At 41.4% G+C, this 60948-nt stretch overlaps 1 protein-coding gene across 2 annotated transcripts; it reads right to left on the bottom strand.

The window, feature by feature from the left end:
- Positions 1–34401: 34401 nt before the first annotated feature.
- KCNJ2 (potassium inwardly rectifying channel subfamily J member 2) lies at positions 34402–44248 on the bottom strand. Of its 2 annotated transcripts, none has more exons than XM_032456965.1 (2): positions 44180–44248; positions 34402–38306 (listed from the first exon to the last, which is right to left on the bottom strand). In XM_032456965.1, exon 2 carries the CDS (start codon positions 38079–38081, stop codon positions 36798–36800), a length of 1284 nt encoding a protein of 427 aa, XP_032312856.1. In that variant the 5' UTR covers positions 38082–38306; positions 44180–44248; the 3' UTR covers positions 34402–36797. The 2 variants fall into 2 exon arrangements, with proteins under 2 accessions (XP_032312856.1, XP_006194884.1); XM_006194822.3 differs by lacking the exon at positions 44180–44248 and adding an exon at positions 43343–43508.
- Between the last annotated feature and the right edge of the window lie 16700 nt (positions 44249–60948).

The following is a 60948-nucleotide window of genomic DNA, read 5'->3' on the forward strand; positions in this document are numbered from 1 at the left end:
AAACACAAAGAGCTTTTCACATAGAAACTCGTTTTATCCCCTTTTGAACTCGAAAAGGGGGAACATCAATACGAAATTCCATTTCCTTTCTTCGATACCTACTAACGAATGGGCTTCTCTGCCTCGGACCAGAATCACTTTGCTAAAGAAATTTCTCGTTTGAGAATAATTGGAGGCCAAAGAACACTTCAGTGCTGTATGCTTACGAAAGGCAGAAGTTCTGTGGTTTAAAAGGAAGCCTGGCGATGCAGCAGGTTTGAGAGGTAACCAACTGGCAATGGTGTCGGCTTCAAAGCCAAATCAGGAATCCGAGTCAATTACGCTGTCTACGCTTCTGGAACAAAACTTAAATCTGCGTAATTCAGAAAAAGGGTGCTCGTCAGTAATTTTTTTTTTTTCGAATTATTTTTTGTGTGTCTCTCAGGCTTTATACATATAACTACATGTCTTCCAAGTGTGAGAGAGAGAGAGATCCACTTCCACCCAAAGGAGTACTTGAATCTAACACACATGTCAAATCTCAGTATTTCTTATAAACCCGAGAACTGGATCTCACTTTAGGTTAGAATTTCCTTTTTAACTCAGTCCTTCATGGATATTGGGGGTTCCCTATGATTCTTCATTATAGATTTTAATAAATCCTCTCATATTAACCTTACTGATGTATGACTAGTCATTTACCATAATCACTTAAGGAACTTATTTCTGTCTTGCCAAGTCGATAGGAAAATTTGGGGAGCTGAGTAAGCTATTTTACCCCTTCGCAGTTCTGGAAATAATGTTGCATTTTAAGTGTCTTCATCTGCGTGGAAAGAGAGATGTGCTCAGAGAGAGGAGGCTGTGGCCAGGCTAATGCTCTTTACTTTTTTTTCCTCTGCTGGACCTTGAAATACCCACAAACCTTCCTGTCCCCTTTCTCACTGGAAATTTAAAGATTGACCTTGCAGGGGTGGAGAAACACAGACGCCATCAGGAAAGAAGGAAAAAAGCGGACGCTGTCTGGCTGGTGTACACACACAGAAGAGGGAACATTTCACAACAGAAAGAAGATAAAGAGCTTTCTCGCCGGCATTTCTATTTTAAAATGACGCCTCACTGCACCATATGATGAAAGATCTTCAGAGCCCATAATGTTAGTCATAATGGAAACTCCTTTAATTGAGTTGCGTGGAAAATGGCCTGGGGCTGCCGGAGAAGAGACCAGATAATCACATGCCATCAGAACTCTATTGCTGTCAACGTGTCTAAAATCCAGGGCTCGGGGCTGACTTTAACTGTCATGAACTATGTTGGAAAACACATCCAAGAATTAGCACAAATCATCTTACTGGAATAAAAACGTGCCACCCATAAAAGCAGTCAAACGCACGGTCCTTTCAAAGGGGTTTCTTGTTGTGTTTCTTTTAACCGTCAGTTCCTTTGGGGGAGAGATTGGAAAAAAATACATACAAAATAAACCCATACGCATTTATTTTGTAGACTAGATGCAAATGTGAAATACTTCTGGTAGAGTGATGGGGTTTTCAGAATTTTAAATGAGCAATTGTCTGAGACTCAGGAGTTTACTTTAAAAAAATTTAATGATCAACTCTAATTATTCTTGTCACATTTCTGCAAGTTCTGAGAACCTGTTTAGATAGAACTCTGTTCTAGCCACTGTGAGGAGCTATACATTCAAGCGATGTGTCCCACTCAGAAATTCTATGCGTCAGTAAACAAAAAACATGTAAATAAGTCATTTAAAACACACACATAATCCATACACAGAGCCACACCCATACACACCCTGGGCCATAGACCAAAGAAAATGCTGAGCATTCCAATATATTTATTTCTGAAGAGAAATATGTGTGTCGAGAAGTTACTGCATCCTTAGAAAACCTGACATTTCATAACACTTCTATGTCTTTTTTCCAATAATGAGATTTTGCAGCTGAATGATTTGTTGCTAACCAACTCTTCGGAGAGCCTTGTATGTGGGTTCCTGAGGACATTTAAAGCTTTGGTCCCCCACAGCGGCTGCTCTGTACTGGTCCTCAGACCTTCTCATTTCAAATGAACAGAACAGGGGAGCATAAAAGATGAGCAGGGGCTCTCCATCGTCACTATGACAAGAAAGACCTTTAAGGAAGGAGTTCTGCAAAGTTTCATGTATTGAGTCTGAGGCAATGATGGAATCTTCCAAAGTCTACTGATTTTCAAGCTGTGCTCCGCGTACAATCAGGAAGCAGGGTCTGAAAGGGTCTGAAAGTGTGTGTGTGTGTGTGTGCACGCGCATGTATGGGGATGGAAGATTCATAATAACTATGAAGACATTTAACGCAGACTTCTAAAATTGCCAACCCAGAAATCGTAACCTTTGGGTGTGACTGGTCACAGCACACGAGACCCATGAAGTCTGACCGAGCGGTTCCCCAGCTGTTTGAATCCCACTGCATTCTGACTGTCACAATGGCGTTTAGCATTTGCTGGAGTGATTACTAAATATTTATACAGATGATTCAATGGCTAATTCAGTAATAGATGATTCACTCCCATTCAGCAGAGCAAAGTACTTACTAGTTTCGTCTCTAGAGTGAAGAGACAGACGCCCTTGCAATGCGGCTTAGCCCTACACTCAAGCTGATTACAGGTAAGACATTGAAAGAATTTTACTCTCACAATTTCCCTATCTGTAAAGTGGGGATAACAAAAACAGCTGGTTCCTGAGGTTATTGTAAGGATTAAATGCGATAAAGGATGTAAAGTACTTAGCAATGATCAATACATGTTAACCAGTATTTTGTACGTCATTTACAACACCAACATCATCATCCTTACTACCATTTGATGCAAACACTCAATTTAATTCATGTACCTCTCTGATTGCAAATAAATCTCCTTATATTGAGATCTGGTTCCTTGCGTTTTCTTCTCATTAATTATAATTTAGCCCCCCAAGAAAGAAAGAAAGAAAGAAAGAAAGAGAGAAAGAAAGAAAGAAAGAGGGAGGGGGAGGAGGAAGAAAGGAAGGGAAAAGGGAAAAAGGAAGAGAGAAAGCAAGCTATTTTTTTACAGTTAAATTCAGTTATTAATATGTTGCCAGTACAACTTCTCTCTTTCTGCTCTGTTCCCAGACAGTCCCCACACTTACACAGAGAGGGAGAGAGAGAGAAGAGAGGGGAAGGAGAAAGAGACAGAGAAGGGGTGGGGGGGGGGAGGGAGACCTAGCCTATTATTCTGTTATACTGGCTACATGACCATATTCTTCAAACCTTTTTTAACTGGTATGATCCCTTCCCTATTTTGTTCACTGTCTTCTGATGGTGCTACAATTCTTTCGCATCTCTTTAAGGGAAAGTTACCCCCGTATGGAAACAATATTTCCAGATGTTCCAAAGTGTTTAAAAAAATACTTATGGAAGGTGGCAAAGATCCTAATAAGAGAATACTTTATTGTAAACCCTGGTCCTTGTTTGCCTATCCATAGAAGTGTTTTTTTCCCTCATCTATTCTGTGTGTGTGTTTAATTTAAATTATTAAACTTATTTGCCATGAAAGTTTAACAGGAACTGATACAAGGGTTTTGTTTTTTGTTTGTTTGCAGGGAGGTTAATGTTAGAGGTTAGCGCTCTCAAGATGGAAAGGTCTTGAAATGCACATGCAGATAGACAAACGGCTAGGTGGACGAATCGTGTGAGTGCGCTGCGTTGATGGATTTGCGTATGTGTTTAAACTCAAGAGGAACAGCAGTTTCTGAGCAAGTTTTTGGGTACACTTTAGTGGTCAGAAACATTCCCAGAATGATGTGGAGGAAGTTTAAGAAAAACTTTAATTTTTGTTACTTAAGGTAACAAATTTTGCTTTTCATGTCAAAAGTCATTTTAATTTATTACAATACAGAACATTTTGGAGATACGAAATTAGGTGGTGTTAAACTATCAGATTCCCATATACAAGAGAAACGGTATAATGTAATACTTCCTGAGGGCTCTCACACTTAATAATTATTGCTCGGTTAAACAACAAAATTTAAAGCAGTATTTATAATATAATCTAATTTTGTTTAAAATTATTATCAATAATTACATGATAAATATACACGGGTATAAACATATGTGTAGTATTCAAAATGAGAGCAGAATATCAGACAATTAGCTACAATTGTCTTTGAGAAGCTGTTCAGAGAGGACTCTGTGCATTATTTCTCTATAATGTTTGAATAGTAAGTGTGTAGTACATGTATTGCTTTTGAAATGATTACTTTTCTAATCAGAAGAAAAATACAAAGCTACAACATGAAACACATGATCCGTCTACATTTCTAAAGCAACGATTCTTTTTTTTTTTCATTTAATAAAATATTCATCAAAGGAGTAGTAACCTAAATGCTAAAACAGAGTATTACTGATGAGCCAAACCTATTAACCACTAAGCTAGAAATACTCCCGTAAGGTCACTGACCGTGGAATGGTGACAGCGCACCAGAAAAAAAAAAATTATGTGTCCAAAAAGATCATGGTTTATGCACAGTCTACACCTTTTGAAACATGTTTAACCATCTCAAAGCCAACTTGTCCACCCCCAAGCCACGGACTTTCAACTGCTGAGCGCGGCCCCAGGAAATATCCCAGGTAACCGTAAGCTATAGGAACACCTGGTCTCCAAGCAACTCGAGCTCCATTTAGCTCGTGGCTTCATAAAGCTTAATGAGCACTGGCTGTCTCCTCCACCTGGGGAGACACAGGGTTCGGTGGGGACAGGCTGTTCTGGTTTCACAGTATGTGAATGAAGGGATTGTAAAGCTCTGGGACTCAGCAGTGGACACTGCCGTTCAAAGGAAACTTCTAGTTCCTGCCCTCTAGGCTACATGGTTTAATGCACAATAAGTGGATGGATCCCCTACTAACGAATTAATCTCCAAATTCATCTCCGCAAACCACCTCAATCCTCTTCTACAGACGCTCAGATTTTTCTATTAAAACAGCCAGGTCATAGTCATACTTTCAAGTACCACTCATAAAAGACTGTTACCATACAGTTGACCCAGCCAGATGGCGACTCCAGCTTTTGCGGTGAGTGTGCTGTAGTGTGTGTAAAAGTACACACAGTAACGTGGTGCGTGTGAAACTTACATAATGTTATAACCAGTGTTATTGCAATTAAAAAAAAAAAAAAAAAAGACTGACTGTGGATTAACGGCCTTTTCACCACACCAAAACACGTTTTGCTCAGTGGCTGCAGCTCTTTTCAAAATCTGTTCCCTGTTTATAACTTCCCTGAGTTTGCTCCGTTCCACGGTGCCTTGTCTTTCTTCCTCGTTACAAATCCCCTGTGACTCTGCGCCTCTGCTGGTTGAATAGGAGTCCGCAGCTCTGACAAATAATTTGATGTTCTGATTGTGAAACTAAGGGCTTCTGACAGAGGTGGGGTGTTAAGAGCATTTCACTGATGACGTTCTAAGTCTTTTGTTTCCTTCCAATAATGTTAACTCGTTCATTGTCATAAAGTATGGCAAATGCCTACACTTTTCGTGTGAACATAAAATTATTCATAGCCCGATCACCAAGAGATGAGTGCCAGAAACATTTTGATATAGTTTTGAAAGAATTTCATACGCACACAGAGATACCCTGTGTTTGATATGCTTATCATAGCACTCACTCAGATCCATGTTCTCTTTTTACTCACGTGAAAAATTGTGAGGGCATTTGAATCGTGTTTCTGCACCAAACTACAGAGTCTAAGACAGGTGAAATCCTTCTCTAAACACAGTTGTTTTGTAAGAGACAAGGAGGAGGCTGGAATAGGAACCTGACTTGTAGGTCTGCCCTATAACTCTTCTTGGAAGCCAGGCCCTGTGGTTTTAAATTTGAAAAGAGATGAAGAGGAACTAGATAACCTGACAATACTGATGCTAATCTAAGGAAGAACAATGACTTGGAAGATGAGGTACCGGATGAGAGCACTGTATCTACACAACCACGTTTTGCAAAGTGAAAAATTCCTTGTGTGTTGTTCTATCTGCTAAAGATACAGTGTTTCTATTGCATGTGACTTGTTACAAAAAAATCTCATTCAGTCAACCCAGTTTTAAATGCATAGATGCGCTAAGGTTGTATTCTATTAACTGTTGAAGGACTTCAAACACTGTCAGGATTTTAGTCGTTAGAACTTGAGATCTTCAGAGGATATAAAACATAAAAATCAAGCCACAAATGCGACAGGCATTAGAAAGCAAACACGCTATGCCTGAGTGGGCCTGCATCTTACGGAAAACAAGAGGGAAGCCGCAGATTTCTGTATTTAAGCGTACTGATATGCTGGTTATTTTAATTCACAGGATCTGCATATGGTTTGGGTTGAGTGAGAAGGTAGAATATGGTGATTTTGTTTTTTTAAAAAATTTTTTTTAATTGAAGTACAGTCAGTTTACAATGCTGTGTTAATTTCTGGTGCACAGCATGGTGCTTCAGTTACACATATATACATACTCTTTTTCATGTATTTTCATTACAGGTTATTACAAGATATGGAATATAGTTCCCTGTGCTAGACAGGAGGACCTTGTTGTTTATCTGTCTTATATATAGTAGTTTGTATCTGCAAATCCCAAACTCCACATTTACCCCTCCCACCCTCTTCCCCTGGTAACTATAAGTCTGTTTCCTATGTCTGAGTCTATTTCTATTTTGTAAATAAGTTCATTTTTCTCATTTTCTTTAGATTCCACACGTAAGTGATCTCATCTGGTATTTTTCTTTCTCTTTCTGGTTTACATCACTTAGCATGACCCTCTCCAGGTCCATCCATGTTGCTGCAAATGGCATTATTTTATCGTTTTTCTTATGGCTGAGTAGTATTCCACTGTGTGTGTCTATATCACAACTTCTTTAGTGGTGCTTCTGTTTTATTTATTTATTTGTTTTTTATGTAAACTTTTTTTTTATTGCGTTATAGTCATTTTACAATGTTGTATCAACGGTGCTTGTTTTAAATTGAAAATGCCTGACTCCTAGATAATAGCCCTTTCTCCTCTTACGTTAGCTTCTTTACGGGGAAAATAGGATGTTAACAAATTAATTTTTTATTTCAACAGATAGACGTTTATGCTCAGAGGTCAAGGAGGGTCTGTTTGCTACCAGATTAGACATTGTAATAATCACGATTATTTCTCTAGATTCTCAGATACAGTATTTAAAATATGATGGTCCAGGAGAAGGGATTGATACTTTAATATGTAGTTGTTTATATAAATAGATATAATCCTTATTTAAAGTCTCAGAAATAAGTCACGAGTCACGCCCGTGTGCTCAGAACACCAGCGACGGACGTCCTGAGAAGTGTGGGTAGGACTGCGGACGAGTTGGCAGGACACAGGTTTCTCTGTCACCCTTTGGGGGAGCATTCCAAGTTCTTCTAACACTTCTTAGCATCTCTTCAAGTTAAATAAAAAGCACACGTAGGGTTGTTTCTCAGGGGAGACCAGTACTTGGGGTAGTGTGAATTAGAAACTGCTGGATTTGTGCAACCGGATTGGAAATTTCACAATCAGCTTTATGTCTTCACAAACTTGTAAGTCCTTCTTGTTTCTAGGAAGGGAAGAGGTGGACTTCCTTGGCACATTTTGGCACTTCCAGCAAAAGACAGAATCAGAAAGTGTAACTGAATATGCAAACAAGGGTAAAACAGAGGGTGACATTTCTGATCACGGACACAGTTTCTTCCGGGGGACTAAGTAGACGCTTGAGAAAGTTCTGACTCTTCTGTGATCCCAGGAATTCAGTATCTGCCTTAGAATACAAATATTAAAATGCTATGATACCCATCGAATATGAAACACCGAGAATGAGCCATGTAGGCTGCGGGCCTCGAGTGATTACAACGTGTCAATGAGGGTTTGTCAGTTCTACGCAATGGACCACTCTGCTGGGGGAAGCTGATGTGGGGGAGGCTCTGTATGTATGAGCAGGGCGTGTATGGGAAATTTCTGTCCCTACCTACCTCTTAGTTTGGCTGTGAACTTAAGCTAAAACTACCCTAAAGAAAAAAAATAGTGTTTGGAAAAAAACATACAAGAATGATTCTCATGGAGAATTTGACTCTGCTGAAGACAGGCTCATATTAGGCTTAAAGAAAATTCCTCCTCTGAGAAATAAAACACTCAATATTATAGATACTGCTGAAAATACACATCTTTCACAAATAAAATAATAACATGATGATGAATGTGAGATAAAGAACATACAATTTAAGGACACTTTTTTGACTGCAGGGTCCTGCCATCCAATTGCGCAACACACAAGCTACTTTACTGCTACGTTAGTTCTGACGGCACGCGAGTTTGCTCCACACTGAAATTTCTTTCTCCCCCCTCCCAGTTTATAACTTAAACTCCTGGTAAAATACCTCTTATAAAACTCCACTCTTTTATCTTTGATGTTGTAACTTTTGGCTGGGAGGAATCAGGAAATGACCCCGACGCTGCTGGAGAGAATGCACCCATGATAACCAAAACCTTCCTGCTCAGGGACCCAAGAAAGTCATTTTAAAAAAGCCTAAAAGTACTTCATCCGAACAGCGCAGCTCTTAAGTAATAAAGTCTTCAAATTGTGTTTATTCTACCAGCGTTGCCCTCTCCCATTTTCTTAGGATATAATTTCCTTTGGTTCTGCATGAAGTTAGGAAAGAGAAGTTGCCACCAAAAATAAGAGTTTGTGTTTCTATAGCGTCTGTTTATGACAGTGTATATAAATAAAGAGCTTCCACCCCAGTATAGGACAAAGAAAAATACATATCTTTTTATGAGTTGGCTTTCTGAAAATGCAACTAAATGGAAGAACGTGGGGGTGGAGCCCAATATAAACACAATGTCGGAACAAAAAAGAACCACCTACAAAAGTCTTTCTTTAAAAAGCACCTCTTCCTAAAGACGATGCATTGCCTGTCGGCTCACATACAGATTTACTACCTACCCAAAGTGGCCTCCTCACAGGGACTTCTTGACGGGCGGATCTTTAAACCCTGAGGTTAAAAAAGAAAAGCGAGCTATGATTCTTAGATATCCGTTGCCATTCTAAATATTTAACAGAAGTCGGGTGTGGTGGGGACGTGCAATTTGATTCCCAAGACTTGCATCTTGGATCCAACTTATCGGAGAATGATTTTGAGAATCAACATTCAGAGACAGACAGGATTAATCCCTAAGCAGCTCAGCTGTTCAGAGGTGCATCCATCAGTCAGTCATTCTGTGCCTTTACTGATATGAGCATCTTAAGATGGATATCGTTTCTGTTCTTCATACGTATGTATAATTTATATATCATAGACGTATATGTGTGGGTGGATGTGTATATGTGCACAGCAATATTTTTACTGCATGAGACTGCAAATTGGATGGGGTGCTTTTTCATCTGCAGGCTCCCCAGCACACTGCAGGAGTGGAGCATCCCTGGATCTCTGGTATTACATATTAGACTTAGCCTCCGGTTACAGCGAAATCCAAAACCACCGACACAGATTCCCAGACACTCCCCCTGGAGAGTGGTACTGCCCTGGTTGAGAATCACTTCATGAACAAGCTGATCGGCAGGTCAGGGGCTCTTCCCTCTTGAGGTCCAGGAAACCCCAGGCAGCTTCACTGGTTAGATCGCTGTACCTGTGCCAAGGGCTTTTTGCTGGGAGCTCCTCCCACCCTCAGGTGTGGGCTTGGCAAGAAGCCTTCTTCCAGCTCCCCAATTTAAGGATGTTTGCTTTCACCGGTGCCTGGAGCTGCTCCACCCTCTGATTCGCTGACATCGATAAGTGAATGGAAGTAAATACAGGGAATCGGAGCAAACCAAAACCAACTCTGGATTTTGTTCCAATTGTAAAGAACAAACATATCCCATACCTTCAGCTTACATAGATGACCCTTCATTTTCAGGGTTTTGGGTTTGTTTTTTTTAATTTAATGAATAATTTTAAACATTTTAGAAATGTTAGATATGGCTTTCTCTACTTTATAGCTTTCAGGGACTTTAATGTAGTTAAAAAAAAAAAAACAATGGTTTTCCCAAAGTACTCTGGGAAAGATAGACACAAAAAATATTATTAAATTAGGGTAATCAGACCCCTACAATGGAACAGATACTGTGCTACGTGTTTTGAATAACTTTTTTCTTTTATATCCTCACACCATGCATGGTAGGTATTATTATTACCATGTTATAGATGAGAAAACTGAGCCAAAGAAAGTTTAAGAAACTTTCAGAAGCATTCATCAGATGTGTATCACTTTTAGAACGCGAGGCTCTAAAAGTTAATGTGTTTCAAACATTGACACCAATACAAATGTTTATTCTGACACCAATTAAAGTGTAAATACATATCCTTCTACCTCATCCTCATGGAATCCAAAGATAGCCTCTTTGCTGAAATTAAATAGGTTTCCGTTATTTTTAACGATGTGTTCAAAGAAGTGTGAAGGAGAAATTCTATCTGTTGGTTATTCTTGGAATTCTCGGGAGACCTAGGCTACTCCCGTGTGCCCTGGGAGTTAAAGATAGAACACAGTGGACCGCTCCAGCCCAGATGTAGAGACACCCAGCCTGTCACATGGGCTCTGGATGTTTGGTAGAAAACCAAAAAAGAAACAAAGACTTCATCTATATGTGGCAAGGGTGTAACCTTGGAAATAAGGAAGGTAAGTGGCTGCCACTTGTCACTCTTCTGTTCTCCTCCCTACGTCCCTCCTTTCCTTTCTTCTCTCCTTGTTTCCATCACCCAAGGAATATTTACCAAGTGCCCGATGAATGCCGGGCTTTGTCAGTTTGCCCCGTGTCCCGGAGGCTGCTTACTCAGAACATGTTTTCACCTCCTCTGTCTGCCCTCTGCTTCGGGAATACGTCCTGAGTTTTTGTGTCTCTCTCCGGGCCTCACTATCCTGGGTGCTTGGTCCCATGATCATTTTCGTTGTTGCTTTTTTTTTTTTTTTTCTTCACGACTCTGGTTTTGAATCAACAGCTGCAGAGAATTGCATCTTTCCTTCTCCTCTCCAGCTGGCCTCCCTCAAGACATGTGTTGAAGTCTCTTGTTGGGATGTGAAGTCCTGGGAAGCGGTGACATCTTCTTAGATTGACCCTGTCCCCACCTCTCTGATGCTCTGGGGCTGGAACTGGGGCCCTCTAGAATTGGATGGTGGTGTGGTCTTTCCCTGGGCCAGCTCATGCTCCTACATTTTGGTTTTCCAAGAAAATGGTCCTTGGTCGGACTCTTTGATTTTGTTACTTTAAAAACAAAAACAAAAAACATCCACATGTCTTAAGACCCAAAGATATAGTTTCTCTTCATGGTCTTCTTCAGAATAATCCAGATTTCATTGTGCTTGGCAAACCTTCATCACTGTCAGTGCCCCAGCTGTGGTCCTCATTCCACTGAAGAAATTTCTTCTTTCTTCTTCTTCTTCTTCTTCTTTTTTTTTTTTTTTTTTTGGTTAATTTTGTTGTTTTGGGTGTTTTTGTGGAGGACTGCCAAATAAAAGTGCTTTTACTTACTCATCTATGTTCGAGGTACTGACTTAGGCAGATTAAATGGGGTTTGTCACTGCACTTACACGTCATGCACGGTAACCGTGGCTCAGCCTACTTACACACAGTGAAATAAACTTGGTAACTTAAATGCCAATTAATTAACGATGCTATGTCAAGCTGTATACAGCTATGCGAATTATGAGTCTCAAAGGATTTTAAGGGTTAAGTTAAAATATTTTTACTGCAAATTCAATAAACCTAGGTTTTAAAATATAGAAAAATATCATTTAAACTAAAAATAAAAACATGTACAAAATAACTAATCACACATTTCCTAAATATATATATTAGTCTTTCAGTGATCAACATGGCAATTATTTTTAACTTTGTAGACTTTAACTTCATAAGAACAGATACACTCTTGGAATTATCACACATTTGACATCTAATTAGCCAGTGATTCAAAGTTTCTTTTGCTTGTGTCCTGCGATATTGTGTGATTTATTTGCTTCCTTGAGACTTTTAAATTGACTTCTGAAGTTTTCCTGAACCCCTTTTGATTTAAGCAAATGACTGACGGTTGTATAACTCAGAATATTAAAGCTGCCATTGAATTTGAGAATCCGATACATGCACGTATGGGAAATAAAGAGTTAACATACAAGTGAGGCAATGCAGACATTTTTTCACGGAAGCCTACACCTTGTTGGGCAAAGAAAACACTAAGATCAGTGACTCACTACACGTTGTGAAAGAATAAACATGGACCAATATCCATCCAGATAAATTTCAAATAAGGGACTGTCACCTCCCCCATTTCATGTAGTCCCACAAACAGCGGTCCTACACGACTCAACGTAGTGATCAGTATTGATTGGACTCAGAAAGACCTGGGCTCGAATCCTGGCCCATCTAGTAACAATTTTTAATTTGGAGCAAGTTTCTTTAAATCTGAGTTTCTTTATGTGGAAATAATAGTGGTACCACAGTAATAGCGGTAACAAAGAGCCAGTTAAGGGTTAGATGGGGGTCACCTTGACTATTAAGTGCTCACAACCATGAGTGGCGCATAGCAAGGTGGCTTTCATTATCGTTGTTGGCGGCCATGTTGAAAAAATAAAAATAAAAATAAGCCACTTGACTAAATGCAGCCAAAGCAGAGGAGAAAACTCTCATTCCAATTACAAACCAACTCAGTAAATATATATATGTTTGTTTAAACCTCCATCCACCTGAGAGGTAACGTCACATTTTTGACATTGACATCACCAGCCAATTTACTGGCGTGGAAACAGTCTGAGAAATAAAGGCGAAGCAGGTCATTAAAATCCACGAAGATGATGATTTCTGATTCCTTTTTCATGATTTTTTAAAACTCAATGTCACCCAGACTCAAGCAGCCATCACATAGCACATACAGAACTGCCAACGGTAATTTCCAGAACACAGCTTCATCTTTACTCTGTCATCAGCATTCATGTAGTCTTTGTTTTTTTTTTTCAAGGAAAGTGCCAAAATGATTCACTCCTCAGGGATTTTACTGCTTAAGAAAGAGAAAATTGTCAGAACTTCTGAAAATTCAGGAATAGGTAATTAACCATACTTTTTCAAGATCATGATGGCCTTTTCAAAAGTGGTGTTTTTAACAAAAATATTCACAGGTTTCAAAGATTGCCCAGAATTATCCTAAACAATTTATGCTTTCCTGTAATTCTTTTAAAGGAAGACCTAAAGTTAACAAGATTGCCAAATACTGGGTCGGTGGCCGAGAGAACTCACTTTCCTTTGCCATTAAAAATATTTATCCTTAGTTACTTACACTAAATCATTGTCTGGTTGATGAGAGGTGACGAAGGCTATTTAGTTAACTTCTATCTTTATCCTGAGATACAATGAATCGTGACACACCAAGCAGTTTAGATCCTTCTGGTTTTATTAAAAGGGGCAAGGTCCTTACTCACTGAGCCTAAATGAATAACCCAAAGGATTTTTCCCCAGGAGTTTCTGGATTAATATAGGTAGCTAATGAATTACTTTCAAGTTCTTAGGGTAAGTTGTTTACTGATTATGGATCCTGAATGATGCTGCACTTAGGTTTAGCAGAAATCATGGTACCTTCGTTTAATCTGGAGAATTAATAAATCCCTCTTCCGTTTGCAGGTGGAAGACTATGTAACAATATGCGTGGTGCTTTTTCATCTAAGACTGTCACAGGGAAAGAGCTGTTGAGGATACAATGGAAAATTATACAGGTCTACATAGAACTAACGTTAGTGTGTGTCTGTGTGTGTGAATGCGTAAAATGTGCGTGCAGAGTGGAATGTTGGGGAGCCTAGGTGGTAATTCCTGGGAATAGTCAGACTCAAATGATTTCTAGATACTGATGAGCATCAGTTCCCAACTCAGTCCGGTGGTCATTTTTGACAAGATCTGAATAGAAGCGTTTGTTGGGTCAGGAAGACCCCTGGAAATACATGCCATTAATCTAAGATATTATTAAGGGCACACTTTTAACTTTATTGCTGTAAGATTATATCATTGCAGCTGACTTTTAGAGTCTGAAGGTGACTTTTGCGGAAAGATTTTCCAGATTAATACAACCAGAGGGATGAAAGATTATGACTGACTAAGCCTTATGTGGAAAAAAGAATTTCTAAAGTTATGTTCTCCTTTGAAGACCTCTAAGGAATTATTTTGATACATATCCCATTCTGGAAGGCTCTTTGAGAGCCCCAGGGAGCACTTTATCTGCCGAGAAGTCCCAACTATTAAATGAAACATTCACGCAACCATCTCAATCCTTTTAGACAAGGAATCTCAATCCTTTCCACAGCTTTTCAAGAAGCCATATTTTCCAGGGTTGGTTTGCTTGTTTGGTCATCCCACCCTTTATTCTTTATCTTCTTTAAACACTGAATTTTCAAACAGACTTCAACTTAAAATGGGCTAAGGAAGAAGAACTAGTTTGGGAGAATTATGCGGTTGATGAAGCTTTTCTTTGTCTCTCTTACTTTCAAGCAAACCCTCCCTCCCCCATCCCAACTATGATACCTTCTGCTTCTAAAGCGTTTGCTGATGATTACCACAAACCTCTGGGAATGTGAATTATGCAGAAAAAATGGAAGTAGCAAGGAAGGGAATTACAGTCTTGCAGCTAGGCGGAAGTATCCAAGACATGGATTCTGCAGTGATGAGGAAGGGTTGTAGCCCAGTGAGATGTAAGTTTCTCAGGATCCTGAGTCAGCATCCATGCTAAGCATGGCAGATCAGTGGCACTGACCAGTTGGCCTGGAAGTTATTTCTTTATTGGCACATGGAATGTGGTAGATGAGAAGGAAATAATTACCTTCTTCTGTCCTTTTCCCCCCTAGGAAAAGCTTGCCATAAAGATCATCTTTCAGCAGGTCTCATGGTGGATCACGCCGCCATATGTTCATCTTCTTGGGTGTGTTGAACTGATGGCCATGGAGATAAGTACCTTAAGGACGCTGGGTACCAAATCCAGCCCAGTCAACAACGTTCATGGAATATACATGCTTCTGCCACTGGGACAGCACATTGACAGATCAGCTCACAGAACGCTCACGAGACATAGGCAAGAAAGAAGTTTTGCAACTGACTAGAGTTCAGTTACCTTACATTGTGCTCACTCTTTGTAACATAAATTCACGTTGCATGGTGACAACAGGGTTGGAATCCACAGAATATGTGGATTCTGGGCATCGCATGATTCTATGGAGCTGGAAGCATGAGGAAATCCTGAGGTGGAAGAAAACGTGCCTCGTAGACGTCAGGAGGAATTAAACTATCCGTGCTGCCATCTAATGAATATATCAGAATGCCTGTGTGCATATGCTGTGGGCAGTGATTAATTCCTGGCCTCCTCTGCTTCCAATCCTGCCACAAGAGGAGGAGGGAGAGCGTCTTTGCTCACTGTAAAGTAAGACGTATGTAACAAGGCTAAGAAAGCCCCGTGGGTCAAGTTGCAGCAGGAGTGATGGCAGATACATGGGAATGAGTCAATGTGGGATTAGAACAAAGAATGTAATTCATGGAAGCCTCTCCAATGTACATGTCAGGATGTGCTGAACAGTCGACTTGAGGGGATATGCAGCAGCATGCGAAGGTGATTTACATAAATGTGAACTCATGCCCAGAGAGCCAATGTGACTCGCAGATTTACAACCCTGAAGTCAGGGAAGATGTACACAGAGGCAGACACAACTTGTAGTCACCAAAACCCATGACCCGCCTTGTCTGTTCTTCAACATGGTGTGAACTCCAACAACACTAGGCTGAGACTGGCCATGGGGGGGGTCTCACTCCTTGAATTGCTGAAGGGCCAAGCCTGGGCCCCCCTCCCACCTGAGGCTGAAAAAATTACATTGCTGCAGATGAGGGTGGTAACTTGGATTTGGCTCAGCTGGAAGGCTTTCGGAACGTGGACAAGAGTGTTACTTTGAATCGAGCTGCCTCCCAGCAGCCTTCTTGGTGTGTCTACCTGTAAACATCCTGCCCACCTCAAAATCAATGTGTATTCCTGACCCTCCCAACTAGCCTTCTCCCCTGACTCCTCTGTTCCTTGATTCAGCCGTGCTGTGGCCAGGCTTTGACTCTTCTGGCCTCCTTCTCCCCTCCCGTGATTTAAACAGTTGCCAAGTCATGAACATTCCTCTTGCGCATCGCCTCTGGAATTGATCACTTCCTTTCCATTCTCAAGTTCAAGTACTCATTACCTCTCACCTGAAATACTGCCACAGGCTCCCGGCGAGTCTACCCAGCTTCCGTCTTCATCTCTTACTCCTCCAATCAACTCTCTGCATTTGATTCTTCATCGTCCTAAAAGGCACGACACCTGTATCGCTCCCTTACTCAAAAGACATCCGTGGTTGCTCACAACCTTCTATTTCAAGCAAAAATCATTTAAAATCCTTAAGCTACTTTCCCATCATATTCCTCATGAATATCTCAAAGCAGCTACAGCCTTGACTGGGGCTTCTCAGCTGCAACTCTACTGACATATTGGACTGAATATTTTGCTGTGGGGAGCCGTCCTGTGTATGGTAGAATCTCTAGCAGACTCTTGGTCTAGATGCTGACAGCATCCCCCCACCTTCCTACCAATTGTGACAACCAAATATATCTCTAGACATTGTCAACAGTTCCAGGGTTGCAAAATCCCTGCCTGAGACAAGATGGGTCTCTTGGTGGTTGTGGAGATAGACGTTGTCTCCTGCGTTTATGTGTGTTTGCAGCAGGCATTCTGTTTGAAATGTCCTCCCCACCATCTCTATCCATTCAAATCTTATCTGTCACTTCAAGTTGATCTCCAAAGCTCCCTGTTACCCAAGTCCTCTCACTGTTTCAACCAGGCTCCCTGAATAGATGTATTTTCCTTCACCTTTGAATCACTTTATGTAATTCCTAAACCCCTTATCTTACTTTGACCATTTTCCTTTCATTTGACTGCTAAAAAAAAATATACACAGAAGCAAAGTTTTGGCCCATTATATAAACATATAAATATTAATGGCATGACTTATGTAAGGTACTCTCGATGCTGGTTGAATTTTACTTCCCCTTTTCTTGCCTCTAGCACATCTATTGTCTCTTTTTGTATGAAATTATTTTTTACTGATGTATAAATGCTAAAAGAAAAAAATCTTTATGTAATTATCTCAAACTCACTGATGAATACAACATGACGCTCTTTTATCAAATGTAACAGAAAATAAACTTCTTTATGGAGGGGGAAAAAACCAAACTAGAGTTAGCTAGACCTTAGAAACCATCTGATTCTTCCTCTTCTCCTTTCCTTGAGGAAACGGGACTCTTGGAAGAGTAAACGGCTTTCCCAAGACGACAGATCTAGTCTGTTACAGTCAAGATAAATATCCCAGGCTCCCAATGAGGATTTATTGCACTAGACCAGTTGTTCCTCATGTGAGGTCCATGAGTCAGGCTCTTGTGCACCTCTTGGAAACTTGTTAGAAATGCAAATTCTGGGGCCCCTTCCCAAGCCTGCTACATAGAAACTCTGGGTGGAGGGAGGAGGGGGAGGAGGTCATGTCTCTGTCTGCTAGTGCAGGACGTCTCAAACTCCAGTGCCTCAGAATGACTCGGAGGATCGGTTTAAATTCAGAATGGTTCTTTACCACGTGCAATGTTGGGTGAAAGGTAAGTTGATGTGGATCCCAGGACCAGACTGGGAAAGGCAGCTGTGTTCCGTGTCAAATAAACAACCTGACCTATTTCCTGGAATTTACAACTTAATCCAGTTTCCTTTGTTGACGTTGTAAAAATTTCTGTTCCACTTGGATCACTGTGGTGTCTGTTGCGTCTTAATTTAGGGAGCATAATGAATTTGCATCGAATTTAAAATAAAAACCCATAAAAATTCATTCAGCTCTGATTCTTATTACATACTAGGGGGTGCAGAAATTTGAAGCATATGGGTATGAGGAAGAGAGGTGATAGTATGTTGAGTTTTTGTCTTAATGAAAAAAATAGATAGAAATGCAAACCAGTTCTAGGCATTTTCAGAATGATTAGTCTAAATACAAAGGACAACCACAAAATAAAATAGGACATACATACATAAGTCAATGGAAGAAAAAAATTAAAGACAAATACATCAATACATGAATGGATAGAAAAGAGAGAAGGAACAAGGAAAATATAAAATGTGAATATTCATAATAATTATAGTCTTCTCAAATTTGGTCTAAAAATCAGACATGTAAAAATAATCAGACATAAAAAGAGAATAAAGGGGGAAAAAAAGATATACTGGGTAAAAACCAAAAAAACCTCCCAAAAAACTGTAAAACAGCATTGCTATATTAATGTCTGACAAAAAATAATTCAAGATAGAAAGGACATTTTATTGGATGAAGTTATAGTTTACCTATAAGATTTAACAATCATTAACACGAACACACTTAATATGCCACTGAGATACACAGGAAGCAAGTGTCATTAAATACTAGTAGAAATGGACTATTCCACCATCATGGTAGAGACTGAAACACATTTATCTCAAGAGTCAAGAGACTGAATAGATAAAAGGCATTAAAGGGTACTGAATATTTGAATTATATGACATAATTAAGAGTCATATAAACACATAGACTTTGTACCTAACAAAGGGCAAATAAACTTTCATTTCAGTCATGGCATACTCACAAAAATTGGCCTTTAGGCTTTAAAGAAAGTAATATAGTACATGTTTGCTGACCACAGTTCAATAAAGTTAGATATTAAAGACAAAAGGAACAAGGTAGCCTCCTTACACACAAAAACAACAACCCAAAAAGCAAATAGCGAACTGGACATTTTAAAGGAGTCTTGATAACCTTTGGGTTATTACAAAGTACTTAGAAATTAAAAAAAAAAAAAAAACAATGTTACTATATATAGAAAACCCTGAAAGGTCCACACAAAAGCTACTAGAGCTGATTGAAGAATTCAGCAAGGTAGCAGGTTACAAAATTAACGTTCAAAAATCAGTTGCATTTCTTTACACTAACGATAAATAAACAGAAAAAGAAAGTAAAGAAACAATCCCCTTTAAAATAGCACCCAAAGTAATAAAATATCTGGGAATAAATCTAACCAAGGAGGTGAAAGAATTATACACAGAAAACTATAAACCATTGATGAAGGAAATTAAAGAAGACTTTAAAAAATGGAAAGATATTCCATGCTCTTGGATTGGAAGAATCAATATTGTTAAAATGGTCACACTGCCCAAGGCAATCTACAGATTTAATGCAATCCCTATCAAATTACCCAGGACATATTTCACAGAACCAGAACAAATCATAATAAAATTTATATGGAACCATCAAAGACTTAGAATTGCCAAAGCATTACTGAAGAGAAAGAAAGAGGCTGGAGGAATAACTCTCCCAGACTTCAGACAATACTATAGAGCTACAGTCATCAAGACAGCATGGTATTGGTACCAAAACAGACATATAGACCAATGGAACAGAATAGAGAGTCCAGAAATGAACCCACAAACTTTTGGTCAACTCATCTTTGACAAAGGAGGCAAGAATATACAATGGAATAAAGACAGTCTCTTCAGCAAATGGTGTTGGGAAAACTGGACAGCAGCATGTAAAACAATGAAGCTAGAACACTCCCTTACACCATATACAAAAATCAACTCAAAATGGATTAAAGACTTAAACATAAGACAAGATACAAGAAACCTCCTAGAGGAAAACATAGGCAAAACATTATCTGACATACATTTCAAAAATTTTCTCCTAGAAGAAATAAAAGCAAGAATAAACAAATGGGACCTAATGAAACTTACAAGCTTCTGCACAGCAAAGGAAATCAGAAATAAAACAAGAAGAAAACCTACGGAATGGGAGAAAATTTTTGCAAGTGAAACTGACAAAGGCTTGATCTCCAGACTATATAAGCAGCTCATACGACTCAATAAGAAAAAAATAAACAACCCAATCCAAAAATGGGCAGAAGACCTAAACAAGCAATTCTCCAAGGAAGACATACAAATGATCAAAAAGCACATGAAAAAATGCTCAATATCACTAATTATCAGAGAAATGCAAATCAAAACTACAATGAGGTATCACCTCACACCAGTCAGAATGGCCGTCATTCAAAAATCCACAAATGACAAATGCTGGAGAGGCTGTGGAGAAAGGGGAAATCTCCTACACTGCTGGTGGGAATGCAGTTTGGTGCAGCCACTATGGAAAACAGTGTGGAGATTCCTCAAAACACTAGGAATAGACTTACCTTATGACCCAGGAATCCCACTCCTGGGCTTGTATCCAGAAGGAAATCTACTTCAGGATGACACCTGCACCCCAATGTTCATAGCAGCACTATTTACAATAGCCAAAACATGGAAACAGCCTAAATGCCCATCAACAGGTGACTGGATAAAGAAGAGGTGGTATATTTATACAATGGAATACTACTCAGCCATAAAAACCGACAACATAATGCCATTTGCAGCAACATGGATGCTCCTGGAGAATGTCATTCTAAGTGAAGTAAGCCAGAAAGAGAAAGAAAAATACCATATGAGATCGCTCATATGTGGAATCTAAAAAACAAAAACAAAAACAAACAAACAAACAAAAACAAAGTGTAAATAAAGGACAGAAATAGACTCACAGACAGAGAATACAGACTTGTGGTTACCAGGGGGGTGGAGGGTGGGAAGGGATAGACTTGGATTTCAAAATTGTAGAATAGACTACACTGTACAGCACAGGGAAATATACACAAAATGTTATGATAACTCACAGAGAAAAAAATGTGACAATGAGTGTGTATATGTCCATGAATGACTGAAAAATTGTGCTGAACACTGGAATTTGACACAACATTGTAAAATGATTATAAATCAATAAAAAATGTTAAAAAAAAAAACATAAGAATGCTACAGACCCTAAAACCTATGGATTTTGGCAAAGTGCTATTCAGATGATATTTTATAAACTAATGCATCTATCATAAAACAGAGAAAAGAATGGGGAAAATGAACCATGTTTTAACTCAACAATCTTGAATAAGACCTAAAAAGGAGGTATATTTTCCAGGTAAAAAATATAACCATAAATAGATTATAAAGAAAAAAAAATGAGAATCACCCAAAATCCCACTAGTATTACTATTTCTTTTCTTGTAGCCGTAACACATATAATGAACAATAAATAATTCAGGCCAAATGCCTCAAATTGTGTGATGCTTGTCCGTCTGGGGGCTGAATTTCCCCTTTGGTCTTACCAACATCACAAACGAGAATCCTTAAAGTTGAGGACTCTGGCATCTACATGGATGCACTTAGTTCTATGCATGTGTGCACAAGTCTGGAATGGTGGTACCCGCATGTGTGTGTACGTGTTACAGCGGGGTGATGGGCAGAGGGAGCGTCCTCATAATTCTTGGTCAGGAATACCACTTTCTTTTTAAAAGAATTTGTCAAAAGAAAGTAAATGGCTCATTTGGACAGATTTTCCAGAAAGCTTTCAGTGACATGAAACTTTGGTAAAGATCTGGCCTGAAAACAGTGAAGGAAACCATATCTGTAGGAAAGTAATAAGGAAAGAATTCCTGGGAGTCCAAGGAGGGGAAATCAGTTTGGGCTCCGAGGTTAATAGAGGAGTGTTTCATCTACAACCATCCCTGCTAGAAACACCACCGAACTTACACCAAAGAGCAAAGTCGCTGTGATTTGGCTAGAAGGTCCAGGAAATGCCAACCTTTTGCCCCTGGGAAGCAGTTGTGGTTTGGGGCAGTGAAGGCATTTTGTGTGGCCGAAGGCATCTGGGGCACCTCACACATTTCTTGTTTGGGCATTGACCCTACTAGGAGGTGTGCCAGGAGACCGCACTCTCCTCTCAGGAAGAACGAGAAAAAGGAATGACCAGCTTGTCCAAACAAGCTGTGAAATCCTACCCCTCCTGCCCCCCTGAAAAGAGTCCAATGCCCCAAGATAAAGGAAATCCACTCTGTAATCTGACAGGCTTGTTACCAAGCATTTTGCCAAGAACAACGCCTTCCCTTTGCGTACCGCCAGGGTCCAGGTGCATAAACTCCACCTTATAAACTCCAGTTCCAAAAAAAAAAAAAAAATCCAAAAAACAAACAAAAAACCCCCACCATCTTGGCATTTAATGCATATAACAGCTATGGACTTTCTCAGCAAAGCTGGGAAGGACCGTGCTTGTATCTCTTGCACAGACACTGTATTACACGTCTCCTGGTTTGATTGCCCAGGTTCGAGCACAAATATGGCAATCTAAAATTAGATTACTGTTCATTGTTATTCATGCCACTGGGAGCTCTTTGAAAAGAGTCCATTTGAATTGCCAACACGCATCTGAATTCTAGGTGCTTGATGCTTGGTGAACGGTTTCCCAAGTGCAAAGAGCTCTTTTTTCTTTCTTAGTTGGACTTAAATGTCTTGAATTTGGAACAAAAACTATATGAAAAAATGAGAAACTGCTCCTACAAATATAAAACATATATATACACACACACACACACACACACACATACATACACACATTGCTTTAGAATTTATGAAGTACTTTTACCAAAACTCTCTCCCTTTAAATCTCACAAAATTCTGTTTTTATTCCTATTTTCCAATGAGCAAACCAAGGCTCAAGTCTTAAGTGACTTGTGAAAGGCAACTTTTTGCAGCCATTTCTCTGTAGATGACGACTCAGGTTACAAAAAAATATTTCACTAAGTAGGGTGAAAATGCATCTTACACAGAAATAAAAAGATAGGAAGAAATCAAATCTGCTGCACAAAAGTTATAGGCATTCATTTAAGAAATTCTTAGAATTGCAGATTTCTTTAGGGAAAATATGAACAGTATATATATACGCGTGTGTAAAACAAACGGCTTTAGATGTCTGTGTGGCTCTGAGTTCAGATGGATTGCCTCTGGCTTGTTTTGTTTTTTTTTTCCTGTTTTGGGTTAGTGTGCGTGTGTTTTAGTTGAAGTATAGTCAATTTACAATGTTTTATTTCTGGCATACAGCATAGTGATTCATTTATTTATATATATATATATATATAAATATATATATATTTCTTTTCATACTCTTTTTTATTATAGGCTATTACAAGATACTGACTATAGTTCCCTGTGCTCTATACAGTACAGTAGGACCTTGTTGTTTATCTGTTTTATACATAGTAGTTAGCATCTGATTTGTTTTTGGTTTTGTTTTCTCCACATCAACCTTACAAGAACTCAAATCCTCTGTTCCACTCAGATGGACAGAATGACGACCTCCTCAGATGGTTGTTATATGTCTGGGTACAAAGTTCTGGAAATTCTAGATTTATTAAAGTAAACATTTCCAACCTTAGGTACTCAAGGAAATTCTTCAGTTCCTTTTTTTTTTTTTTTTTTTTTTTTTTTTGCAAGCATGTAGCTGGTTTTCATAGGCATTTAAACAATAGTGTGGCCAGTCTAGTTTTACAAATGGCACCACATTTTCTTTTTTAACCTGCAGGCTGCCAGCTCTCCCAAAGAGGAAAATCCTTTCATATTTTATTCATATAAAAGACTTATCTCAAAGAAAAACTTTGTCGAGGGCCCTCCCACCATGTAGTGATGAAAGTCCTTTAAATCAAGAGAACAGACAAGGCAGATTCCCAGACAACAAACAGGGCTGAATTCTAGCTCCTCAGACACACCTTGTACCTTTGCATTTCCCGTTTTAAGTAAATTCTAGATTGCACACAACTTCATGCAAATCACTAACAGGAAACAGCAAAGAAGCCCTTTTTAAATCGTGCCAACGTGCATGTTCAAGAGTGCCTGATTTCACTCAAGGACGGCAGGAAGAATTACAGTAGAATAATTTACTTCTTGCTGTCAGTTTAATCCATCAGCCCATTAGCAAGTGGCACATTAGCACAGGGGCAGATGCTTTAAATTCCGCACCCTTCCTTCCAGGTGAGTATTGTTGGGTTTGCAAGGGGACCTGCTCCGGAAGTATTTGCGTCTCCCTCTGCCATCTCCCCACTGTGAAAGGAGCTTGTATACTGCAAGTAGCAACAGGATTTAAAAAAAAAAAAAAAGGAGAGAAAAGGAAAAAAGAATTTTCTTGGCCTTCTCCACTAATTGCTGTTTTGGCATTCTCCTGGCCACTTCTTTTTTTATTATCCTACAAAATGATTGTAAACCTATAGAATGTTTAAGACTCATGAACACCTGGAGGCAGGGCAATTTCAGTAGCCTCCCCCGCCACCACCACCCCGTGCGCTCAGATGGCCCAATACACACGGACACTGGAAGTGGACCTTGTTACAAGAGACTCCACATTCAGACGTGGCGTTGGAGCCAGGGAAAGGTGGAATTTCAGAAGCAAGGCTCCCTGCCTTATCTTGGTCAATCTGGGCCTCGCTTCAATTAAACCTGAAGTGAAGACTCCTGCTTGAGAAGTTCAAATGTTTCGCAATAGAAGGGAGCTGTAGACTTGAGGCGAAAGTACATACTGTATTTATCATCGAACACAGCTTTTTATATAATTACATCCTTGTGCACTTTTTATTTTTGGTTCTCGAATAAAGTCACTCAGATGAAATTAAGGAGTATGCAGGAGAAGGTGCTTCTTTCTGTTTCTATGGCAACCCTGGGGCATCTTATTCAGCTGCCTCATTGACTGAGTGTGCTCAAGTGATGCAGGCTGGAACTCTCAGGCGAGCCTGGAAAAGGCAGGGAGGGGCGCTTCCTTGACCTCCGGGCCACAGGAAGAACTCAGGACCAGAAGGGAGAGAGCCTCTGGCACGTAGGCTCCCCCGTCCCAGTCCTTCTGTGAATGGTTGCCATCTGAGAGTGCTTTTGCCAAGAGGGTTTTGCTTTTTTTTTTTTTATTTTTTTTTTTAGGTATGTGTCCACACTTGCCTTTGAAATTTCCCTATTGGTAAATAATCTTTTTACAGGTCTGTGTCTAAGTGCCTACATGCTGAGAGATTTGATTCGTTTGTTATGCAGGAGTGAACCCAGATACTTGCCCAAAGGCAAAGATCACTTTGCAGACCTAATCTAAGCAGAGTCTGGAGTCATGAGTGGTCATTTAGCTGGAAGACATGAAAGAACAGTATCCATGGGGGCAAAGTTATGACAAAAACAATTCAAATGATTCCCAACAAGGTGTTGCAAAAAAAAAAAAAAAAAAATCTGACTCCATGGGGACATTCTTGTGAAATGTTTAATCAAGTGAGGATTTCTGTGTGTGGAAGGCAAGAACTTATCTCTGTCCAGTGCCTATTAAATACTCAATAATTGGTAGTTATTATAAACACATCAACTTTTATACCTTAAACTCAGTTTTAAGACAAAATGAATACACAGTGGTACCACCCATCTCCCAAACTGTGATCTGAAGACAAAGTCTATGTGGAAAATTTTGAGTTATCAGCACCCTATAGTAATTCCTCAATAAATTTTTGGTCAAATGGAATCGACTTTGCTAGAAGCCAAACCCCTTAAAAGAGTCAGCCGCTCAGGATATAATCCCACGCTTGAAATAAAAAAAGAGCTCTGAAAATTAGCAGTCATCACAAAAGCCCTAAACTCAAGCCGGGTCTCTCACTTCTCACCTGAACCTTTCTGGCCTGCCTGTCATTAATATTAGTCAGATGGACCTTATCCTGGATTATCTGTTGTCTTCAAAAGAGCAGAAGCAGAGAGAGTCTAAACGGTGCTCAGGACACAACAGTAGCTGACTGTGTAATGGACACACCTAAAAGCACATCCCGCCAAGAAGAGATTATCCTGTTACCTCTAGACACACAAGGAAACGTTAAGTAACATTCTATTTTTTGAATGACGCAGAGAATTGTATGAATTGTATCACATTTTAGAAAACCATTTCTCCACAACAGTGAATGCCCTAGAGGCCACAAATTTCAGTTATTCGAGGAGAACCACTTATGTGTAATTATTCATCATTATTCTTCTTCCTGGGCAGTCCGGCTCGTGTGGAACCTGTCTCACTTTTCCAAAACTCCTCTCTTCCACATGCTTCTTAGCTGTCCCTCTCCTCACTCTCACCGAGATTTCTACTCCTTCAGCTTCCAAAGTAGATGCCTGACTCACATCCTGGTTTGCCCAGAACTTCTCCAGTTCTAGGATTTGCATCCTGGGAAAGCCCTCTGTCCCAGGCAAATCAGGACAGTGGGTCACCCCAGTCCAGAGCCAGGGACCGTGACAATCTCACCGCACCCATGCCTTGCAGGTATCACCGTCACCCTGGGAGAGTTCGTGTGCCTGCTGCACCCTGAGGCCAAGCAAACTGAAACGTCGGCGTTCGGAGCAGAGGAAGGCTTACTGCAGGGCCGAGCGAGGAGGGCCAGCGGGCTCGTGCCCGAGAAAGCCCGCGGCCCCCTCCCTGAAAGGTTTCAGCAAAGCGTATTTGGAAGCCAGGCGTCCAGCAGACGCTGCTCTGAGAATGGCTGGTGGTCTCCCGAGTCTGCCACAGCTCGGAATAGTCAGCCAAGTTCTCAGCAATACAAGCTCGTGTCTGAAATCACGCCCCCGACGGCCACCCAGTTTTACCTTGCGTGTCTGAGCCACAGCTACTCCGTTTTGAATTTCAAACGCCTTCCCCTCTTCAAGGCCAAAGCAGATGCACCAGGCATGTCCAAAGGGCCATAAAACAGGCCGCTTCGTTCAGTCAAGTTCAAGTTAAACAATGTATAAGCGAGAATGACTTCCCCGTACCTCAATTTGTGCAGACTTTTGCATCATTTCCCCTTCTGATGGCAAATCTTTCACCAGAAAGCACTGATGATCAGAATAGCTGTCCCTCCACGCTGGGCAGGTGACTCCTGCCGCAGGTTCAGATCGCGGCCCTGGGTGCTGGGCCTCCTTTGTATTTGCTGAGTTATCCTCGTCGGGGGGTAAATCTATTCAGATGTCGCGAACAGGGTCAGGGGTATGTTAATGGGGAAACACTTCACAGGCCATACATTTTATCACTTATACCCAATTGTTGCACGAGCACTGCCCACGTGCCTTTAGTAGTGGACTTAGAGCAAGCAGTGAGACACATCCTGAGTAGTTACACTCTCTAACACCTCCATCAGAGAATTCTCTTTCTATCCTAAACTTTGGAGGCAACCGTGTGGCTTAAAATAAAACAGTAACTGTCAGCACTGATGGGGAGACAGACATTGGACAAACAATTCAATTAGAAAATGTAGATTAAAAGCCAGTAATATTTCAGAGCAAAACCAAAAAATTGCCACCCCTCTCACCAGTTTACTCAATCCTATGTAATTAATCCTTTTTACTAGCAGTTTTACGAAATCAGTTTTCATTAGAACTTTTAAAATCTTACCCAGCTCAGCATGATTCAAAAGAAATCTTACTTGTCAGAAAGTTCTTTTTGTGAATCTTATTGAAGATGAAGCAGTTTTGCAAAGCGTGAGGTTAACTGTCTATGAAGGACAAAAGACTTAAAAAGGCAAGGTTAAAGATCTGGTTACAACGTTTTGGACAAAGAAGCTTAATCGTATCGCTGTGGTGTACAACATTGTAAGATAACAACTAGAATTATGACTGATAGCATTATACCGGGACAAATCTAAATTTCAGAAACCTTAAATAATTTCCAGAATGCCTATATTAACATTTATCTGTACCATATCGTTTTGAGGAGACTTATCGCTCATTTGACAATGATTCCCATGTAATTCAACAACCAGACAATCCTAGTTAGTTTAATATTTTTCTGAGCTGTCTCAGGGGTCCTCTGACGCATGCCCAAATCAGCGGGAGTCAAAAGAACTTTGCTTAGAATTTGATAGGAAGTTTGTCAACGACATCAAACAGTTTCACACAGTCTGTTACCAGAAGCACTGTTACTCCAGGCAAGTAAACTTGTTCTCTTAACAGAGGAACCACATCTGGTCCCGCACCAGTCTTCTTTTAACAACAAAACCCATTTACCAACTTACGGTTAACCCAATCTCAGCCCCACCACGCACAATACTCCTGTTTCAGGGCTCCCCTTCCACAAATTTTCCACAACTTTCCGTATCCATATTAGTTTGTCCCTTATTTTTTTTTTTCCATCTAGAAACAACCCAGCTTTAGAGCAAAAACTTTTTTTTTTAACTCAAAACATATAACCTGCTTTCCTACTGTGTACTGAAATGGTTCCTTTATTATTTTGAGTAGCTTTAATGACATACATAAATTAGAATCCTCAACTCTAAAAATGTTTAATTTCTAGTGAAAATAAAGAAGCAAATGTGAACTATCTTTTACAGGAGCCTATAGACTGGCAAATATAAATACCAATAATAATTTCTAAAAACATGTGCTTTTTATAGAAAAATCTCAGTGTGCCACCAAACATTTAATAATAATCCTAAACCACTTTAGTTTCTCTGTAAAGGGAAGACAATGCTCAATAAATAATGTTCCAGTATCTTATTTTGTTTGGGAATGACCCACCTGAGTAAAAATTTCCATTATTTAACTTAAGCACAACTCTAAACTTTCAAGTTACCAGGTACCTGGAGAGATTATTTTTAAGTAGACATTCCTAAAACAGAATTATTTCCAATGAGTTCCAAAAAGTCTTAGGTTATCTGCATTTAACTTACTTTTAAGAACGTTGCATTGCCAAGTTAATTTGTTTTTTCTTTCTGACAAACTCTGCAAAAGAAACTTGAACCTACTGACCCTCAGTAAACCCAGGGACACTAAAAGCCACGTCTGTGCTGATTACACCAACAAGCTTACGCTAGCTTTCATATCAGATGTTAATTTAATATTGAATATTCCCTAGCTCACATGAGCCTAAAGTTTATTGTAGTAAGCAATTACAAATGAAATGCATCTAAGTATAAAAGGAGCTAACTTTTAAGTCGATTAAATAGAGATTTCACATGTTAATTTTTACCTAAAGACAGAACCAGAGATCTCAGTTTTTCTGCCTGAATATAAAAAAAACCTTTTTCTTTGAGAGCCCAGGTAGATGATTTACATCTCAAAGGCACAGGAAGAGAAATGCAAGTTCCTCCTCTACTGACTTATACAAAACCCAGTCATCTTGGCTATTTCCAGGGATTTTTTTTTTCCAGTTCCCAAATACCCACTTCAGTTTAAAGAAATAACAATAATAGACAATTTTATATATATTTATATATATACACACACATATATATAAGAAAAGATAGTTCATATTTGCTTCTTTATATATATATATATATAAAATCTCATTCACTCACATTCAGATGCGTAACTTTCAGCAAAACTAGTAATAGAGAATAGGATTTGGACTCAGGTACCAAGACACACACACACACACACACACACACACACACACACACACACACACACACACACACACACACACACACGATAAAAGCCAAATTGCAAAAGACCCACTTTGATACAATAGCAGGGCCATCAGAGCTACTGCTCTCCAGACCTCAGGGAGCACTCCAGACCTCACTGAGTAACACACAGCGCTACAGCAAAAACACCATTTTCTTCCATTTACGGGAGCATTGCTGAGGAGCTCCCAGTTTTGCAACATATACTCTAGGAGGAACAAGATGGAACAGAGCTCTGATCATCCGTACTTAATTATTCATGGCCAGCGTTATCAACTATCAAGCAATAACAATTCAAAGTGGTCTTGCAGGGTCACAGTCCCCTAGCCCCGAGGAGATCCCTAACCAATGCCCCGACAATCCAAAAGGGGAGAACCTCAACCAGTGCTCCATCAGAGAGGAAGCTGAATGAGAGGCCAAGGCTAGAGAAGGCAAATCCCACCGTGGTCCACCACAGGTGAAGCCAGCACGGTAGGAAGGTAGCCCCACCCTGGGGCCGTCACACATGAGCCCCGCTACTCAAAGACGTCGCAACCAGCCAATGCAAGTACTGATACACACACACACACACACACACACACACACACACACACACACACACACACATGGTCCCACAAACAAAAGATCAGACAAGGTATAGCCCCCAAATTCCATTTCCACTCCCAGAAGGAGGCCTCCAAGCAGACGGGCCCAGCTCTCAAAAGAGAAAGGACTCAGAGCGGCTCCCAGTGAGCGCAGAATGGCTCCCTCCCCGCGAGGGGGAGCCCAGCTGGAGTGGGTAGAATGTTCCCATCCTGCGCAAGCCTGAGCAGCTCACCCCAAAACCATCCACACAAAACACAGACAGCAAATAAGCTAAGGTCGCAGAGACAATCAGAGGAGGTGCAGTCTAAAAATTCCACTTCCACTTCCAAATGGAGGCCACCAAACAGACGGGCCCAGCTCTCGAAAGATAATGGACCCAGAGTGGCTCCCAATGAGCCCAGCAGGAGTGGAGAGAATTCCCAGCCTGCAGGAGCTGGAGCAACTCACCCGCAGGCGACGCTGCCGAGTGGGGACCACAGCACTGGAAGTTTCTCGGCTCCAAACAGCCTCGTGCCGACAGGCGGCCAGTGCCTGTCGGGGACAGTCCCTCCCAGTTCCCCGGAGCGACGTGAGCTCCGGCAGCTGCAGGGACCCAGGGCGGGGGTCGCCCCTGGCTGGGGTCGACCTGCCACAGCACAGACTCCTGTGCTTCCTCCACCAAAATTGCTACCAAAGGGAAGACTGGATGCCTGCTGCACCCTGAGGCCAAACAGAAACCTCGGAGTTTGGAGCAGAGAAAGGCTATTGCAGGGCCGAGCAAAGAGGATCGGGTGGCTCCTGCCCAAGGAAACCCCAGACTCCCACCCCGAAGGGTTTCAGCTGAGCATATTTAAGGGCGGGTGGGGGAGGGGGGGTGTCGCAGGTACACGGTCAGCTGTGCACAGTTGTCTGGTTGATGTGGCGGGAACAGGGCAGTCAACACTATCAAGCCCTGGGCGCCAGGAGGTCTCAGGGCCGCGTGCTCTCCGTCATGAAGCAGTTGATTTCTTCCCTTGGGTGGTGGTTTTTAGCATCTGAAAAGCTCAGGAAATACACATGAGATACTATGATCCGGGTCCCTCAGAGAGGAGACACCGAAGAGGGTCTGGGGCAGGGGTCTGACCCTGGAAGGCCCCACAGGGTCCTGCTGGGTTACATCATCTTACAATTATGTAAATGGTTTTAAGTCATTATAACCATCCCCATACCGTGGCTCACATCATCAGGTCACTAGGCAACTTGATCTAAACTATTTTGGAAAAAAAAAAGGTTCTGGTGTGTTGAAATATGCTGACCATGAATGTGGTTCTTCACTTAAAATGCAAAAACCTCGCTTTTCTTTTTTTCTTTCTTTTTTTCTTTCAATTTGCAAAAGCCAATAGAATTTTGGCAATTTCTACAGAGAAGCGGCTTTTCTTCTTTGCGAGTCTTACTGAGTGCTGCTAAGAAGCCTGGAGCTGGGAGGCCTCGTTTGGCTGTCACCAAAAGCCTAAGTGGAAAAACTCTGAAGTTGCCTCCTTGCCTTTTCTTTTTATGTGTATATTTAATTTTTGCTTTTTTTTTAAGTGCAGGTGAGACCCATACAGCATTCGGCAGTTTGCCTGGACTTACCATTATGTATCTATTTCGATGGCACCGAGCACCAGGAGGATCACGTGACACCTCTGGCTGCCCCCAGTTGGAGGAGGGCAGGTGTATGATGTGATGAGGTGCCCGCAGTTTGGTCAGCTTTGTGGTTTCTCCTCGAGACAGGCCTAGGCAATTCCCGGTTAATGGAAATTAATCTGAAGTTTGAAATTTACCCAAATCCCACAACCGATGCTTAAATTTGTAATTAGTCTAACTTTGTGAGTTGTTCTCTCTCTCCATGAGCCAAAAGGAGCAGTTGTGGAGCAGGTTATGAAGGAGGCGGGGATCCTGTGCTCACCTATCCTGGACGGAGAAGAAGAATGCATTTTCATCCTCCAGGAGGAAAAAAACTCAGAAGCAGGAAGGCCTTAGACTAAATGGTGAAACTTTCCCCAAGAACACCTCCCAACGGAAAGCGCAGAGCTGCGAGAACAAGTGCAGCTCCATTTAAATCTCAGCTCTAATCCCTGCCTACTAGCTGTGTGTGCTCGCCCAAGAAGCTCAACCTCTCTGGGCCTCAGTGTCCTCATTGCTTAAACAAGGATATTAATAGCGCCTTCTCCATCCGGTGGTTGTTAGGATTAAGTTATTTAATACTTATAAAAAACACTTAGGACCACGTTTAAAACTTAGTGCACAATCAGTATTCGTTAAAAGAGAAAATATGACAGTGCAAGCCATGGTTCAGAATGGAAATTTTTCTCAGCGTTTCCAATGGTGAAAAACAGTTATTTGAAATTTGCCAGAGCAATTGTCATTTTTCTGAGACCCCATATCCTTGGTAACTTTGTGCCCTGAAACCCTATAGAGCTTGGTGGATTAAACTAAATTTAGAGTCAGATGAAACCTGAATTAGAATTACCAGCTCAGTGATCCATTAGCTTTAAAATCCAGCCTCAATTTCTTTATCTGTAAGAGAGATCAGTAAATTACAGGCCAGGGGCCAAATCTGGCCCACCACCTGTGGTTGTAAGTAAAGTTTTGTCTAATCAGGACCGCACCATTTGTTTTCATACACTCTGTGGCTGCTTTTGTAGTAAGGGCAGGGTTGCAGAGTGGAGACCGAGACTCTGTCCCACAAGGCCAAAAATATTTACTGTCTGGCCTTTTACGGAATATTACTTGCCAATTCCTGATCTATAACATGAGAATAATAATATCTCAATCTGGTTTTTTGGGACTGAGCTAATATGTAAGGCAGAACCCTACACATAGTTTCAATAAAGAGTAACTATTTCACACAGAGAATCAAAATATAAAACTTGTTCTTTTTGTTTGTTTTGTTGGCTTGTTTTTCGGTCTTTTTCTATCTTCTCTCCACCTCGGCCATTCTGTCCAAAACCAGGAGCTCGGCTTCCTCTGACCTGGATTAGAATGAGAATAGAGGACCTGCTGCCCCACCACACCTGTCTGTTTTGACGATTTCCACGGCTCTGTTCATCCAAACCATTCGGGCTTATGTCCCACTGTTTGCGGACCTTTGGTTTCTATCTCAGAGACTCTACTGTGGTCATCCAGGGAGCCCGCCCAAAAATTCTCGCACTGATTTGTTTTCAATTTTTAATTTTTTTATTTAGAAATAATAAAATAAGACATAATATATAAAAATATGTACAATCCATGGTTTGTGCAGTACATCAGGAAGACTTTAGATACAAAAAGACAGCTGACGGGAAAGTATAGCGATCACGATTGTCAAAGGCCGGGATTGTTCAACTCACCAGAGCCCAGAGCTGAGACCCAACGTAACTCGAAAAGAGATTCTCGTTGGGAGTGAGTGACTATGCAACACTTTTTTTTTTTTTTAACCTTAACATTATTAGACAGAGTGAAAAAGCACTCTGCTTCTCAGAACAAGCTTTTTGCCTTTATCGAGTGGCTTATAAAATAGGAACCGACATTGTTTTTTTGCGAGGGTCATGTGATTTGGGGGACAGAACTCACAGAAGAAACATCGAGGTTTGGGATGGGAGTTTATAGGGAAGGAAAAAAGTGAAGAGAAGAAATAATGCATTAATAGAATAAAAAAAAAAATAAAGGTTAAACACACTTTCTCCAGGAATTTGGAAATGACTACAGTGCTATGGTGACATCCTTAAAATGTCTGATTCAAGTATACTCTTAGAGGGATAGAAAACTATTCCTTCCTCAATAATCAAAATAGAATTCACTTTGTCTACCTTTTATTTAAAAATAGGATAACCAGGAATCTATGCCTCCTCCGGAAAATAGAATGCCCATCCAGATACGGGCGAAAAATCCTTTAAAAGGGAGTAATGCCTAAGTTAGTTCAGCAGGGGGTTTGCCTGCAACGGAGAAGAAACACGGATAAGTCTCTTCAATCTGAATTCTAATGGCATGTGTGCACTAATTAAGGAGACCCAGTCAGTAAGGACAAATGTTTTGAACGTAAAATGCAGCAAAAAAAATAATAATAATAAACATTGTGCATTACCTGTGTCTTGGCTCTTGACAAAAAAAAATTGCCATTTAAAGCTTGTAACTGTTAAAATACTAATAACTAGAAAAAGCTTTCAAATGAACAGTCCATGCTGAAATAAATAACAAAACATAGCAATACGAACCTTGTAAGGCTGGTAAATATTTGCTAAAACCATGCTAACCGGTAGCATATAGGTACTAGCTCTCAGAAATTGCTGCACTGAAATTATACTTTCTATGGCAATTTTTTTTTCCCTTACAGACTTCTATTTACATTTGGCTTTAAATATGAAAATATTTGATAAACTTTATAAAATGTACACTTTAAAAACATAGCTTCTGCAAAATTTTCTTGAAAAAAAAAAAAACAAACCTGTGCACCAGAAATTTTAGATTTTTTTTTCTCTTTTTCAGAAAGAAGTTGAAAGATTTCCCTCCCTCATTCTCGCCCCCCTAACCACCCCCTTGCAAATATCTCAAGTCTTTTTTAAGTGGCAGCACTGTGTGATGGAAGGTGGTCACCCCCCTTCTCCACTGCATCTTCCTTTAATTTACGTATCACTGAATACTCTTTGGTTTGATTATTTTCCTTTGCAAAAATATCAAAATAGCAGCAGCTGAAGCCTTTGATATCCTCACACTGACAATGGCCGAACGGTTGCCATTTACAGGGGACCGTAAATGCTTTTGTCCCACCCGATCGCAACCCCTCCAACTCTCTCAACAACTTCCCAAATCTGCCTTTAAATTTGAACTTAAACTAGCATCCTCTTGCTTGATAGCTCTAACCTGGTTTCCATGAAAATAACGCCACATCGACTTTGAAGGCTGAGAACAGCAGAGACTGTCACATCATTGCAGGCACCGCATTCAGATATGGCTATTCAAGAACCAGAGACCATCACAGACATCAGTTTACAAAAATACAGGATTCTAGAACAAGCTGTTTTTTAATGGCATACAGGGACATAATACCATAAGAGAGTTGATTTTGAGACTCCAATTAAAAAGAAAAGTCAGCAACCCCAGAATTCACAAACAAGGAACTTTAAACCAAAATAGAGGTCCATTATATTGAGCTCGAGCGGAAACAAAACAAAACAAAACAATGTTTCTAGTAAGTCAGGCAGCCAGGCAGGAGAGGCTTCTGGAAAACAAATGTGTCTTAAGTAATCTGCTCTCGGGCTCCCCAGGCAAAAGGGATTAGCTCAGACTGAATCATGAGTGTGCATGAGTGTCCCCTTGTAGACCAGTATCTCCTCCACTTGGGACTGTTAGAATCTGTAAGGCTCTTGTTGACCCTAAAATATTGAGGCATTTGCATTCCTATCGTCTACCATTTAACAAAAGCACCCTCCCCCTCCCTTCCTGAACACGTGAGCTGATGAGCTACTGCATGGAAATGGCTTGTCCACATCTCCGCCACCTTCCTGCCTTGGCACGGGCTGCCCTCTCAGGCTCAGGCACTGGAAGACTCGCTCCAGACAGACTGATGGGAGGAACGCGCCTAGAGGCCAGGCGTGGCATCTTTTTGAAGATGGAGATGTACCGACAGTCAGAGCAAGGAATTCAGCCGCGAGGGTTTAAACCTCTTAATCTTTCATGTTGGGCAGCTCGGTGTGTCAAGGATGCCGGACTCCCTTCAACCTAGGTCTCATCTTACAGGATAGCTTTTGGAATGTGCAAACATGGAGAAACCCAGAGAAAAATCTAAAAGCACATCACCATCTCTCAACTTATGTGTTCGCCTGGCCAGCGCCACCTCGAAGGAAAGGAAAAGATGTTTGTATCTCGTGTGTGAATTTTACTTCCCTGATCTTCTTCCTCCCAGAATACGAAAGTTACAGGAAAGACCAAAAATTTAAAACCACGACACTCAACTAAACCGTGTGTGTATGATATTCTATTTTCCGAGTAAGGTGCAAAGGGTAGTTCAAGGTCTTGCTGAGGTTCAAAGTTATTGTCTCTTGACTTCAAGGCAGCTGTGGGGCTTTCTTTCCTTTTTAGTGTAAGCTCCACTGTGCAAAAATGTGCATTATCTTTGGTATTTATTTTAGGTAGTCTAACTTAAAATTTGAGATAACCCATTAACATCATGGAGGAAAAAAAAAAAACCAACCTGGAGACTACCATTTGGCTAGTGTTACATAATGCCCTTATGTAACCAGAGAGAGAGAGAGAGAGAGAGAGACAGAGAGACAGAGAGAAATCAATTCTAGCAGACAAATTACTGGCCTCAAAAAATCAGGCTCTCGTTTTTGGCAGTTCATAGCCAAATACTTGCCACTTTGAAGCGCATATCGTGAGCTTTCAACAAAGTTCAACACTGACTTTTAAATTACACCAAAGAAAAACTACATGGCAACAATACAACGTGTGTTCATGTAGTTAGCAGCTTTTTCAAAAATTAAGGCAGAGTCTTGCCTCTGAAAACATTTAAAAATGTTATGCCATTAAAAACATTCTTGTTCCCGAAGGAGAAGCACTCTGGATAAGGTAAACACCCCACCAACCAAGGCTTGCCTGCAAGTTCAAGTTTTGTAAAAACACAACACAAAACACAAACCGCCCCCGTTACTGATCCTACAGCACGCAGGTGCCATCGGGTCACGGGGAGGCCTGCGCTGCGCTTTATGTGAACCTTCGAGCTTACAGTCTGTCTTTGACACCGTCGCGCGAGCCTCCGTCCCTTGCGGCCACTTGCCTTCCACCCCTTCACCGGTACCGTCGTCTGAGTAACTGTTTTGGGCCTTTGACCAGCGGACTGTGTTTGAAAGTCAGTCGTTCCAGAGGAGGAGCCAGTCATATCTCCGACTCTCGCCGCAAGGGCCTGGGCTCTAGAGGGACACTGGCCTGGTTGTGCAGGTCTATGCCCGGCGGCGTGTCCGTACTCGTGCTCTCCGGAACTCCATTCTCACTGCCGTCTTCCTCTTTGCTCGTCAGGGCAACCTCGTTTTCATAGCAGAATGAGTTAGCATTGGAGAGGATGTACTTCTTTTCCGCCAAGTCTCTGGCACTGCAGAGGGGCGTGCTGGGGACTTCGTAAGTCTTGTGGAACCTGGAATAGTCCACTTTGTAGTAGTGCTTCTCTTCGAAGAGGACGGGCTCATAGCGGTGGCCCCAGAGGATCTCGTTGGCCAGATAGGAGCTCCGGCACTGCGTCGTCATGGCCGTGGCTTCCACCATGCCCTCCAGGATGACGACAATTTCAAAGTCTGCGTTGTCAATGTCCTGTTTACTCAAGTCATACAGGGGGCTGTCTTCGTCTATTTCGTGGACAATGGTGATTGGGGACACCAGGAATATACGGTCAATGCCACTGTCAAAGCCGACGTTGATATCTATCTGATCCAGGGGGATGTACTCCCCTTCAGAGGTGATTCTGGATTTGAGGAGCTGGGCTCGGACGTGCGCTTCCACCAAGTGGCTCTTCCGAAGATTCCCCACTCGCCACATCAGACACAGCTTGCCGTCTCTCATGGCGATCACGGCGTTGTGGCTGAAGACGAGGGTCTCGTTTCTCTTCTTCGGCTTCGCCATCTTGGCCATGACCGCGCCGATGATAAAGGCGTCGATGATGCAGCCCACAATGGACTGGAAGACCACCATGAAGACCGCGACGGGGCATTCGTCCGTGACACACCGGAAGCCGTAGCCTATGGTGGTCTGGGTCTCGATGGAGAAAAGGAAGGCGGCCGTGAAGCTGTTGACCTCCGACACACAGGCCTTGCTCTCCTTCGAGGCATCCAGATCCCCGTGGAGTAGGGCTATTAACCAAAACACGCAGCCGAAGAACAGCCACGAGAGAACGAAAGCCAGGCAGAAGATAACCAGCATCCACCGCCAGCGAATGTCCACACACGTGGTGAAGATGTCCGCGAGGTAGCGCTGGCCCTTCTCGCCCACGTTGATGAACTGAACGTTGCAGTGGCCGTCCTTCTTCACGAAGCGGCTCCTGCACTGCTGTCGCGTGTGGACTTTACTCTTCCCGTTCCCAAAGCCGTTCGCAACCGCCAGGGTGGCCAGCTTCATGCCGTCTTCTTCGGAAGAGACGATGCTGTAGCGGTTGGTTCGCACACTGCCCATCGCTTCTGCTGTGGACGCCAGTGCTTCTGCTTTGGAAAACAGTCTGAGTTTTTGCAAAACCCTTTGGAGAAACAGTTTTGAATGTTCAGTGAGGACCCACACACAAAAAAATTAAGGAGAGATGGGAGGGCGGTCTCCAGGAGTCGAGAGGTTCTTTCTACCAAAGGCTGTCTCCTGTCATGCAGGGCCACCTAAGGAACTCAGCTGACATCCAGAGAACACGTCCTGCAAAAAAAAAAAAAAAAAAAAAAAAAAGGAGAGATCACTCACTACAAAAGAAGTCATTACGAAAGGGTTCTACTTCCTAAGGCAACATTTCCTAGCAAGAGTCAGAGAATATCTAACTATACTCTACGTTGAATTAGTGGGTTTCTCATTTCTCTGTACCCCCCCAAATATTTTTTTTAATTTTATTTAAAAGCATGAAGTCATTAAACACAGAAGTTAGTTGTTTGTGACAGTCTTGCAACCAAAACCTTAGGTCCCTTAATTTTTGCCAGCCGTCTAGAATTACTCTGTTTTACAGATCTACCTGTCTCCTCTTATCCTCTTCTTCTGCCTTCTCAACTTGCTAGGGTTCCAAGTGACTAAGCAGACGACGACTTTCTAACCCCAAGGTCTGTCATGCAGCTTTAAGAACTCGGGCATGTCGCGAGAACCTTCCACGTGAATGCAGAATGTTAATATTAATTGAGTGGCAGGTGCATCGAGGGAGAATATTAGAGCCCTTGATGACAAGGGTAAAATTCGAAGGCCACAGACTATTTTGTTTAAATCATAAAACTGAGCAGACAGCCCTTAGAATCCCCTGAAATGGATCCCAATTTTCTGCAGACGGTTTGGGCTGGTTCCACCACTTCACACACTCCAAGCAGCCACTAGGCAGAAAGGCCAAACAGTATCTCTGTTAGCGCAAGTGATTCTGACTTGAAGACGCAGGTTTGCTCGGGGGGATAGAGAGCGATTCCGTTGCCTAGCAATGAGAGTCCTGAAATCCTCCAGAGATGGGACTGCCATGTGTCATGGCAGGCTAGGAAGTAAGCACCTTTGTGCCAAAGCACCAGGTCGTTAGTGGATTGAGATAAGGCTGGAGCTCATTGCCTGTAGGTCCAAGTCTGTGTTTTCCCAAACAGAGACACTTCATAGGAGTAAATCATAGGGGTCACTCAGCTTACTTTCACTTGTAAAAATGAAAGTACTGTTGCTAGCTGTGTGTTCCTACGGGGAAGGCACTCACCTTTACTCAACATGAACAAACAGTAGTTTTCAGTTTTCTCCTCCTGCCTCCTTCCCCTCCTCGATAAAACCATCTATTGACTCTAACTTTCTATTTTTTGCTCCAAAGAAACTGATTTTTCCTGGACTCACAAAAGCCTAAGAGAAAGTCTAGGGTGTTCTGTTAACTGAACATAAATTTAAAAAATTAACACAGCATGGAACTGAAGAAGAAGAGTGATTCTCCACTTCTCAACCATCTCCTGTATTAAAGGGGGACCGTGAACAAGAGATGGAAAGGATTAAAAATTTGCTGAAGCCCAGACGATGAGGACTTCATTTTTTCTCTCTCCCCCCAAACCCCCAGTGAAGCAGTTCACAGAACCAAGTGCAGCCAAGCCAACTGCAAACAAGTAAAGCAGAGCGCTGACCTGTTTTTTGTGCACCCCCTTAAAGAGAGGCAAGGTGCACTGTCTTTGAAAACGCCTTGTTACTGTCTTTTCATTGCTCCCTCCTGATCCAAATTATCATGCAAGAATGTGCCCCAACACATTTTTCCTGAGATTAGTCATCTGTGCAAATTGCAATGTGTGTTACATTTTGGCAGCTTTTGACACCTAAATGACGCCCGATTTGAAAGTGCCTTTGAATTACTTTATAAAAAGAAGTTACTGTGCCTTCTCGGTCTTCCACCTGCTTCAGTGTTTTGTCTGCTTCCCCGTGAAGTTTGTACTTGGACAAAAGAAACATGACTGCTATTCCTCAGGGTTCTAGATCCCGGATGTGAAAAGAATATTTCTTTAATAGTGATTTCAGCTTATCTGGCTCCTGTGAAATTGCCAGGCATTTCTCCACAAAAACAGGTAGAAATAATAATGTGACACCGAACGCAGGTGCCGTTTCCAAAAAAGAGGGGGAAAGGCCTCGTTTAAATCGTGCTTGCCTCTCTGAGTGCTGATTGACTTCAGCACCTTGCATTATAAGCTGACACCAAGAAATTCTCTTTTCATGATTCAGAACAATCCTTCCATCTGAGTTACCATTAGGGGCCATGAGTAGATGGTCTCAGATTTCTTCTGACTTATTTCTGCCCTCTTTCCAGATTAAAGCATAACAACCATATGAAATCTAAAGACTGAATTAGGACTTTCCAAAAATCTTGACCCCAGGATATTAGTTTGAATTCCACAACACACACAATAGCAGCTTCCTACGAATAGCTTTCCGCATTTAGAATCTTGAAAATAGCCTGTATTGAGCGACTATTATTGCCTTATTTCCATTGCTAATAACAGAATTTGTTCCATATGCGGAGCATCATTTAGAAATTCTACCATTTCTGCCTGGAAAGGGGAAAAAAGATTTCTGTTTTTGGCAAAATGGAAACTTCTGTCACTTCCAGCAGATATGCTCCAAAACAGATTTGTGCGTGTATATGTGTGCAGACACATTGTGTGTCTTCAGACTTCCGTGGAGCCGGTGACGTAGCAAAAATCTAGAACCTGCCAAAGTTCGATAGGGTCATTGTCTTAATATTTCACCGTGAAGAATCTCTTTCCTGTTAACCTGCCCACATGCCGGAGTGGCTGCAGGCCAGCAGAAAATGTCCCTGCCTGCTCCTCTCACCCTGAAAAGCACCAATTCATGAGCATCTGGGAAAAGAACTTCAATTAGGAAGAGGACTTTCATGCAACTTCCTTTTAGGGATATATTCTAAGTAATTTTTTGAGAAACGTTTGATTAAGAGTAGATGAGAACCTCAAGTAATCTGATTCCTTCCTTGATGCGTACAACTTAAGAGAACTGATCCTGGATTTGGTGAACAATGTGTCAATTCCTCCCGGTCAGTCAAAACATGTAAGGGTCTGACATAAATTTCATAGACACAAATAATCATTTTTACCCAGGCTATAACCAATGAGGTAGAAAGTATTTCTGGGAAATTGAGAGGCTACATGTGGTGCTGTTCATGTTAAGACTATTTATAGGCTGAGCCAAAATTAAGCATAAGCAATGGAAAAAAATAGTTCAGCCCTTCAATCTCAAGGTAGATGTTAAAGGGGAGAGAGCCATGGACAAACACAAGGTCAAGGAGATAACACGGTGTAAATGAATGAATCCAGATCATTTTTGCCATAAAGGAAATATTGCCAGTATAGATTATAAAAGAACAGAAGAATGTAATCATGAAGAATACATGAGAATAAATGGGTCCCAGAATATGGTCAGGGTGTGTCGTGAATAAGAAAGTTTCTCAGTAGGCATAGGCGATAAGGATAGTAAAAGAAAGCACACTGTGCTGAAAGAGAGGTCGGCTAACGAGTGTTCAGAGCAGCTATTCCCCAGCTGACGCCATATAGACCAGCCTGAGTGTGCCCTGGGCGCGTGTTGCTATGAGAGCTCACTGCTAGCAAAGCAACCTCTTAGAAGCTCAGTAAACATGAGGGAGGGGAAGGGGCAGGAGGGGAGGGGAGGGAGGACACCTACTTCTCTATGTGACCACGATAACATTTATGCTCAACAATGCATGGAGCACCACTCAGCACTAGGAAGTGCTGAAAAAAATCTAGTGTTTGATAAACAAAAATAGATACAAAAAAAAAAAAAAAAGCTTGAAACACTCCATCTGTTTCAGGTAAAGACATGGTCAGTCTCTCATGCTACCCAAAAGTCAGGCAAGGACTCTACGGCTAACTAGAGATTCTACAACCCGAGAGTCAGAAGGAAGCCAAAATACTCTGTGTCATTTTTTTAAAATGCCAAATTCACAAGAGTTCAGAACAACTATTCCTATGGATACGAATAACGCCATAGAGAGTGCCACCAGAGCATGAGGGGGAGGGGCTGAAAGCAAAGTGGAATGACCTTGACCCCAACCCTCACCCCTCCCACCATCCTTAAAGTAACATCTCTTACTCCTGAGCATGGGAATTTTTCTGGATAACGGCAAACAGAAATAAAAGACTTGGGGTGGGGGTGGAAATGAGCAGGAAAAAGCCAGCAAGTGTACAGGTAATATCCAGCAGACATACAGCAGTGGTTAGTGAGAGGAAATCCTAACAGCTACTGATTATCAATGTGAAAAGGAAACAAGAGCTACAAAGCAGTATGCAGTCTCTGCATTCCCAAAACACGTTCTCCAAGAATGCCTTATTTCTTAACAGGTCAATTCTGAGTTTATGAAAATCCCCAGGATTCACAGCCGTATCCTAGTTACCATTCTACTGATAGGATTACCCAGACGCAGACAGTAAACTAACTGGCCATTTCCTATCTCGATTTTTTTTTTCAATTATCATGATGAGTTTCTGTTATGATGCAATCTCTTACAGAATCAAGTCGTTTTGACCACTGTACTTCCCTGAAACCACACTGCCTTCAACTTCGTTTTAATATTATTATTACTAAGAATAACAAGCTGCCTAGGGGAGAGTGACATAAGATGTGAAAGTTTTGCGGTCTTCAGGCTCAAATCCAACTCGAGCTCCCGCTCTCTTCCCCAGCGAAGCAACTTTGAGACGCTCGCTCTCGCTTTGGAACTCGAAGCTATACTTGAAGCAATGACAAAGGGAAAAATAAAAAATAAAAAGGGACGCCAAGGATCAAGCCTAGTGGCTGAGGGCCAAGGTTTGCCAAGATTTGAGACCCGTACTCTAGACGCCCTCCCCCCGACCCCCCACCCTTTTCCCTTAGAGCGAGAAACAACACAGGATCACTCGCCCTTGTCTCCAAACTCACTATCTCGCTACAGCTGGTGCACTGGAAGTTATGAGCACAAACAGATGCTGCAGAGAAATCTGTTTCTATTGCTCAACTGTTCCAAGCATGTCTCAGTATTTTTAGCTCTGGGGATGTTCTGGTGCGCACACAAACTCTATAGGCATGATCTGGGACTCCGGAGCGTGGGTGAGCGCTACAGCAGCGTGACAGCTGGGCACCTCTGGGGCGGCCGGGTAGGGTAGGGTCGGGGACGGCAGCCCGAGTCCACTCCCCAGGATACACAGGCAACGAGAGAACAGGAGGGAAGAAAACACCGCAGCCCTTACCTGTTGCTGGCGCTGGAGCATGGGGACATGGAGTGGAAGTGGGGGGTTACAGAGGCATGTAAGATCCAGTAGTTTGTAAAAGCGAGTGAGCCAAAGCAAACCAGAATTCCCAAGACCCAGCTTGCCGGCGCCGGGGAAGGCTGCGCGCTGGCCAGGGCTCCAGTGCGCTCTGCAATATCCTGGGCTCTTTTGAGGCCGTCCACGAGATACCGCCTGGCCCCGCCCCCGGCCGCTGCCGGCCAATCGCAGCGCGCCTGGCCTCGCCGCCGGTCCCGGGAACCGCGGCGGGGAGGGGAGGATGCTACACCCGCGGCCCGCGGCGCTGCCAGCGAGGAGAACCTGCCGCCGCTTCCTTCCCCTCCGCCCTCTGAGCTCCGTCCGGGAGTCCAGCCGGGCAGGGGAGGAGGAAGTTGCGCCCCAGCTGAGACAGCAGCAGGTGGGAAGCTCCGCGGCCGGGCTTTTGCGGCGGCCTAATTGCAGCCTGGCTTCCTACCCCTGTCCGAGCCCCACACTTCCCTTTTTCTGGGCTCGGTGGCGGCTGTGCCCTGCGTGCATCTCATCGGGCTTGCGAGGTGCCAGTGTCCGGGCGAAACGTTGGCGGCCGGGAGGCTTGCGTCTCAGCCCGGGCGCGTCTTCCTCTCCCCTTCCCTCCCACCCAGAGCCCCCACGTTCCCCGAACCTCCCGCAGAACCAGCGGTGCGCCGAGGAGCTGCGGATTTAATGGGGAAAGCGACCGCGACCCGCGCGCTGAACCCGGCTGGATTTAGACGCGCACAAGTGTTGCAACTGCCTAGCCGCTCGGCTCTTCCTTCTCCCGACTGTTGGAGAATTACTTACAAAGCGCCTAGACTGCTCTGAAGGGTGAACGACTCGTTCCCTCTCGCACTGTCCGCCCTCAATCGCTCCTCCAGCGCCCGGCACGCTCTGCTGATCTAAAATCAGAGCAATTAAAGAATAATGAATTCTCTGGAACGGCAACTCCTACAGGCACAGCTCTGCCCTCGCATCAGCGCCTCCCAGCCCTCATTCCCAGCAGCCAGGCCGGAGCATGTAGACCCTTTTCAAAAGCTACCTGAACCTCAAAGTTACCGGGTCTGGATCCTGACAACGCTGCAGATTGATCCGTGTGTGTGTGTGTGTGTGTGTGTGTGTGTGTGTGTGTGTGTGTGTGTGTGTGTGTGTGTGTGTGTGTGTGTGTGTTGAAGAGACGTGCATATATCAAGTGCATATATCTCTGAGTACTTTGGTGTCATAACGAAGCTTTGCTCTTAAAGGACACGGCATATTTAGGAGTCTCTTCCTTACAACAAGTTTCAAACCCCGTGTGTGTGTGTGTGTGTGTGTGTGTGTGTGTGTGTGTGTGTGTGTGTGTGTTGAATGTTTATTTCCTCATGCGATCAAATGTGTCTTCCGCGCAGTTTATTTAAACCTTTGAAAGGCCTCCTGGAGACGCCAAACTACTTCACAGACTAGCTCGTATTCTGGGCGGCGCAGCCCGGATGGATTTGTGTGTGTGGGAGAGCTGAAACTGACAATTTAAGGAAAGGGTCTGCGCCGGTCGGTACCCACTTCCTAGCCTCATACCCGCAAACGGCCCCTAGGAGGTGCTGCTGAAATACGCTTAGGTTTTGCAGATCGTGCTTAATCCTGCGTTAGCGAGCGAGCGTGCCACTTTTCCCAGCACTGAGCAAGATACTGTGATTAAAAGGGTACGGAACAGGTTGTGCACGCGGTGTGACTCTCTGATGATCAAACGCACTGCTGTTTCATTCCTTTTGTTTAGATTAGGCAGTAGTCTAGGCCCTGTTACTGTCTTGCCTTTTAAAGCCCTCACGGTGGGAATAATGCTTCACACCAGGGAGGTCTAATCTCACATTTATTAAGCCCAGTATTATTTATAAACAGTTTGAATTAACTGCAAAATAGATGGATGTATAGGTAGCCAGGCTGTAGCCTAAAGCTAAAAGACAAGACAGACAAGTTTACTCTACGTAGACAAAGGACGGAGGATGAGGAACAGCTCACTGCACTGGCATAAACTTCTTCTGAAATGTGTTTCCTCATGGATTTCTTCTAAGAAACAAGCCGAAGAGGTCTAATGAATCCTTTGAAGCATATTAAACCTAAATGGAAAGAGGAAATTAATCATTTATATATGTTCTCTTCTTTATGATGATTCAATCTGGACATCTGTAGATGGCTAAGAATTTTCCAAACCACATGAATTTAGAGAAGCAACATTTTTTATTTCTAGGTAATGCACTCTTTTTGAAAACCTGTCACCCAGAAAGGGGTACCATTTCTCTGGAATTAGGATCGAAATTGTCTACTTTAATATGCTACTGTAAATAAACTGAATACATCACAGGCCAACGTAGTTTCATACGACAGGAAAATCTTTAAATAAATGAATGCAAAGTTATAAGATTATGGTTATATAAACTTACTTATGGGAGGGAGATTATATATATATAATCTATATATTATATATACATATATAATATATATATATAAAATCTTCTAGTCTTTCTCATCAATGTCAATTTCATCTCCCATGGAATTATGTGAGCAAGGCTTATCTACTGCAGTAGAAATTTAGAGAAAAGTTGATTATTTTAATAAGCAGCTTCCCGATCTGAATAGAACTTTTACCTTAATTTTTAGCCAAATAAGGAAACATGAAGAGTTAAATGTTTTTAGTAACTGAAGCTTTTTAAATGTCTGACAGTATCGATTTAGTCTCATACAGAAAAATAGAAATGTGCATTTTAATTAATAAGTGATTTTTCATTATGTCCCTATTAGGAAAATTCTAGTGTTCCAAAACATTCAGTGCTTGGGTTAATATGCTTTTTGGAGCAATGCGTGATACAGATTTCTCTAGTCAGAGTATCTCTCTTTTTTTTTTTTTTTTTTTTGGCAGAATCAGTCCTTATTTAGCAAAAAAAAATCCTCATTAGTTTTGGACTCCAGTGCAGTTGGGTGTTGGGATCCATCTGTGGATTAAATTTTTCCAAGGAAGTGACAGTTGTGCTCTTAGTGATTCCCTGCAGGGTAACCACCTATAACATTAGAGCCAAATATTAGTCACAGTCTAGATCTGCAGTCAGATTATGAATGGTCGCGTGACGCAGAAGGAGATTGTTCCACTGGGAACACAGATCTTTCCTTTGCATTTATGTAGAAGTCACCAACAATTAGATACATTTTCAGACTTCCACTAACCATATATGCATATAAGTTTCACAATGATAAGAGATGAAAAAAAAAACCCTGCCATTTGCATCTGCTAGGCAGTTAAGAGCCACTTGCTACTCTTCGCCATAATAATTATTAGTGATAAATACCAAATAAATAAATGTTGTATTGACCTGAAATATAGACAGGATGAGTTTGTAATCTGCTGCTATAAGGACAAGCCACCCACTATGGTATTTTAAGTCACTGAATGTAATCTTATCCATTGGAAAACTGCTTCGGCAATTTTAATTACCACATTGGTAAGATTTAATCTTCGTATGAAGTTCAATAAAGGTAGTTGTTCTAACAGCTACTTCGTACTTCAGCTCTGAGCTAGGTGATAGGGGAGACACACGAGCCCTGGGAGAAACAGCTCCTTCTAAGAATTCAAAATGTCCAACTGAGAAGACAGACAAGGCACAAGTGAAACCAAATGACCAAACGACAAGATAAGGCAGCCTATAAGGTTAAGCGCTAACATGGACTGTGAGAAGAGAAACATCTCGAGAATTTCTGAGCAGTAGAATAAAATGGAGTAGAATTCACGGGGAAGTCTTTAGAATGCAAGACTTCACACGTATGACCTGATAGCATTGTAGTTGTGTTAGGATGCTGAGAGCATACCGGAAGACAGGGGTGTCCTCTCATTCAGTTTGGTCCTAAATGCCTGTTATGTCCCCAGCTCTGTCTATATACATGTGATCGTGTGTATAAAGTCTAAGCTGCTTCTAAGCATGGCGTGCCCTTCCTGCATGCAGCTGCCTGCACAGACAGTTCCCCCTAGACCAATGGGATTTATTCCACAAGCCTTATTTGCCATTTGTCACCACGGTAGCACACACTGCCTTTATTTATTTATCTGGCATACCTGGGAATGCAGCATATCACATACTGGCTTTTCTAAATAATTGAAATTTGCTTGATTGAGGATTATTTTCTCCTATATTTTGTATGCATCCTCAAACTCGCTAACTGGTTGCCCCTGCAGCACTCTGTACATATTTCTAGTATAGCATATTTTGTTCTCCGCATGTTTTACAAACATATTTTCCCCTATGCTTGTTTCCACCTACCGATGGGGAGCTTTTCAAAGTCCACCACCATGTCTTTTTTTTTTTATCTTTATATCCTTATTGCCTTGTACATGGCCAACTAAATAAATCAGTGCCAACAAATGTCATCTGAATGATGAAGCAAATGAAAGTAACAATATTTTTTAGTATAATATGACTTGTGAATAATGACTCAGTAATGACTCATTATAATAAACATAAGCTATTTCATTTTTACCTGCAACACAGAGGGCCTGTCAGGATACAATAAGAACAGTGCCTGCTGCATTAAATAACCCCACACTAAGCTTATTTAAGTCTTTCTGCTTGTTTTCCCTTCTTCTCCGTCAGTGAGCCTTCACTTCTCATTTTTGCCTCGGCCACTGTGCCTTGAATCTATCAGGCTGTCACCATGCTCTGTCTAATTTGTTGATTCTAATATGCACATGGCTGCGAAATTATGTAACCAAGGTTGTTTAAAAATATATGCAAAGTTAAAGCACATATGATCGAAAGGACTTAAAGTGGATGTGTATTTTTGAAATACTATGAGCATATGCTAAATTTGGAGTTACCTTGTTTTGGTCAGTTTCCTTTTTGGATAAAAAAGCTTCAAGATATGGATTTATGACATCTGTTTTAGCTTCTCAGAGCACTTAAATTCTTCAGTTCTTGTATTTGCTGTGTTATGAATAGTTGAAAAAGAGCTCTGGGTAAGAAAGCTACCTGTGTGTTTGCAAATATGCATATGTTTGTATGTTTCTGTTCAACAAGGTCATATGCTTAGTTATTGAGAAATCATTTGAAGGCTTATTGTGTCCCTTAATACGATCTTTATTTTCCATCAAGTATGTTAAAGGCAACAGCAGTAAGGGGGACTGTTTTTTAAGGGGGCTCACACTTCCCAGAGCAGCTGCCTTATTATTTAGTAAATTACTCTGGAAGCCTTCAGTTATCTCATGTGGCTGAGACAATTACACTCTGTAAATACCACATTCATTTTAGGGCCAGACCCCACCGTCCTGTGGTTCTTAACACAGTGATTGTGATGATCATTTCCTTTGTGTTATCTGTGGCACGTTAGCGCTTCTCAAGGTAATAAACTGACAGCTTCAGTTCATTCTTCCTTAGCACGGACAGCAATTCCTTGGGCAGGGGAGGACAGATCGCCCTGCGGTAAGGGGCATGCAAGTTGGCTCTCTCCAGAGCTAACAACAGCAACAACAAAACCAGCAGCTTCAGACAGTCGATGCTAGTCACTGTTGTAGACGTTTAAGGAACGTGCCCCCCAGCTACAGAGAAAATGCAAAACCTATTTTGAGTAATGTCAACAATGCTGTAAATGATACTTTTGAAAGAAAGGCACACACAAACCTGACTGTCTAGGTTTGGGAATATGGGCTTTCACAGTTTATGTGTGTGGTTTTTAAAGTGTATGAGTGTTTTTAGGCCTTTTTAAAAAAAATCATTAAAGCAATAAATGCCCATTGTGAGAAACGTGCAAGATAAATATTAAAAATACAGAAGAATGTAGGAACATGTAGAAAATAAAATCCATATTCCCACCATTATAAATACTTTGGTCTATCTCTTCCCCTTTTTTCTATATTTTTGTTTCTATTTTTATAACTTTATATACTTTTATAATTTTAAATCAATTGTGTCATGCTTTTTGAAAAACGAGCATTGTACTTTTTATATTTAAGCATTTTCATGCAATTAAAATCATCTGAAAGCATATATTTTAATGTTTGCATATATTTTATTTCCATCACATGCATGAACCACACTTTAATTATCATCCCTGGTCTTATATTCATTTCGGTTTGAGCCTCCTATCAGGACGCATTAACTGTCCTTGTAGATTAATGTTTACCTTCATCTCTTCCTATTTTCTCAGAATAGGTTTCCAAATGTCAGATTACTCGGTTAAAGAGTATGTTCTCTTAAAACTTTCTCTTTTTTTTTAACTGCAGTTCTTTCAAATCAAATCCCAGTGCATTGAATTTCTAGGATGTTCTAAATTACGTGACCTCAACGATGGTGATAGCACTGCAGAGCGGGGAGAGTTTGAGCCTTTGGCCAGCCTGTGATTTGCAACATCAATCTGGCAAGCTGTGAAAGACTGTGTTAGGGATTAGAAATAATACACACGAGGTGCCTGACCCACGGCACTTAGACGATGCTACCACCACTGCTACTGCTACCCATGATGGTGCAAATGGTAAGACTGGTAAAAAAAACAACTTAGTTGGAGGAATAAGATATTTTGAAGAGGTATTTTTACATAATAGGCCTTTAAAGACGTAGCAATCTATTGCAGCGCCCGATTAAGTGCTGAAATCATAAGGGAAGAGGTAAGTATCTGAGGCTTTCGGAAACATATGACGGCTGTATCTGGACGTACAGGCAGACATCAGATAGGGGAGGAAAGTAAAATGAATTTTCCAGTTGATGGTCAGCATTTGTGTAAAGTCATGAGTAAAGGGATACTAGGATCAAACAGTAAATTTGGGCCAGATTTTAGACCCTTAAGACAATCACAAGGAGCTGATGCTTTATCCTTTACACAGGGAGGGATCTATGGATGAGCAGGCAGAAACGTAAGACATGTAAGCGGGATGTTGGAACATTAATCTGACTGTCATTTCTTCTTCTGTTGCCTCTGGCTGCAGCCCTGCCATGTGATCTTTTGTTCTGGTTTCTTGGTTTTGTTTCGGTTTTTTTTCCCCCCAAATGATTTCCCAAGTCCCAATTTTAATTCATTAAGAAATAGAGATGTAGAAATTACTTTCCAGGAGAGCCCCTCAGGTGAGTGGATGCTGCAGATGTGGATTCTAAGCCTACTGATTGCAAATCCAGTGTTTCTTCCTCCACTTTCCGCAGAAAACAATTTTTCATAGCATCTCTGCTCAGACAAATCTAGAAATTCTAGACTAGGACCTCTATTTTTCACAGACACTTACTAATTCCCCCCTCCCCCCAAATTATTTCTACCCTCGTAATATATAAAGTTTGGCCTTTTACTCCTTAACACAGGATCTAATTCCAAATGTTTGGCTCAATTTCCATGCTGTTCTGTGGGAGAATTTCTTCCATTTAAAAAATAAATTTGATCAGTGTCTGAGGATTTGATTGAATCTTTTCTTCCCTCATTGACCAGTTTCCATACAGCAGGCATACAACCTCAAACCTTAAACCTCAAATTTAATTCCAGGTTTTTGATAAATGTATGTTTTAATATTCAAAGCCTCTGTGTGTAAGTTGCAAATAAATAAAACTGTATTTTATGCAAAAATAAAATGCTTTGTATCCTACTATTGCCAATAACATTAATGGCAAGTGATAACAGAAGGAGTGACATTAATATTATCATATGATCATTAATAGAAAGCCCACGTCATTATTATTGTTTAAAAAAACCTCATTTTACAGGTGCTTCTCAGATATTTAAATGTACAAATTAGGATCAAATCCAGATATTTCTTCTCCTGCATTTGGATTCGAGCTACATCCGGTCTCTTTCAAATGTTAAAGAAATTCAGATGAATTATCACTGTAAACAAGCATTTTAGAAAACTGTTTCTATGGTTAGCAACAGAGAAAGTCTGAATTTATAACACAGACCAATGCTGTCACCAGTGTTTCAGCTTTTGATCTTCTTATCATCAAAGAAGACCTCACCTCAAAACTTGTATTTACACCAGAATCTATTCTTTTATATGGTTTGCATAACTGAGTCACCAAGGTTTAGCCAGGCGGGAACTGACACTATAAGCAATGCTTTTTTGGAACCTGACTGTCATTTCTCTGCATGTAACCTGAAATAAGTGAAGACTCCTCCTGTACCTGTTAAGTCAACTTGGTGGGGGGGGGGGTGTCAGTCGGGAAAGCTAGCTTCCCTGTTCACTGAGAGTAAATCTCTGATACGCTTTAACACGTGCAATCGTGCTCCACCCCACCCACCCCCCCGCCGCCCAAATCCTTGGAAAATTATGATGCATTTACCACTTGGGCAAAGGTCAAACTCCAGAGCCATTGCTCTTAGTGTATATTATTTCCGTGTAAAAATTTAGTGCCTCCTCAGTGCAGGATTAAGTAAAGGAAGGAATGAACTTAATACATTAATTGGCAGAAAGCAAATTCAGAATATATATAAACATGCAGGCGTGCACACACACGCACATACACACTCACACAGTTATATCTGTTGACTTAATGATGACACATCTAAAAACCTCAGAAGAGGTTAAAACGGCTGAATTTTGGCTTCAGTTGCTTCGTTCTGACAGAGGAGCTGCAGTCAGCATCGAGACTCCATTGCTCAGTGACTTACTCTCATGATTCTGATTTTATGGTGTCCAGAGTTCAGTTCTATTTCACAGTTTGCAATTTAAAGAAATCACCTACTCACCCATTGCACCCATATTTCTTATGCATTAAAATTGGACAAATTCAAAGTAGATAGTGCCAACTCTCTCAGTGTTTTCCAAAGTCGAATAATCTACAAAGCTCAGAGGTTCTGCAAAACGCGAGCTAAGTCTACAGATCCTAAGCGGTTCCCTTGGGGTAGAAGACAAGGAAAATGTTATTTGCGTTTTCTTGCAGAAGTTAGCCGAATCTCTACCTGGTCAAAGCATCATTTAGCACAAAAGGCTTAGTCACCAAGGCCATAGCTGTGGCTTCAAACTCCAGGCAGGATAACGGAAATTTTTGCAACAAGGCTTTTTCATCCTGGGCTCAAAAGAGAATCAGTGCTCTTCCCTAAATGAATTAAGCACAGAAATTAGTTTACCCCTCTCTATATTCTATCTTCTTGCCTCACGCATTGCTTGTCTTGGTTCATTTTATTCCCCTCCATGGTCCATTTCAAATCCTACCAAAAAAAGGAGTGGGGGATGGGACCCAAACACAGCCAGTAACCAAGACCGAGTGCTCAGAATTATGACGATCAGAACTTAGTATTTGGTTCACCTCTGGAAATGCAGTTCACCATCTGCACGATTCCAGCTCCTCGGGCTCCCTTGAAAAGCACAACCTATGAAAGCAGCACGCTGGCCAAGCACCCAGCACAGCTGATAACCTGCAACACCAGCCCACAGCCTGCAGGTGAGACAGTGCAGTCAGAAAAAAAAAATAATCAGTTTTGAAATCATTTCTGCATTAGGGAGAGCATTCTCTGTGAATTGACTTACAGGACAGGACATAAAACCAAAAAAAGAAAGAAAAGACAAGATAAATAGAAGGCACCCCAGGCACTGACAGACGTTCTGTTCTTCTCGCCTCCTGCGCCCTCTCCGGAGTCTCCATCGGAAGAGGCAGCCTGAGTTGCAGCCCATTCAAGCCACCGAGGGACTGGAGGTCTTTCCAGCAAAGACTTCACCCCTAGCTCCTCTGAAGACCCCCTCAGACCAAGAAAAAGTTCTCTCACACGATTGGTTTGGAGAGAGTCTCTGAGTTCATGCTCGAAGTGAATTTCATAATTTCCTTTCTGTGCAAATACCAAGGTATTTATTTCTCTTACGTAATTTCCAGGGAGTCAGCTACATGACATGACTTCTATTCTGTTGGTCTACTGAGGGACCTTACCGTCAAAGTCGCCCTGGGTGAGAACGTATCCAGGGACTGATCTATGACTGCAAAGGAACTTAACAATTCCTGGAAGGAAAAGGGTTAAGAGCCAGCAAAAACAGCATAAATTTACACATGACCTAGTGTGATTACACTTTTATTCTCTTCCTTGCAGGGAACAACAAAGGCAGCCCCTGGGAGGAATGCTTCTGGTCTCAAAACTTTCTCCCTAAAGGACCTGACTTCACCTCTAGATGATCTCAACCACCTTCTGGTCAGAAAGGATCTCCAGGCTGAGAGAGGTACTTGCTGATGAGTTTTCTTCCCAAAGGCTCTAAAAGGTTCATGACATCATGGGAAAATCATCTCAGTATTGGGCTGAAGGGAGCAGCCTTATGTGATTGGTTTGTGATTTTTTTTTCCCCTCTCTCCTGGCTGACAAGTTCTAGAATTATAACTGCTTTGCCCCAGTCTTAACTTGCTGGGATGGGAGATGGCTTGAGTAGTCAGAGGACTTGGCTTCAGAAAGAATTACGGGCAAATGAAAGCCATTGCAGTGGCTTAAGTTAAAAAAAAATAAATAAACGAAAACAAAGAAAACTGGCTCTGATAATATCGCCTTTCATCAAGCATGGTGCCCTGCCTTCTTTCTACAAAATATAGGAAGAGGACTGCCCAAGCAAGGGAAAAGTCGCTGGGGAAACAGAGGACACACATTTGTTTTCCTTTATAGATGAGATCAAATGGTCCACAGGGTGGAGAAGGCAGGCGCCTCCTCTGTCTTAACCCCGCCATGGATGAGCAGGTGCAATGCCGCAGACTGAGCCTGCAGTGGGGGATCCACCTGCATCAGCAGAAGTGGGCAGAGCTGGTGGGCTGCAGCCTCTCCCTCTCCCCACGCAGACCTCTTAACCGCCCAACAGCTTCCTTTCCTTTTCTCTTTTCTCTTTTCTCTTCCCCCTCTAGGAATTTTCCAACAGCCAGAGAGCAAGGACATCCATGGGCACACTGATGGGAGACGCTGCACTTCTGCCCTTGGCTGTGGATGCATCTGGGTGGCCTGTGTTTGCCTGCGGAGCCCACTTATGCCAGAGGGGCACCCGGCAACTGCTCCGGGGGTGCCCCGCCGATGCTGCCCTGTTCGCCCCATGCTCTCCTCCTCCTCCTCCTCCTTACTTGCTCTCTGCACACAGATTCCTCAAGGCAAATCTCTATGATGTTTCCTGGCCACGGAGCTCAGATATCTAGATCTGTGGCTATCCAGAAGAGCTGGTCTTGGGCGACGTTTAAATACTGTTGATTCACAATAGTATTCAGCATTAAAGTACTGACGAAAAACTGAATTAAAATGGAAAAGGTGGCAACCCAGGAAAAGTTAAGCAGCGTTTAGAGATCATGTCTTCAGCTGGTGGAAAGTGTTTCTTTAAAAATCAATTCTTCAAAAACTTCTTTGCCCAGAGGGACTTCCCTGGCACCAGATACGGCCAGCTCTGAAGCGACTTCTCCCAAACACTCCCCCTGTCTTCCGTTCATGAAAAACAATATATGACTGAGCATTTTTGACGGGGCAGTCTGTATGTCAAGACAGTGACCCAGAGATACATGCTTATGGGGGAATAGCCTTATATTGCACGATGCAGGGGAAATAGAAATTTTCTCTGAAACCTGGGTTTTTCTAATATTTTAAATCAAAAGCGGCATATTTTCCATGGTCCTAGACCAGAGATGGGCAAACCCCACTCCACCGGTCAGATCTGGCTCATCATCTATACAGCCCATGAGCTCAGTCTGTTTTGATGCCTTTAAATGACAGGGAAAGGGTGTAGCTCAGTGGCAGAGTGTGTGCCTAGCACGCATGAGATCCTGGGTTCAATCCCCCAGTATCTCCACTAAAACAAGTAAACAAATAAACCTAATTACACTTCCCCCAAAAGTGACACTTGCATATTCCATAAAATTCAAGTTTCTGGATTTATAAATAACATTTTATTGGAACGCAGTCATGCTCATTGGCTTACAGTGTGCCTGATTGCTTTCCTGCTACCACGCAGAATTGAGTGGATAAGACAGAGACCATATGTGCCCTACAAAACCTAAAATATTTATTATTTGGCCCTTTACAGAGAAAGATCTGCTGACTGCTGGCCCGGGATAATGCTATGGAGCCTAAAGCCAAGCTGAGTCAACGTGAATGCCATTCCTCATCTCTGACTCTAGTAGGCTGGATAAATTTAATTGAAGGATTCATTTAACTGTTGGGGCCTCCTTGTTAAGTGGGAGATTAAATGCTCATCAATTTATATTAGCGTTAACTATACAATGACTGTAAAATAAGTATTCAAACAATACATGTTTGCTGTTCAAAGTAATTACTGTTGACATCTTTTGATCAAATTCACTTACGTATTAAAATTAAGTGGCTTCCAAGTGGGTTTGTAAAATAGAATTAAGGTTACTGTTGATCTCAGTTCTTAAAAATCAGCATCAAAACTGATTCCATAGAGATTGAGTGAATTTTGACCTATTTTTCAACAATTGTTTATTTTCCTGATTTTTGCAAATCTGTAGTTTAGGCTGCTTCAAGCTTGCTGATCTGTAAAGAGGCCTGAGAGTCTGTGACACGACCAGGCAAGTATTTTCCTTTTGGTTGCTTCAACCCAACCAATCTTTAAATCAGTCTCATTAGCTACTGTTAAGTGTTGCATGTAGCAGTGTGTAGCAATTGGAAGACAACACCAAAAACAACAAGTAACTGAATAAACTGGATGATTTTGCAACAAAAAAATTGTATACTGAAAAGTGCTTAAGAACTTCTCTTAATTTTGAGTGCAGAGTACATCATATTATTCCATTTCTTTGAGAAAAAAAGTATTTATCTGTTTATATCAATTTCTATAACTGCATCTCTTTTTAAATCTGTCTTCAGTGCCAGGATTAAGCTGTAGTAAGTAAGGCACTGCACACCTCAAGTATGAACTTGATGAGGTACCGAAAAAAAAAAAAAAAAAAGCAAAAACACCAGTAATCAAGATAAGCAATAGTTTAAGGTACAATTTTTTACAGTAGGAAATGATGTAAAAAAATTCATAATAAGAAAAATTGGTCATTCTTTTATATACATATATATAAAACATATATGTACATACATATGTATTAGTTGGAGTTGCCTATAATAGAATAACTCAAAATAGCAGTACATTAATCAGTATAGACCGCTTTCTCTCTTATGTAAAAACATCTGGAAGTCGGCATTCCACAGCGTGTATAGTGGTGGCCCCGTGGCATTTCTGATGGGTCAGGTTCCCATATTTCACGTTTAATATTATATAGTTTATATTATATAAATATATATCAATATATAATAATATTATTATATAATACATATTATATTATTATATATTATATTATTATCTATCTATATATTTATATAAAAGTTATAATCACTTCAACTAGGTCATTGTATACAATGACCTAGTTGATGTGATTATAAATTTTTTCTTGTGCTTGTTTATTGGCATTTTCTTATCTTTCTCTAAGTATTTATTATTTTGTAATAAAGAACAAAACCTAATTCTCTCTATAAATTATTTTAATTTTCAATTTTATTTATTATTATTATTTAGGGGGAGAGGTAGTTAGCTTTACTTATTTATTTATTTTTAGAGGAGGCACTGGGGATTGAACCCAGGACCTTGTGTGTGCTAAGCATGCGCTCTACCACTTGAGCTATACCCTACCCCCCCATCTATATAAGTTTAAGACAGCATAGAAGACACCATTCTCTTTTTTATTTCTCTCTAAAGTTTGTCTTCTTTATTAAGGCCAAGATGGAATTCTGAGCTTTCATTTGCTGGGGTGGCTACAAAGAATCCTGGGTAAACTCTCTTCCACCACACACAGATTTTACAATCAAATTTCTCTACTCATTAGAGGAAAAGTCCTTTTTCTGTCTAGAAACACAACTAAATCATTTATACAATTTGGTTCTTCAGCTGTTAAGTGAGTGAATGTGGAAATTGTCCTAAACCGACAGATGTTCACTGACGGGAGAAACGGAGAAATTCTCTCCCTCGGTTGAACGAGAGAACATAAAAAGTAGAACGCGCACGTTCACCACAATTCAGCGTGCACACTTTACCACCGCGCCTCACAGAAGGCAGATCCTGGTCAACTTCCTCCAGGAACTGAAGTATAAAGTCCTCTAAGACTTGTTCCCACTAGAAATTTCTAAGAATTAGTAGAAATTTGGTCCTTTCTCCCTGGGCCCCATTAAAGTGCCTATGAGATTAATTTAACCCTGTTCTGTAAGAGTTAAATTGTTGATTTATTTTAATATTAAAAGTTGAGCACTCAAGATATAAGGTTTTTGGACTTCTGCTCGGTTGAATACTTTCTTTAAAAGGAAGAGAAGCAATAGCAGATTCCATCATTAACTCTCCTGCCCCGGCTCTGTCGTTGTGTTATTAACAGTGTGAGATGCTAAGCCCACAGAAAGGCCCTGAAAACCAGATTCTAACATGGGGAAGTCTTCCTGAAAATACTGATTTTCAGTGAGCTTGTTCCCCATAGGTTTTTCGCCTGACATTATTTTATTCTTAACACAGTTAGACAGTCACATTAACGGCTGTGGTTCCGTGGAGAACGATTAGCTGTTCAGATTATGTGGCCTAGGTGGGTAAAGTTTTCAGAAATGCATCGAGGCGTCAATTAAGGAGAAATATAACAGACAGGGGGAAAATCAAATAAGAAGATGATTGGAGTTTAAACATAGCAAACGACTGCTTTTCACCAGCAATTCTAGGAAGAAAACTCATCAAATATTAAAAAGAGATAAAGCCAGCTCATTCCATTTCAATGGAATTTTGAATTTCAGAATCTACTCTAAAGAAATGGAGACGATAATATTAGTTACTTTAAACAATATAGGACTCCCCCTAATCCTTTATATTTAATATTAAAATTTTTATTTGTAAAAGGGATTGTAGTGACCTCTGGGGTTAAATACTCACCAGAATTTCATGGACAAATCAATTCTCTTTTATTTTAACCCTGTTTTTTATTCTATAAACGTGGAAGAGGGGAGTTGAACAAGACCTTCCTTAAGGTTCTGTCTAGGGTTATTCTTCCGGGATCACTTTGGCCAAACTAATGTGGCAGAAATTTTACCTTATTTTCGTGTCCCTATTACCAATTCAATCTACTAGAAATAGAACTTGTTATAATCAAGTTTAAAAGCTTGTGCACCAGTGTAAGCCCCTCTGGGAGTCATATCATTGAAATGATTATTATACGAACACACTTCAGTGAGTCGCTACCTCAGTTCTCTGTGACCTGGTGGTTTCAGTTCTTTGGCATCAACATGGCATCGTTGTATTATTTCTTCTCTTCTCTTTGTTTTTTTTTTTTTTTCCATAGTTACTTTAATGTGATGATCTCTGAAGCTTGGTCTAAAGGTGCTGTTACTATTATGACTCCTCTTATCATCATCATCCTAGTTTTCAATACGGAAAATGCTAAGTTAGAGACTGCTGCTTCCTTCACGGCCCGTGACTGCAGACTGAAGTTTAAAAACAGCAATGTTCCGTCTGTTCAACACAACGTCCTTATAGGAATATGGGTTTCCTTCATACAGGCTCCGGGGGAAGAAACCAAATAGACTGGCAGCTGTCATTGCAAATAATCAGAAAACAAGAAGGTAAGTGCAGTGAATACTTTCAAGAGTTGTTTCCTTAGTAAATAAGCAGGCCAGCAAGTTTCTGTAAACCTCCCTCCTGCGTCTAGGTTATGACAGTCCACAAATTCAAGGCTGGAGCAAGTCCAGCAATCTGGTAAACAGCGATTTTCTCTAGACTAAATATAAACACGCCCCTCATTCAAATCCTGCAATTAAATTTACAGTGGCCACAAAATATACATTAAAATACGGTTTAGTTTACACCATAAATGCCTTTTCTACGATACTCTTAAGAATGCACATTGAACATGTTCCATTAATCAATAGGGTCGCACACGCCCTGCGAGACACTCAAACGCAGCTTTACCAAGACCTCGTTTCCTCACAGAAGCGCCGATTGTCGGACACGACTCTGTCACTCTCTCTTGACAACACCTGCCATGACAAGTGAACTTACTTAGTTTTTAATGTTCTGATAAACTGACTGCAAACGGCCCTAGTGGATAGAAATATCACTCAACTATGAGCTCTATAATAGGACGTTTTAAAAGCATGACCAATAAATTTAAAAATCCAATTTAAAAAGACTTTGTTCTAAAAGGCTATCATCAAAGACTATATCCCAAATGAAGGCAGGACCAAATCCATTAAGACCTCCCTCTCCCCCACCACCAAAAAGTGGGTGTGAAAAGGGCCCCCTGGAGAGGAAATGACTCAGCAGAGGGGATGGGGATGGAGATGGGGCCAGCTTCCATGGAAAGGGCCACTTTTGACATTATACACAAAGGTGGAAGAAAAAAAAATCTAAATAAAAAAATACATTAAATTATCATGAGGACAGACAAATATTTAATTGACACTTTTGTTTCTCAGTGGATTGCTGTTTAGCTCTAACGTCAACCCACAGGAGCCCGGTGGCCGCTGCTGTAGGGACAATTTAACAGACTCTAACGCAGACTCACGGGTCTCTGGCCCTTAGCCCCTTCGCTCTGCATTGTTATGACCCAGGAAAGAGCCTGTGAGGTAGGACACGGACCCATGGGCTAGGGTGGCGTCCCCACCCACTTTGCACATTCCCCTGGACAGTGGGTTGTACGAGTTGACGAAATAGAGGGACAGAGAGCTGGCCCACTGCAGAGAGTCAGAGGTGCCTTCTCTTTGGCACATTAACGTGGTAATTGTTCTTCTTGAGCCAAAATGGTGACCTAGCTGCTTATTTCTAGACCGTCACAGTGAATGTTTCAACAGCAGATAAAATGTGTTATTTCTTTGATTGAATTGTGCGAGTGCATGTACCAACTCACAACAATAGAATGCGGTAATTTGGAAAGCTGGACTTTTTTAAACGGATACATTCTTGGGAACTAAACTTTAGGATGAATGTTCTAGATGGGGAAAGACACACAGTCGTGCTGGCTGATGTTACTGTAAACGTATGATCGCAGACCTCAAAGGGGACTTTGGGACCACCTGGCAATCCTGTTCCATTTCCGTAGTCCACCCACACGCCTGCTTTCTGAGATGAGGATTTAAATCTTTTCTCCTTCCACTTGAATCTCCACTACCTTTTACTCTCAGCTGCGTCCTCACTTCTCATCATAGTGAAGGGGGGGGAAAAAAAAGGAAGCAGAGAGAAGAGAACATCTTCAACCATCAGTCAGTCCCCGCTACCCCGACGTGAGCCCTGACTCCATCTGCATCTCTCCCTGGACATGCTGTTCCCCTCCTGTGTCTGTGGCTAAGATGTCAGCCCTCCCTCTGCTTGTAGACAAGATGCCATCCCTTCTCATCTATTCAAGGCCTCTGCTTCTTTAATTATCTCCTCTCTCCTACATCATCTATTTTTTCCCCTCTATGGGATCATTCCCATCTGCTCATAAACATGCTGAAAACTACCTCCCACTAACAAAAGAAAGAAAACTACGAAGAAAGAAATAAGGAATGGATACCTTTCCCTGACCCTGTCTTTCCCTCCAGCTTTTATTACTTCACTCATCTTCTCCTCTTTCCATCCAACGTCTCTGAAGTCGTCCCTCCCTTCTCACCTCTCGTTCTCCGTTGAACCTCCT

The sequence above is a fragment of the Camelus ferus genome, chromosome 16 (assembly GCF_009834535.1).
Source record: "Camelus ferus isolate YT-003-E chromosome 16, BCGSAC_Cfer_1.0, whole genome shotgun sequence".
Lineage (NCBI taxonomy): Eukaryota > Metazoa > Chordata > Mammalia > Artiodactyla > Camelidae > Camelus > Camelus ferus.

What these genes read in the sequence shown, in the direction of transcription:
- KCNJ2 (XM_032456965.1), bottom strand. Translation starts at nt 38,081, where the DNA reads ATGGGCAGTGTGCGAACCAACCGCTACAGCATCGTCTCTTCCGAAGAA.